This window comes from Sorex araneus, chromosome 2, assembly GCF_027595985.1.
Source record: "Sorex araneus isolate mSorAra2 chromosome 2, mSorAra2.pri, whole genome shotgun sequence".
Classification (NCBI taxonomy): domain Eukaryota; kingdom Metazoa; phylum Chordata; class Mammalia; order Eulipotyphla; family Soricidae; genus Sorex; species Sorex araneus.
In genome coordinates this window covers 230316938-230387951 of record NC_073303.1, presented here as the reverse complement: position 1 = coordinate 230387951, position 71014 = coordinate 230316938, and the positions used below count along the sequence as shown (strand labels likewise).

Sequence of the window (71014 nt, the reverse complement as noted above, 5' to 3'; positions counted from 1 at the left end):
CAGGTCCCTCAGGGGCCCTGGGGTAGCTGCAGAGTGGCCTGTGTCTGTCCAAGCGTGTCTGTAAAGCTGTGACTGGTCAGCAGGGTCTGGGGGCCGCAGAGGAGAAAGAGTATGAGAGAACAGCACTCTAGAGGGTGGGACACTCTACAGGACATCACCCCAGTCCCACCCTTCCCCAGGTCCCCCAATGATACCTGGCACACTTAGCCACCCTGACAAGCCTTGGGAAGTGCGTGGGGCTGTGCCAGGCTTGGGAGTCAATGCACCAGCTCTGGGCTTCTTACACTTCACTGTTGACATTACACCATTGCCTGGACACAGGTCCTTGCACAGCTGCCCACCGCACCCTGATTTCCACTGGCCAAGAGATAGGCTTTGTCTATAGTGGGAGTGAAGCTCTGGTGTCTGGCTCTTGACATCTAAAGGCCTGTCCCTGCTGTCACTGCCCAGATCACCTTCCTGCTCTTGACCTTAACCTTTCCTTCTGTGAGATGGGAACAGGAAAGAGCCCCCGCCCCCCAGGGTGCTAGGCAGATGAAATGTCTTAGCAGTGGTTGTAATAATGAGTAGCCACTGAACTCCCTTTCAGAATCTAGCTCCCCTTCAGATGTTCCTGTCCAAACACAGCTCCCAGTGTTTGTCCTGTCCTGGCTCCTTTGTGAAGGAAATAGGAATGAAAGCAGAAGCCTATCTTAGCCATCTCCATTTCACACTTTCAACATTCCTGCCAGCTGCTAGGTTCTTTTTGAGAATAGGAAGCTAACAACTTCCCAATGCCACAGATTCTTCGCTAGACCTAGGCTGACAGGAAACTGAGATAATGGACAATACCGAGGCAAAGGGTCAGATAACATTAAGGCCCTAAACTAGCCAGCCAACTCTGTCAAATCCTCACATTCTCTGTAGCATTATCACTTGTCATGAAACACAAAGACCCAGTTTTCCTATTAAAACCAAACAAATAAACAAGAGGAGCCATAGTTTGTCCTGTTGTAAGCTCCTGCTCTGCCCCCAGCCCGAAGTTCATTTCTTTTCTACTTTCCAATAAACTTCTATTTTCTAACTCTAAGGCTGATGAGCACCTTTATAGCTCAACATTTTCATTCTTGAAAGGAGGTAAAGAGATATACATGGATAATCTTTGAGTACTTGTACTGCAAAACATAATGCCCAAAAGGAAAGAGAGAGAGAGTGCGCACGCAAGAGAGAGAACAAGAGAGAGAGAGCATGTGCAAGAGAGAGACAGATGGAGAGAGAGGCAGAGGAGGAGAGAGAGAGCAAGAGACAGAGAGGGAAAGAGATGGGAGAGAGAGGGAGAGAAAGAGAGAGAGTGAGAGAGAGAAAGAAAGAAGGAAAGTATCTGTCACAGAGGCAGGCTGGAGGGCAGGAGAGAGACTGGGAACATTGGTGGCAGGAAATGTACACTGGTCAAGGCACAGGTATTGGAACATTATACGACTAAAACCCAATCATGAACAACTTTGTAACTGAGTATCTCACGGTGATTCAATTAAAAAGGGTGGGGTGTCTGATCCAGCAGCTTCCTTCCGAGAATCAGGAAACGCTACAGGAGGCTCAGCTGAGCAGCCCGGGTTTGTGGTCTGCAAATGACAGTTGGACACAGAGTTTAGTGGCTCTTACAGACCTCACTTAAGATCCCTGAGGTGCACGTGGCCTCACAAAAAAAAAAAAAGAAGAAAAAAAAAGTGTGGGGTGACACTTTTATTCTTGAACATATTGAAGAACCCAGTGGTTGGACATAGAGACTGGACCTCACAGCTCCTGTCAGGACCCAGGACAGGCAATTACTCAGGTCACAGGGAGAGTAAAGAAAGGTGGGCCCAGGCTCTGGGCCATATCACATTCCCTTCACTCCAGCCCCTGCAGAGTGCCTGCACAGCTGATACAGGCTCCAGGTCCACGTGGGCCCCTGAGAGAGAGGCGGGTTTCTGAGGGTCCTGCTGGTTTCTGCTCCAGGGGCTCAAGGGGGAGCCCTGGAATCAGCCTTTTTCAGTTTGAGTTCTCTTCTGCTTTGTTGGGTCACACTGATCAGTGCTGGGGGCTGCTCCTGCCTCTGCGCTGTGAGGTCACTCTCCACAGTGCTCAGAGGACTGTGTGATGCTGGGGAGTGAATCCAGGCTTCCGGTGCCATGTCTGTGCTCAGTCTGTTACACAGTTCCTCAGCCTCCAGAGCAGCTGGGCCGTCCTCCCACCCTCCCACCCCCACCACCAGCAAGCTGGAGTCAGGCCTCCCCAGGCCAGCCCCACAGGGGGTGAAATCCCAGTGATGAGGAGCTGCCCCCACACATCCCCCCAGTCTTGGGCTACTCTCCCGGAAATACCTTGTCAGTGCCGTTACTAGGGCCTGGTTGTGGTCTGTGCTGGTATTTCAGGAATTCGGTCACATTCTTTCAGAGAAGGAACACTACCCTGCAGACAAAGATGCACCTGTACCACAAAGCCAGCCGGCGGGACATTCCACCCTGGGATCAGCATTCCTCTGGGCTTTGCTCACTGGCAAGGAAGCTGGGAGTCTGAGAGGTGGTGGGGGGCCCAGCTCAGGGCACCCTCCTCCCTGGGCAACCTCATCCTCATGTCCAGGATGCTCTGTCTTTCCTCTCCTCCAGCATTGACCTTAGGGCTCGAGGTCCTCATTAATCCAGGCACTTGGCACCCCTCCAGAGGATGGGAATCAAAGCAGGGCATCCCCATTTAGAGAAAAGGCACGCATTTGAAAAGCAGTGTTGGATGGTAGGAGCAAGAGCTACAGTTCTCTGTGACTGTTATTTAAAAGTTCTGGCTGTGGATAATCAGGCACTAGGAAAAAAAGGAAAATGCTTCCAAAGTAGACCCAAAGGGCAGCTGAGGTCACACACATACACACAAAAAATTCAGCATGGGACACCCAGCTTTCGAAGGATTCGTTTTGGGAGGGTTTGCAAAGTTTTGTTGATTTATTCACTCTTTATTTTTCTCTAGCACAGAATTTATTCTGGGACCTGTGTTTATTCAACTCCCTTTCAAAATTATCAGTGAACCCACATAACAATATGCTGATCAGAATATAGGCCTGAGGACTAACCAGTCCTGTGGCCACCATCTTTAGCCAGCTGGGACTGGCCTTAGTAGGAGGTGCTCTGCCTCCAGGTCTCCCCAGGACGGGCCCCATCCCAGCCTGCTGCCTGCGGCCTCTCAAACAGCTTAGCTCCCTCCCTGAGTCTGGTCTAGTCTCTCAGAGCTGCTGGGGCCAGAGGATAGTGTTTGCCTTGCAGACGGCTGACCTGGGTTTGATCCCCGGCATCCCATAAGGTCCCTGAGTACCACCAGGAGTAATTCCTGAGTGCAGAGCCAGGAGTAACTCCTGAGCATCACCAGGTGTGATACAAAAATAAACAAAAAAGCTGTTGATACTGAATCTATAGAGCTTTGGGGCCAACCAAAGACGTAGTCTAAATTAATGGCCATCTTAAGACGTTCAGTAAGTAGTTGATTTAAACTCTTCTTGTTTAAATAGAGCTGCTGTAAGAGAAACTGGTAGAGATTTACAGACATGGGAGGGTGTGAAGGAAGGTGGTGTTGAATTGCATGCACAGAAAAGCCCAAACCACAAGAGCAAGACAGTGGAGCAAAAAGGTTCTTCGAAAAAAAAAAATGAACAAAAAAATACTTCTCTTTGTTCTTCATAACCGCATCAACCTAACTGCAAATGAACTTGTGTAAGCCTGCTTGCTTGCCTGATTCCACATCTGAAGACATAAAAGCAGAGTGGACCCTTTGTTCGAGCTGAAAGTTGCCAGGGTGAACTGAACTTGAATAATCCATGGGAATAATCTCCTTTCTCTTCCACTCACCTTGGGAAGCAATCTCAATTCCTTGGACTTTCCCTAACAATGGAAAGTGATGACTCACACAAAGAAGAAAAAATTGAAGCCGAGCATGCTGAACCAGTCCAGCATAAAAAGACATGAGAGAGAGAGAGACAGAGACAAAGACAGAGACAGAGAGACAGAGACAGAAAGAGACCGAGAGGAGGGGAAGAGAAAGAACAAAAGACAAGACAGGTAACTAGAAAACTAAGAATGATAGAGGTCAGTCAAATATCTCAGTGATAACAACAAATATAAATAGACGAAATTTATCTGCAGAGTCTGGAGAGATAGTGTAGTGGGTAGGGTGCTTTCCTTGCACATAGCTGACCCAGGTTCCATCTTCAGCATCCTATATGGTCCTCGCACCCTGCCAGAAGTGATCCCTGAGCACAGAATCAGAAGCAAGTCCTGAGTATGGCAGGGTGTGGTCCAGAAACCAAAAATAAATTAAAAATCTCATTTACAAAAAGATGCATTTTCAGATTATATTTTTTTTTGATTCATTGGAATTATCTGAGGGATGAGTACTAAGCACCTGCTCTGTTTTCCGTACTTAATTAAGCACTGGGATCAAGATGAAAGGTATTCAGAAGACCCATCTTTTGTTTGAAAGCAAAAGATCAGGACAAAAACATGCCAGGCTAAATACCACTTAAAAGAAAGCTGGTTTAGCAATATTCTGAAACAACATAGGCTTCAAGACTTGGCCCAAAAGATTTTTTAAAATTAATAATTCACACAGAAAAACCGTTCTCCTGAATTTGTATGTATCTTACAACATAGCCTTAAAATACATCAAGCAAAGATCTGAGGAGATGCGGTCTGGAGAACATGCTTCGCAGAGACCCTGAGTTCAGCCCCACACCATGTGATTCCTCATGTGCTGCAGGGAGAGGTAAGGGGGTCACCTTTGGGCCCAACTGGTACTTCTTTACTGGCCTGAGCACTGAGCCAGGCACAGTCAGGTCCAGGAGAGCTGGGAGTAGCCTCTGGACTCCCTGAATACTGCTTCAGAGTGCCCCCCAAATATGCATAAGGCAAAACTTGATAACTTTATAGGAGATATTGGTAATTCATGACTTTTTTCAAGTTACCAGTAGTTTTTTACTCAAACTTTTCAGACAAAAGTATTGTGAAGGTCGTAGGAGATTTGGACCACAGTTACTTATGAACCCTTGCATCTCCTATAAGGTATACATAACTTCCAAGTCCATGTTTACAGAAACTAATCATTGACTTAGTCCACAAAGAAAATAACTATTGACTTTAGTCCACAAAAGGTATGAAAGAATCGAGTCAATAAATACAGGTCGCATTCTCTGGTGTCTATGCAATAAAATTATATTTCAGAAACAAATATTTCTACACTAAACCTATGTGTTAAGATAGACATAGTTATATATAATACATATGTGCATATATAATAATACATATATGTATATGTATGCATGTTTATGTATATATATGTCTGAAGAAACAGTATAGGAGACAGGCTGCTTACCTTTTATGCAACCAACCTAGGTTCGATCCTCAGTACCCCATAAGGTCTCCTGAACACTGCGAGGAACAATTCCTGAGTGCAGAGTCAGGAGTAACCCCTGAGCATTGCTGGGTATGACTCTAACCCTCCCCCCAAACAATATAAATCAATGGGTAAAATAAAAAATAATCATGAACATTTTAAATATATTATAACTTGGCATGAAATATATAGCAAAGATCAACAATATATATAAATATATAAAAATAAAAATATGTAGCAAAGTATATGTTGTACCCATTGACAACTGTAACGATCAGAGCAAGGACAGAAGGTAGAAAGAAGCCAAGAAGCAGGCAGGGTCAGGGAGAAAACACAGGGGCATGGCACTCACTTTGTGTGCAACAGATCCCAATCCAGTCCCTAACCCTCTGCAGAGTCCCCTGAGTACCATCAGGAGTGGCCCTTGTGTCCAGAGAGTCAGAAGTATATTCTGAGCACTGCCACATGTGGCCCCAATACCTTTTCTCTCCCAAACATAAAGGAAATATGAGTAAATGAGCACAGAGAGGTTATAATAATGCAAGTCAGCAATATTTTCCCTCCGTATTTTTGCTTATGCCATTGCCTGTCTGGATACTGTCCGGCCTCTGTTTCCCCTGGAGGGGACCTGCTTCCCCTCCCTGACCCTCTTGTCTAGCCACTCCTGTTCATACTTTCTGTTTCAGTGAAATTTTACTGTCAGTCACCAGTAATCTGCCTTACCACTGGCTTCTAAACCATCTCTTTTCTAGAGTCCACCTTTGATTACAAGTAATGATCTGTGTCCATAGCTTTCTCCTCTGCCACCTATAAAGTCTCAAGGTAGAGTCAAAGCATTTCAGAATGTGGACTGCCTGCCACAGCTGCACAGAGACCTCCTCTCTGGCCTCCACAGAAGCTTCCATCTCTGTGCCAGAGGGTAGAGAATCACCGCATAGAAGGCAAGAATAGCCTCCACATAAACCAGAGGAGAAATTGCAATGCCACTGAAACAAGGAGCCACTTTTATGCCTTCACTGTGTTTTTTTATATCCCACATATGAGAGAGATTATCCTGTGTTTGTACTTCTCCTTCTGACTAACATCCTCAGCATGAGACTTTTCAAATCTATCCATATAGAAGCAAATTGCATAATTTCATCTTTTCTTAGGGCCGAGTAATATTCCATCATGTGTATGTATATATGTGTATATGTATGTATACACACACACACACACACACACACATATATATATATATATCACTGGCTCAGCTATATAAGCTCAAAGCCTTCGTCTCTCCCGGAGAGCCCAGAAAGCTACTTAGAGTATCCTGCCCATATGGCAGAGTCTGGCAAACTACCTGTGATGTATTCGATATGCCAAAAACAGTAACAACAACGTGCTCTTCATGTTCCTGGAGTGAACAGAGACCATTGGACTACACTAACATGTGACAGGGACAAATGGAGATGTTACTGGTGCCCACTTAAGCAATCAGTGAGCAATGGGATGACAGTGATGACAGTGATATATCACTGGACTGGAGTGATAGCACAGCGGGTAGGGCATTTGCCTTGCACACAGCAGACGCAGGTTTGATTCCTCCACCCCTCTCAGAGAGCCCGGCAAGCTACCGAGAGTATCCCACCCACATGGTAGAGCCTGGCAAGGTACCCATGGCGTATTCGATATGCCAAACACAGTAACAACAAGTCTCACAATGGAGACATTACTGGTGCTCGCTCGAGCAGTCATCTTCTTGCTCATCGATTTGCTCGAGAGGGCACCAGTAATATCTCTATTCCTCCCAGCCCTGAGATTTTAGCAGTCTCTCCTTACTCGTCTTTCCCAATGATTGGAGGCTCTTTCAGGGTCAGAAGAATGAGACCTATCGTTACTGTTTTTGGCATATAGAATATGCCATGGAGAGTTTGCCAGGCTCTGCTGTGTGGGCAGGATACTCTAGGTAACTTGCCGGGCTCTCCGAGAGGTATATACATATATATATATATACCTGCATACCCAGGTATATATATATACCTCTCGGAGAGTACACACACACACACTCGCACACACACTCGCACACACACACATGCACACACACACGCGCACACACACGCACACACACACACACACACACATATATATATATAATGGCTTATTTACCCAATCACCTGTTTGGGGGCACTTGGGATTATTTCCAGATTTAGCAATTGTGAATAGTGCTACGATGAACATAGGAGTGCAAATGTCTTTTCTGAGTAGAGTTGTTGGGCCCTTGGAGTAGATGCCTAGAGGTGGAATTGCTGAGTACTATGGAAGCTCATGTCTTAGGTTTTTGAGAAGTGGCCACAAAATTTTCCAAAAACACTGCTCAGGAAACCACTTTGAGCCAAAGTCAAGATTTTTCACATATTTTATTTTTCAGTTTGCCCTGACAGCCTCCAGGTGTGTGCATTGGGCCCAAACTCTGCCTAGAATTTAGTGTTTACCTGCTTTTACAGAAAGTAGTCAGATTTCACATGGGCAAGATAAAAACATCAGTAAAGAGTCATCTGCATGCTGTGAGCTGAATCTTAAAATGCATATTCTTTTCTGGAGAATAGCTTGGGCAACTTTATCAATGCTCAGAATTACTAGAGCATTTACTAGAGCAATTACTAGAGAATAATTTTTATTATTACTATCATCATTATCACTGTTACCACCTAGCAATTAGCTAATATCATGTGAATGATAATGGCAGAGAGAGAGAGAGAGAGAGAGAGAGAGAGAGAGAGAGAGCATGTATACACAAGCACACGCATTTGGGATTCCAGCCTCCATCATTCTTATCCTGTTTTAGGGGTCAATAATTTGAACCCAAGTATGTCCCTTGAGCTGAATCTGATGAGTGAAAGGGAGCTATGAAAAAAGTGTGTATGTGGAAGGGGTCCTAATCATACTTTTTCTTTTCAAATACCAGCAGCCAGCATGACTACCTCTTATGTACAATCTGGGGAAGCCTCATGTATGCATAGCAGCCAATCTGCATGCCCAAAAGAACCTGCTTGTACATGGCTAACAAAAGACAGTCCACAGAGAGACAAAATGAACTTACACTAAGCATTGAGAATCAAGCAGAAGACCCAGAATAGCATCCCCTCCCCAGAACTCAATCCCACATTTCCAAATGTCTCTTTATTTTGATTCCATCACTGTAACCTGTGTCAACAAAAGATAACACTTTGCTAAAATTAGTACTCCAAGAGGGTCAGAAAAATAGTACAGGGGTCAAGGAACTTACCTTGCTTCCCACAGACTCAAATTCAAATCCTCAGTGCCACATAAGGTCCCCCGAGCCCTACCATGAGTGGCCCCAGAGCACAGGGATAGAAGCCCCAAGCATATCCAGCTGTGGCCCAAACTTGCCCTCTAAAAGAAAATACAGACCACTGACTGAGAAAAAAATATTTGTTAAAGAATATGTGATAAAGAACTGTTATTCAAAAATATACAGCTCCTTTTTAAGACAAACAATAAGACAAACAATGAAAAGTGAGCCAAAAACTTTAATAGACACCTCACAAAGAAGATAGACAGATGGGTGGCAAATAAGCATATAAGGACATGCCCATATCCAATGTCATCAGGGAAATACTAATAAAGACAGTAGTGGATATCACCACATACATTTAGAGTTGACAAAATCCATCGTTGACAACTCCAGGTGTTGGCACAAATGTGGAAACAATAGAAACTCTCATTCAGGGGCTGGCATGACAGCACAGCAGGCAGAGTGCTTGCCTTGCACAGGACTGACCCAGATTTACTTACCAATAGTACATATAATACCCCAAGCCCACCAGGAGTGATCCCTGAGCACAAAGTCAGAAGTAGGCCCTGTGCATCACTGGAGGTGGCCCCAAAATAAAAAATCTTGGACATAATGAAGAGGTGAAAAATAGAAAGAAAACACCAGTGCAATTTAATTTTTGAAAATTTGTTGCTGACATTTAGTATCTTTTGCATGACTTTCTCTTATGCCCAACTTACTTTATATAGTAATAATTAATCTATGTACTCATTGTTCATTTGTTTATGTCATGCTTTCATTTTACTTTGTAAAGTAAGCATGATTCTAAGCACTACATAACATTTCATACAAAGGGATACACAAATGTTTGTTTATCTCAGACATTTGAGTCTTAGATACTTGCAGAAGCCTCTAGTCTTGATCTTCCCTGATAGGGAACAACCCCCACCCCCACCTTAAACCCTAATCTCCTTAGCAGATTCATTATTTGGACTGCGGGATAATGGCTTCTTCATTGCTACTCAAAATGTAGCTTATGGCTCTGGAGAGGATCACCAGGGTAAGTGGACAAATTTTACAAATGTGTTAGGGTCCTGAGCAAATAGAGCATTTGCCTTGCACCCAGCTGAACAGATTGATCCCCAACATCTCATACGGTCCCCTGAGCCTGCCAGAAGTGATCCCTAAATGCAAAACCAGGAGTAAGCTGTGACTCATTACTGAGGAGTAAGATAGTACAGCCAGGCACAGCCCAAAAACCATTTTTAAAACGTGTTAGAAAACCATAAATGAACAACTCCATATTTCTATAAATATTATTGTTTGGGGCATACTTTTAAGTGTGTTCATTGAGCCCAGAGCCAGGAATAACTCCTGAGCACTGTCAGGGTATGGACCCCATTTTGTGTGTGTGTGTGTGTTATACTGTCATTTCAAATCTTCAATCAAATTTCATCAAAGATTATTCAGTCATTATTATACATCATGATTAGCTTTCTATATAAACAAGTTTGCTTTCTGTGTACAAATCAGTGCCAGTGAAATAAAAAATTAAACTGTATACTAGGCAAAGAACTTTATTAACCTTTGTTTCAAACTATTCTCAGGCTTCTTCAGCTTAATTAGATGCAAAGAATGACTTGCATATGGGGCTGGAGAAATAGCACAGCGTTTGCTTTGCACTCAGCCAACCCAGGTTCGATTCCCAGCATCCGATATGGTCCCCTGAGCACCGCCAGGGGTAATCCCTGAGTGTAAAGCCAGGAGTAACCCCTGAGCATCGCTGGGTGTGACCCAAATGACTTGTATATAAGCAAAAACTGAAAATAGTTGCAGTGTCCAAGGGGTTTGAGCTTAAAAATATTAGATCTAGATCTTATTAGGGGCTGTAGTGATAGCGCAGCGGGTAGGATGTTCACCTTGCACGTGGCCAACCTGGGTTCGATTGCTCCGCCCCTCTCGGAGACCCCTGCAAGTTACTGAGAGTATTTCGCCTGAACGGCAGAGCCTGGCAAGCTACCTGTGGCATATTCAGTATGCCAAAACAGTAACAAGTCTCACAAACAGTAACAAATCTTACAAACAGTAACAAGTCTCACAATGGAGATATTACTGGTGCCCGCTTGAGCAAATCGATGAGCAAGAGGATGTCAGTGACAGATCTTATCAGATTCTTGAACAAAATTTTTTTATTCTTTTTTTATTCTTTTTTATTTTTTTTATTTTTTAATAAGTGAATCACTGTGAGGGTACAGTTACAGATTTATACATTTTTGTGCTCATGTTTCCCCCATACAAAGTTCGAGAACCCATCCCTTCACCAGTGCCCATTCTCCACCACAAATAAACCCAGCATCCCTCCCACCCTCCCCAATCCCATATCCCCTCCACCCCACCCTGTCACTGTGGCAGGGTATTCCCTTTTGTTCTCTCTCTCTGATTAGGTGTTGTGGTTTGCAATAAAGATGTTGAGTGGCCATTGTGTTCAGTCTCTAGTCTAAATTCAGCACGCATCACCCTTCCCCCGCATAGCTTCCAACCACATTTTACTTGGTGTTCCCTTCTATATCTGAGTTGCCCTCTCCCCAGAATGTGAGGCCAGCTTCCAAGCCATGGTGTCAACCTCCTGGTACTTATTTCTATTATTCTTGGGTGTTAGTCTCCTACTCTGTTATTCTATATTCCACAGATGAGTTGCAATCTTTCTATGTCTGTCTCTCTCTTTCTGACTCATTTCACTTAGCATGATACTTTCCATGCTGATCCACTTATATGCAAACTTCGTGACCTCATTTTTTCTAACAGCTGCATAGTATTCCATTGTATAGATGTACCAAAGTTTCTTCAACCAGTCATCTGTTCTAGGGCACTCGGGTTTTTTCCAGATTTTGGCTATTGTAAACAGTGCTGCAATGAACATGTAAGTGCAGATGTCATTTCGACTATACTTTTTTGCTTCTCTGGGATATATTCCCAGCAGTGGTATTGCTGGGTCAAATGGGAGCTCAATTTCTAATTTTTGGAGAATCGTCCATATTGTTTTCCAAAAGGGCTGAACCAGTTGGCATTCCCACCAGCAGTGTAGAAGGGTCCCTTTCTCTCCACATCCTCTCCAACAGTGGTTGCTTTTGTTCTTTTGGATGTGTGCTAGTGGTGTGTGCTCTGTGGTGTGAGGTGGTATCTCATGGTTGTTTTGATCTGCATCTCCCTTATGATTAGTGATGTAGAACACTTTTTCATGTGCCTTTTGGCCATTCGTATCTCTTCCTTGGGAAAGTTTCTGTTCATTTCTTCACCCCATTTTCTGATGGGGTTGGATGTTTTCTTCTTGTAGAGTTCAACCAGTGCTTTATATACCCTTGATATCAACCCCTTATCTGATGGGTATTGTGTAAATATCCTTTCCCATTCTGTAAATAGTCTTTGTATTCTGGTCACTGTATCTTTTGCGGTGCAGAAGCTTTTTAGTTTAATGTAGTCCCATTTGTTGATCTCTGTTTCCACTTGGTTGGCCAGTTGCATGTCATCTTTGAAGATACCTTTATCTTCAATATCGTGGAGGGTTTTGCCGACCTTGTCTTCAATGTACCTTATAGTTTGTGGTCTGATATTGAGGTCTTTAATCCATTTTGATCTGACTTTTCTGCATGGTGTCAGGTCGAGGTCTAAGCCCATTCTTTTGCATGTGGTTGTCCAGTTGTGCCAGCACCATTTGTTAAAGAGGCTTTCCTTGCTCCACTTCACATCTCTTGCTCCCTTATCAAAAATTAGATGGTCATACATTTGGGGTTGTGTATAGGGATATTCCACCCTGTTCCATTGGTCTACAGCTCTGCCTTTGTTCCAGTACCATGCTGTTTTAATTGTTACCGCTTTGTAGTAAAGTTTGAGGTTGGGGAGGGTGATGCCTCCCATCATCCTTTTCCCAAGAATTGTTTTAGCTATCCATGGGTGTTTGTTGTTCCATATGAATTTTAGGATTGCGTGATCCATTTCTTTTAAGAATGTCATGGATATCCTTATAGGGATCGCATTGAATCTGTATAATGCTTTGGGGAGTATTGCCATTTTGACAATATTGATTCTCCCTATCCATGAGCAGGGGATATGTTTCCATTTCCTCATGTCCTCTTTTATTTCATGAAGTAGCGTTTTATAGTTTTCTTTGCAGAGGTCTTTTACTTCCTTGGTTAAGCTGATTCCAAGGTACTTGATTTTCTGGGGCACAATTGTGAATGGGATTGCTTTTTTCATGTTCCTTTCCTCTGCCTCATTGTTTGTATATAGGAAGGCCATGGATTTTTTGGGTATTGATTTTGTAGCCTGCAACTTTACTGTATAAGTCTATTGTTTCTAAGAGTGTCTTAGTAGAGGCTTTAGGCTTCTCTAGATATAGTATCATATCATCTGCAAATAGTGAGAGTTTGATTTCTTCCTTTCCTATCTGGATGGCCTTAATCTCTTTTTCTTGTCTAACAGCTATCGCAAGCACTTCCAGTACTATATTGAAGAGAAGAGGTGAGAATGGGCATCCTTGTCTTGTGCCTGATATTAGAGGAAAGGCCCTTAGTTTTTCCCCATTGAGGATAATGCTTGCCATAGGCTAGTGGTAGAGGGCTTCGACTATCTTGAGGAAAGTTCCTCCAAAACCCATTTTGGTGAGGGTTTTCATCATGAACGGATGTTAGATCTTGTCAAATGCTTTCTCTGCATCTATTGATATGATCATATGGTTTTTATCTTTACTTTTGTTGATATGATGGATTATGTTGATTGATTTCTGAATGTTAAACCATCCTTGCATCCTCGGGATGAATCCCACTCGGTCATGATGTATGATCTTCTTGATGAGTTGTTGGATTCTATTTGCTAATATTTTGTTGAGGATCTTTGCATCGGTGTTCATCAGGGATATTGATCTATAATTTTCTTTCTTAGTGGTGTCTTTGTTTGCTTTTGATATTAGGGAGATGTGTGCTTCATAGAAACTGTTTGGGAGAGTTCCTGTTTTTTCAATTTCCTGGAAAAGCTTGAGGAGAACTGGCAACAGGTCTTCTTTAAATGTTTGGAAGAATTTGCCAGTGAATCCATCTGGGCCTGGGCTTTTGTTTTTGGGGAGATTTTTGATTACAGTTTCAATTTCCTTAATATTAATGGGTCTATTCAGATATTCCAAGTCTTCTTTGTTCAGTCTCGGGAGATTGTAGGAATCAAGGAATTCATCCATTTCTTTTAGGTTCTCTTGCTTTGTGGCGTATAGACCTTCAAAGTAGTCTCTAATGATCTTTTGAATCTCACTGATTTCTGTTATGATGTCCCCCTTTTCATTTCTGATTTGATTTATTAGTGTTCTCTCTCTTTCTTTGTGAGTCTTGCTAGCGGTTTATCAATCTTATTTATTTTCTCGAAGAACCAGCTCTTTGTTTCATTGATCTTTCAGACTGTTTTTTTGGTTTCCATGTCATTAATTTCTGCTCTAATTTTATTATTTCTTTCCTTCAGTCTGGTTTGGGTTCCTTTTTCTGGTCCTTTTCTAAGGACTTAAGCCGTGAAATGAAGCTATCTATGTGGGCCCTTTCTTCCTTCCTGAAAAATTCTTGGAGTGCTATAAATTTTCCCCTTAACACGGCTTTAGCTGTGTCCCATATGTTTTGGTAGCTCATATCTTCATTCTCATTTGTTTCTAAGTATCTTTTGATTTCTTCTTTGATTTCCTTCCTGACCCACTTATTGTTCAACATTGAGTTGTTTAATTTCCAGGTGTTTGATTTGGTTCTTCGTGTCTGTGTGTGGTTAGCTTCTATCTTCAGCACATCGTGGTCTGAAAAGATGGTTGATATAATTTATATTTTTCCGATTCTATTGAGGTATGTTCTGGGGCCCAGTACATGATCTATTTTGGAAAATGTTCCATGTGCACTGGAAAAGAATGTGTATTCTTTTTTGGGGGGGTGTAAAGCCCTGTCTCTTCAATTTCTTCTTTCAGAGTCAGTGTTTCCTTGCTGAGTTTTGTTATTGTTGATCTATCGAGAGGTGATAAGGTGGTATTTAAGTCTCCGACTACTATTGTGCTGTTAGTGATGTCCTCTTTAAAGTCTGTTAGGAGTTGTTTTAAATATTTAGCCAGTCGTTCATTAGGTGTGTATACATTTAAGAGTGTGATTTCCTCCTGTTGTACATATCCCTTGATAAACAGAAAATGACCTTCCCTGTCCCTTCTAATCTTAACCTGAAATCTATGTTGTCGGATACTAGGATGGCCACTCCAGCTTTTTTAAGGGAGTTTTTTGCTTGCAGGATTGTTTTGTATCCTTTGACTTTGACTCTGTGTTTACTCTGTTTGTTCAGGTGTGTTTCTTGCAGGCAGCAGAATGTTGGGTTTAATTTCCTGATCCATTTTGCCACTCTGTGTCTCTCGATAGGTGCATTTAGGCTGTTGACATTGAGAGATTATTGTGATGGGGTTTTGTGTCATCTTTCTGTGGGGTTTGTTGTTCTTATGGGGTTCCTCCTTGTCGTACAGTCGCTCCTTTAGACCTTCTTTTAAGTTTGGTTTTGAGTCTATGAAGTTCCTGAGCTGTTGTTTATCCGAGATATAGTGTATGGTTCCTTCAAGTTTGAGTGAGAGTTTAGCCGGATAAAGTACTCTTGGTGAGGTGTTCATTTCGTTGAGTTTTTTCACTATGTCCCACCATTGTCTTTGGGCTCGGAGGATTTCCTCTGACAGTTGGGACACAGGGTGGGGCGGCTTCTGGGCATCGGATGTCAGGGTGGCCACGTGGGAACCGGGGGGACCCAGGGAGGCATGGCCGGGAGTGGTCTGATTACCTGAGGAGAGAGCCGGTATTAGGAAGCCAGCCGGGAAGGCAGGGGTCACAGGACTCGGGGTGGGGCGGCTGCTGGACGTCGATGTCCGGGTGGCCACAGGGGAACCCCTTGAACAAGATTTTTAAAAGTCATCATAATATAAAATAGCAGCTTCCAGTAACTTCTTCAAGTTTTATCCTCTTCAGAAGTTGACTCAGTTCAGTTTGCCTCATTCTTGGAAGCCTCATCAAAATTCTCCAGGAGATCTGGAACTTCATCATCATCATCCTCTCCAGTAGCAAGTGGTGCTTTTCCATCCACCAATTGTTTAGGCAGAGCTTCTGCCAGTCTCCTTAAACTAGTCAGACTGTCTGCACCAAGCTGGTATAAGATGCTGGGAAGCATTTCTCTCAGCTGCTTTGTCTCAGCATGGCCCCTAATGGTGACTATGTTTGCTGCCAGGGATGCTTGAACTTCAGGGTTATTAAAGTGGATCACCATTCCTTGGTTTGTGAACATATTCACCTCTTCAATACCAGAGATATTGTTTACATCTAACTTCTTTAAGGAGAACTGACGTTTCTTACTTACTTAACAGCTGTAGCTGTTCTATGAACTACCTTCTTCTTTCTTCAAGCAGTTCCTTTCCCACCAGTGCACACTTGGGCTTGCAGTTGGGTGAGCTTCTCTTGGTTCATCATTTCTTTCATCTTACTGGAGCGGAAATGGGGCCGTGCGGGGGACTAAGGGTTGGCGCTCAGGCGATCTCGGCGGACCAGCTGAGATTAGGCACACATACACAGGGATACAAGATAGCCACTAGAGCTATTTTTTAAATTTTAAAATAAATATCTTTGGGTGTGGCGAAAGCTCGAGTGTCCCTGTATTATTCAGATCCTATTTCTGTCTCCTGGGGGCTGGACTGGTGCCAGAGGGAAAGAAATTCCGCTGCTGCTACCAGGAATAAGGGAAACCAGGGGGCTCCAACTGAGGCCAGTAATGATGCAGGCGTGTGATGGTGGGTCTCTGGGTCCATCCACAGTTCCTGAATATTTTCAAGAACAAACATATTGAATAATACTGATGCTCAAACTCAGAGTTAGAACATAGAAAAGTTTATAGAAAATAGAAGCGAAGGAAACTCCCCAGCCAGGGAAAAACTTAATATAGGACTAAGTTAAGAATGGCTCAGTGACCTGTATTGCAAACCATAATGCACAAAAGGAAAAGGAGAGAGAGAGCATGAATGAAAGTTTCCCATAGAGGGAGGCTAGAGGTGGGGGTTGGGTATTGGGGGATAATGGTAGGGAAACAGGGGACATTGATGGTGGGAAATGTACACTGGTGGAGGAATGGGTGCTGGATGACTGAAACCCAATTATGAAGAGCTTTGTAATGGTCTATCTCATGAATATTAAATTTAAAAAATTTTTAAAGTAATGAGTACATGCCCAATTCAATCAGCTTAATCAATAGCTTAATAAATAGCGGTATTCACTGCTGGGAATATATCCCAGAGAAGCAAAAAAGTATAGTCGAAATGACATCTGCACTTATATGTTCATCACAGCACTGTTTACAATAGCCAGAATCTGGAAAAAACCCGAGTGCCCTAGAACAGATGACTGGTTGAAGAAACTTTGGTACATCTATACAATGGAATACTATGCAGCTGTTAGAAAAAATGAGGTCATGAAGTTTGCATATAAGTGGATCAGCATGGAAAGTATCATGCTAAGTGAAATGAGTCAGAAAGAGAGAGACAGACATAGAAAGATTGCAACTCATCTGTGGAATATAGAATAATAGACTAGGAGTCTAACACCCAAGAATAGTAGTAATAAGTACCAGGAGGTTGACTCCATGGCTTGGAGGCTGGTCTCTCATTCTGGGCAACTCAGAGAAGGGAACACCAAGTAAAATGTGGTCAGAGGTCATGCGGAGGAAGGGTGATGCATGCTGAATGTAGACTAGAGACTGAACACAATGGCCACTCAACACCTTTATTGCAAACCACAACACCTAATTAGAGAGAGAGAACAAAAGGGAATACCCTGCCATAGTGGCAGTGTGGGGTGGGGGGAGATGGGACTGGGGAGGGTGGGAGGGATGCTGGGTTTACTGGTAGTGGAGAATGGGCACTGGTGAAGGGATGGGTTCTCGAACTTTGTATGGGGGAAACATGAGCACAAAAATGTATAAATCTGTAACTGTAAAAAAAAAGAAATTATCTAAAAATTTAAAAAATAAATAGCGGTATTCCTACATTAAAAATAAATAAATAAATAAAGATATGACCAATTATTTATTGGGTCTGCATGCAAATTAGAGAAAGTATAAAGCTAATGCTACTTTTTCTATATAGGAAAAAAAGGCTCTTTGTGTGTTCGTGTGTGTGTGTATGTGTGTTTAATAGAAAAATTGTTTTTGTGCTACTTATCAAGTGACAAGAATGTTACAGAAAAGGCAAGGATTTGCAGAGTGATCTGACTTGGTTAAGGCCTTTGGAGTTATCTACTTGGCCATTGGCCTTAGGTATTGCCCTGGTTTCTCACCCTCCACAATGTGAGCTGTCCTCCAACTCTTGGACCCAGGAAAAGGTGCTGAGGAGACCTAGCAGAGCTTCTCACCTGGAAAGGACTTCAGACATGTGGCATGTCACAAGGATTTTTGACAGATGTAGATAAATCATGGGGAGGAAGGAGGAAAAAAATGAGATAGACCAGGGGATGGACAAGTTATCCTGGGGGAAAGGCACCAGTGTCTGAATGGTTTTGGGGATTCAGTAGGAAATTTGGGAAGGCTCTTGAGTCTGGGTCACCCAAAGTCAACTAAGACTTGGGGCACATCACAATGTGGTACTCACACCTGTCAGGAGAGAAGAGAGTTGATGTATATTTGTGTCCTTATTCAATCCACGTTTAACTATCATGAGAAGCTGAGGGACTGGGCATGAGACAAGGAACAGCCAGTTGAAATTCAGATTATAAATTAGCACAGATTTTCCATGTGCTGGGGAAATAGCACGGAGATTAGAGTGTAGGTCTCATCTGTGTGAGGCCCCAGATGCCAACCCTGGTACTATCTGCACCCCTAGCACTTCTAGTAGTAATCCTGAGAGCCCATAGGCATCATTTGGCTCTAGCAACACCCAACACCAAGACTGGACAGTGACCATCTAGTTGCTTGGCCAAGTAGCACTGGAAAAGATTTCTGGCCCCTGAGCACTGCTTGGGAGACCAAATAAATAGATAAATGTGCACATACACACATGATAAATAAAAAAAAATAATGAGTAAGAAAATAATAAGCAGAGCACAATAAATAAATACACATTCTTTGTAAAAAGAGACTCCTGTTTGGGGGCTGGAGTGATGGTCCAGCAGGTAGGTACTTGCCTTACACATAGGTAACCCAGGCTCTATGCCCAGAACTCCATATGGTCCCCCAAGCCTCTCCCAAGTAATTACTCCTGTACAGTATTACCCCTGAGCATCACCAAGTATGGCCCCAAAATAAAACAAAACAAACAAACAAAAAGTTACTCCCTGTTGCTTGTTTAGAGCCTGGGGAGACACAGCCCAGAGACTCCAAGACTCGCAAGCTTCCTTCTGTCTTCTTCAGGCAGCAGCTACCTAGAGGATGATCTTGTGGGAAGCCAGAGGTCCTAGCTGCCAGGGGACCTGTGTCGAAAACTCTGCAGTAGGCCTCCCTTGGTCCTCACAGCGGCCATCAGCCAGGGACTGGGTGTATGGTCAAGCCTGACCTCTGGCCAGCCACCACTCACACGCTGTACAAATGTTGTCCCCTCTGGAGGGCACCTTTCTCCAAGGAAAGGGTCTGTCACCAAGTAGGGACTTTCCTTTCTCATGGTCTGAGATCCCAGATAAACAAACGGGGCAATAAGTTCCGCCCTACAGGCTGACCTGCCTCCTCAGGCAAATGCATGCCTGACCTTACTGGGTACCACCCCCTACTGAGACAGCCCTACACCAGAACCTCCAGCTCCCCGGATTTTCCAGACCTAGACTCAGAGCAACCAGGTCCGTTGAAAGGAAAAAATATGTGTCCTCCCTCCACGCCCAGACTCCTCACACTTGTGCTGGGGAAGGGCCAAGAAAAATAGCATGATGTCATTGGCTGACTGATCTCTTAATCCCTTTCCTGCTGAATATTGAGTCTTGGGTTTTATTTGAAAGTGATTTTATTGTCAGCGGCTGGTTAAAACCTCTGAGAGCAGGTCTGGGGAAACCTGGTGCTGTCTTTGATGTGTAAAGCAAGGCAGACCCTCTGCGTCCTGAGACCCAACAAGGAAAGAAACTGGGTTTGCAGAGGGCTGGGAGGCTGGAGATTTTTGCTTCAGATACTCTTCCAGAGGCATCTGGTTTTGCATTTTGAAGCCTGCATACCTCTGCAAGGAGGCCTTGGAGGATTCCCCAGTTTCTACAGGACGCCTGAGAGCACTGTGGGCCCTCTGGCTCTGGTTCACCTTCTTTCCTGCCTCAGCCTTGCTGGGAAACACTCTCCCCCTGCTGGGCCCCACCCCCAGCTCCCACTCACATTCATATCCCTGATCTCCTAGAAGGGCTGCCTTCAAGAGATGAACTGGACTCAGGGCCTGGAGACGTGAGTCTGAGGGTCTGCCTTGGGCAAGGCTAGAGAGGCCATTACAGTCCTTGGAGCATTAGCACCCTGTCTATAAAACAGAAACATGAATGTGTGCCTCACTCCCTGCCCTAAGGTATTTGGAACCACCACCCTCATGTCCAAACCGAATCCTGGATCATTGGAATCTTTGTCTTCAAAACTGCCCTCTACTAAGTACATACATAACTGGGCAAAGTGGGGAGGAATAAGGACCTGGAGGTACGTGCACTGGAGTGAGTCCAGTAGATCTAAAATGATTCTTCAGCCACTCATCCACTATCCAGTGCTGGTCTGCAGAGGTAGAGAGGGTGAAATCTGGGGCCAGAATGATAGTACAGTGGGTAGGCATTTACCTTGCACAAGGCCAACCTGAGTTCAATCCCCAACACCCCATATGGTCCCCTAATCCTGCCAGGAGTGATCCCTGAGTGCAGAGCCAGGAGTTAACCCTGAGCAGTGCCAAGTGTGGCCTGAAACAAGCACTGTAGCACTGTCTTCCCATTGTTCATCAATTTGCTTGAGCGGGCACCAGTAATGTCTCCATTGTGAGACTTGTTGCTGTTTTTGGCGTATTGAATACGCCACAGGGAGCTTGCCAGGCTCTACTGTGCAGGCACGATACTCTTGGTAGCTTGCCCGGCTCACCGAGAGGGACGGAGGAATCAAACCCAGGTCAGCTGTGTGCAAGGCAAACACCCTACCCCCTGTGCTATTACTCCTGGCCCAAAACAAAAAAAGAAAAAGAAAAAAGAAAGAAAAGGGGGAAAAAGGGTAAATGCCACTGGTCTACCACAGTGGTTAGATTCTCTGATCCATGGGAGTGCCAGGATAGGTGCCAATCCACGGGTGTTAAAAGATTGAAGAACATTGACCTGAGACAGAGAGAAAGTCCAATGAAGTTAGCACACTGATGAGATCATGCAGAGACCAAAATATCACTGTGGAAGCACAGGAAATGATGGCCAGTAGGAGGTACATGAAAGGTTGGGATTTGGGGGACTACACATTTTGGGTGATGGGCAGAGAGTAGGCAGATGAGGTTTGATACCTTGAAGAAGTAAGGGTGCCAATGGTTTGGGAACACTAGAAGGGCTGGTGTGGTCCAGGATCCCAGTTGTCAGGTAGGAAGTGAGTTGACCAGAAGCCTAGGAGAGTGTGGGATGAGAGAAAGTAAACAGTGGGAGAGTAAAATGAGAAGGTCTTGCATGCAATGAATAGGAGTGGAGGAGTGCTCCGGAGAGCAGGAAGATGACACACTAACCTGGAGAAATGTCACCCCATCTGGGAGTCAGTGGTCTGGGAAGGGAATGCTGCAGGGAAAGGAAGAGGGTCCAGAGGTATCTGCGCCCTGAAAGGATTTTGACATTTGGTGGAGGCCAGGAGAAGTGGGAGATAGTCTGGGGGCCAATGAGTATGTGGAACACTCAGGGATCCTGCCGAGGCAGAGGAGAATGGGGTGACAGATTTCTGCCCCACCATCTCTAACAGGCAAAGCTGGAGAGCTCACACAGTGATTTGGTCATAAAGTGTGTATGGGGATCAAAAGCAAAGGTGTGGACAGCATCCCAGACTGCTCCCACGAGCTGGATGCTGGATGGTGGAATCTTCAGCCCATTGTTCCACAGGCCAGTTGTTTCATTGACCCTCCCTTCTACAGGGAAGGCCAATGACCCCGGGGGCTGGGGAAAGATCAAGAATGAATGAAGTACAAGGTCCTTCCTGTCCCTGCCACCTTGTGATCACACATTCTTGCACAGCTGTCCCAATTGGACCCAGCTTGAGGCATGAGTGGTTCTGGTTGCTGGGTTTCTGATTTCAGGCAGTCACTGGGTTTACTGATTTCACAGACAGACCAGTGCCTTGACAGCCACCTGGGGAGAAAGAAACTGGACAGTCTGGCCTGTCCCAGAGATCTGAGCAGAGCAGCTCAGAGCAAGTCTCACAGGGTTCGGGAGATGTCTGAACCAAGGACTAGAGTAAAACAAAAAGTGCCTCATTCTCAGCTTGGATCAGTATGAAATCAGAGCTCTAGAGGCTGGAGCTAGTGGTGTTGCTTGTACAGCCAGTCCCTTCCCTGCACTGGGAACTGTACATGGGCAAGCTCCTTGGTCCTAATTTCACCCTGGAGAGGACAGTAGTATTACTGATCCCCTTTTCCAGATGAGGAAAGTAAAGACCTCTACAGACAAGAAGGCTCCAAATGGTAGGTGCCAGGCCCTGATGCATGTAGATCCACGTTCCAAGTCATTTCTTATTCATGGATAAGAGGGGACAGGGGCTACAGCATCACACCTGGTCACACGGGAGATCAAGGGGCAGGTCCGGGATGAGCTCCGTTCTCCAGACTGCCTTGCTACAGCGTCTCCTCCCACTGTCCAGAGACCTAGGGGAGAAGCTATCATTTTATCTGTCAAAAATACCTCTGCTTCTCAAGTACCTGATTTGAGGTGAGGTTGTGGTGTTTCTGGATGCTTCAAAAGTGTATTCAGATGTTTATCCTGTGTGTAGCCCCTTCCTGTTCACTGTGTAGCCAATAAGATGCCCCACAGGTCAGATAGTATAGTGGATAAAGTATACTTGCTTTGTACATGGCCAACCTGGGTTTGATCCCTGACATCCCATATGGTCCCCCAAGTCCTGCCAGGAATGATGCCAGAGCACAGATCCAGGAGTAAGTCCTGAGTACCATTGGACATGCCCCAAAACAAACATTAAAAAAAAGTCACAGAAACATCTTGCTTGCTTTCTCTTGCAGAAGTCAGTTGCCATGTTGTAGGAACCCTTAGATAAGGCCCACTGGGAAACTGACAGTCCAGTCAGAGTCTGGCACTGACACTAGCCTTTTGAGTGAGCCACCAAGAACCACATCTTTCAGCACCAGCCTTCAGGTGGCCGCAGAGCCAGCTAATATTGTGACAGCAACTTCAAGAATTACCCGAGCTACAACCACCAACTAAGTCAATCTAGGATTAACTAGACACTGAGAGATAATTACTGCTGTGGTCTCAAGTTTTGGAGCTATTTATTACACAGCTCTAGAAAATGAATATAGGAGGATTGATCTCTATTGGCAATTGGGCCAGGATTTGGTGAGCTATTTCTGTCTTCTTGGAAAGTCCTTGCAGGGGGGCGGGTGGGGGGGAGGGAGGATATGGGCACAGGTCTCACTCTCCTCTATAGAGAACAGACAGCCAATAGTCTCTCTGACTCTCCAGTATGGATCCAACAATGCACCTGTTTCTTTCTGGAGCCAGCAAACTTTCCCTTACAAGGCCAGTGAGCAAGTACTTTCAGCTTTGCAAATCACATCCAACATGTTAAACTACTCAACTCTCCTTTTGTAGTGTTAGGCAAGCTATGGATAAATAGTCATACATCAATGTGACTGACTCCTAATGAAGCTTTGTTTGCAAATCCCTGGTTTTCACAAGAGGAAAATATATGAAAATCTGAAACCAGAAGGCTTCCTTGCAAACACCACTGTGCATGAAAAGAGAAGGAAGCTCCAGGTTTACTGGGAGTTTGGGATCTATCAGCAAATGTACTGTTTGGGATATTCTGGAGGAAACACTTACTGGAAGGTTCTGGAAGGCGCTGAGAGGTCTGTGCCACCCTGGGAAAGACTGTGTCAGGAACTGCTCCAGTGCTTGTTGCTCTCCTACATACCTCTCCTCTCTCTCACCTCCAAGTCTTGTCAGCAAATTAGCTACAAATACAATGGTTCATTCAGATGGTTGGTCGTTGAGTCAGCTCCTGTCCACAAGCACCTGCCATGCCACAAGCACCTGAACATGGCCAAGTGTGGGAGCACCACAGCCTGGTGTGCCACCCCCTTCAGCATGGTGTCAAACAGTGTTTGAGTACCCAGTCAGCTGGAAGCTCCTCCCCAGGTCAGCCCAACAGCCAGCAGAATCATGAAAGGGGAAGGAGGCAAGCATGAACTAATCAGCCACAAGTGGATACACTAAATATGGAATAAAGTGTGTGTGGAGGGTTGCGGCATTGACAGCACAGAACAAGGGCTGCAGAGGCCCAAGGAGCAAATATGGCACCATTGGGGCCACAGGGAGCAGAGGCAAATGCATGTTGGGGCCAGTGCAGTTGACTAAGAGGCTCAGGTACTGTGGCAGCCCTCCCTGCTTCCCCCCAACACACACACAGACACACACACAGACACACATACATACACACACATAAACACAGATACATACAGACACACAGAGAGACACACACAGACACACTTGATACACACAGATACATACAGACACACACAGACACACATACATACACACACACACATTGTCCCCAGCTGACAGCCAACAATGGCTGAGCTCCCCAGGGTAGAGGGAAACTCCAGGCCCCTGAAGTGGGTCTCAGGCTACATGCCTACTTGGACACTCGGGTTTGATGAGAGGGGTCTGTAGACAGGCTGCACCACCTACCCACTAGTTAAGGAAGAGTTTACCAGAGAGAACTACCCTTAAAGAAAGAGCTGCATTTACTCAAGGACAACTAGGCCCAGAGCCCTCCTCCCCACTGTGGGCACCAAAGCAAGTGGTCAGCGTTGGGCCCAACCAGAGATGTAATACTTCCACTATCTAGAGGGCTGCATAGGGGACGAGTGAGTGAAGGACTGGGTGCTACAAAGACAGTCACAAACACGGCACCTCCCAGGGAATGTCACCCTCATTGCAGATGCATAAACTGAGACCCAGAGACTTCAGGACAGTCCCAAAGTTCCCAGGGGGAGGAGAGGGGAGCATGAGTGTAAACTTACATCCAGGTCTGTCCACCCCCGAACAGGCTGCCCCACCCATAGGTCGATTCTGCCTGCAACCCTAGAAACATCAAGAACAGAGGGACAGTGAAGTTTACCCAGTGGACAATTAAGATTTCAACCTCACCCAGAAACAAATATGAACCTGCTTCAAAATTGTGTACTATAATGTGACATGTGTAAAAAATAACTTGTGTTCAAGTCATTGACAAAGCAGTGATTAATTCTGTCTATAAGGGAGTGGGAGAGATTAGGGAAAGTTGTCCAAGGGAGGGCTTAAAAGGGAATTTCATCTATGGTGCAATGTTTCCTCTCTGAACAGGCAACCTCCAGCCTCATCTATCCACACTGACGTCTACTGACAAACCTTTTTACAACTGGGCAAGAGTAAAATCTGAGCCTCATTAGAACATGAGAGTTTCTGAGGAAACACACTAGCGGGTCCTTCTGGGTGGTTGTGAATCAAGGAGAAAGACCCAATGCATCTTTGGAGGGCCCAGAGGTGTGTGGAAAAGCGACTGCCCACACTAATGCATGGCTTGTCCCATGCAGGCCGGGCTAGACTGAGCACTGAGATACAAGCAAAGTCACATTAAGTTAGATATTTTCTTCTCTTATGTGAGCAGAACAATCATGCGGAGCCAGCCTCCTCTCGCAGAGGGAGAGTCTACTTCCAGCTCCTTTCCTGTCCAACATGGGGGCTCCTGGGCTCCCACAAGTTAAGGCTGGGATCTTAAGTTACTCTTGGTGGCTAGGCAGCATTTTACAACAGAAAACAAACCCTAAGCCTTTGATGTGCACACTGCTGGCCTACCTATAACATCCAGGAAGCTTTATATTCATCCTTCATGTTGACTTGGGAGGCAGATTCATTTAAAATCAAGAGCATGCGAAGGTGAGGACAAATGAAAAATCAAGTTACTAAAAGGGAAGGCCTTGCCCTTCCGACTACAGACTTGGTGTGCAAGGACAGCGGACAACCAACCCTCTTTGTAGATCAGCCTCCTGCCGTCCTGGTTTCCTGATGCCTTCCTCCTGGAACCCTGATTGGGCCTGTACTGACGGGAAGCATTTTCTCACAAAAACTCCAGGAGCAAAAGGAAGAGTATCTAGAATTTAGGAGGCAACAGAGGGAAGCTCCAGTTACCAGTGAGGCTTGGTTGTCCTGAAGAAGAAGGAGCTAGGGGCTTGGGTGGGAAGAAGATGGGTGGCCCTCATTTCCAGGGAACGCAGGAGCCTGGGCACCATGCTGCCTGGTACTGGAACACTGCAGCCAAACACTCTGAAACTGAGCTTTGCTTCTCTCAGGACAGCGAGTGGCTGTGTGGGTGCAGCTCTGTTTTCACACCAGGCATTTCTCTGCCATGGGAACACTCTGGCCCTGGCCCTTCACCTCTGACCCTGGTTCCTCTGCCAGGTTCCACAGTCCCACTCAGGTCCAGCTCTGGGCCCTGTTCTTCACCTTTCCTGAGTCTTCTGTTCTCCCTCCAGTCACCCCATGCCAACCTGCCTCTCTGGTCTTCAAGGATCCCTAGGGCCCAGATCACCCTTGGCCCCTGCCCTTCCTGGGTACACATGTTGGAGGGAGGGGGTCAGCCCAAGTCACCAAGTCTTCTCTGTGCCCAGATGCTATAAAATGAGTATCTCAGTGTACAAGTAAAGGACCCTGGGGGTGCAGGGACACTCCTTTACTTGTTGACAAAGTAGATTTGCTGTGAAGCTTAGTCCTTCTCATCTGCACGAGCCATTCCTCACACAATCCCAAACATTTTGGCACAGGAAGACTGGCCACCTGTGACTTCATCCAATATGGAGTCTCCCAAACCAAGTCTAGAGCGCTGCCTCTGCTTTGTCTGCCACTACTCTTTTCCACCAGGGAAATTTTGTGCTTATAGGTTTTTGGAACAGGCTTTTTTAGATCATTTACTAATCATGAATCATAAAGAATTTATTTTGAAGAAAATATTGTTTAAACTTTTTCCACCCTAGATGGGGTCATGGCACATGGAAGCAACATTCAGCTGATAGTACCTGCTTTGTAACAACCCTCAGACACAATAGGTGTGGGCAAGGGCAGGCAGATACCAGCAGGTGTGGGCAGGTACCAGCAGGTGCAGGGAGGTACCAACAGGTGTGGGTAGGGTGGCCACATACTGACAGGTGCTGGCAGGGGTGGGCAGGTGTGGGCAGGTGCCTGCAGGTGTGGGCAGGAATATTTTAAAAGAGCAGTGTAAACATAAGTCACCAAGGGCCAGAGAGGGAGAACCAGGGCTAAGACATTTGCTTTGCATACTGCCAACCCCAGTGTGATCACCCACATTGCATATGATTCTCAGAGCACTTCGAAACATGACCCCTGAGTACAGAGCCAGGACTAAGCCCTGACTCTGCCAGGTGTGGCCCTACAACCAGAAGAAAAAAGCATCAATAACTAAAGAATCAAAAAATAAAGAATAAAGAATCAATAAGTAATCAATAAAAATAAATTTAAAAATAAATCAATAAATAAAGGATCAGTAATCCAAATAGGCTGACTTTGTCTATAGGGAAGGGTTCAGGAGGGTGAGTAGGGGTGTCCTCCACTGAAGACTACTCTCCCCAGCTCAGATTCTAGAGGGTGCAGCTGCTGATGGCCTTGGCCAGGCAGGGGACCCCGGATGACTTGGGGTTCCCCTGCAGGCTCATTGACATGAGCGGCGGGGTCCCAGAAGAAACCTTCTGTATTTACTTAAAGTATGCATTTGCTCTCTCACCCTCTCTCTCTCTCTTTCTCCTCACTTTCTGAGGAATCTTCATCTTGAGATGTGTACAGCTGAAGTTATTTTTCTTACCAGCTTTAGGGATTTTCCATTTTTCCAACCAGAAAATAATAACCCTTGGGTCAATGGAACTGTGAAAATGTTTAGTCTCCAGAAAGGCATGTAGACTATCCAGGCGGTGGATGTCTGTACCCCAGATGGGGAAGCGGGGGTGGGGGTGGGGTGGGCACTATCCCTCATCAAGTGACTCTCTCACCTGTGCTACTGCATCCCTCCCACCCAGCATCCAGTGACCAGCCCACAACTCACAACATCCTTCAGAGCACAGGAGACTTATGAGAGGTAAAGGAGAGCAGGAGAATGCCTCTCGGGGATGGAGTCTGTTTTCTTGCCGGCCAAGTCATTTTCTTCTCCTTGTGTCTCAGTTTCCCCAGCTATAAAGTGAGTATGATGAACTGAAATCTCTCTTTACAAGGTTTAATGATTTATATAACTTATCCTGTAAGGGGGTAAAGTGAGGCCAGATAAGGATAGCTTGGATGATTTATTGAAGTGACTCATAAAGGTCATTCTCTGGGGTTGTCAAGATTGCTCAGTGGGGAAGACACTTGCTTTGCAGACTCCCTAGCCTTACAGCCTCACAATCTCCTATACACCAAGGACTGACACCTTTCCCCAGACACTACTGCTCCCCAAGGCATGGGCCCTGTCCAGTCCTTCCTTTAGACTGTGCCTGTCAGGGCCTATGAATCTACAGTACATAGGGTAAGGCACTTAATTTGCACGTGTCCATTCCAGGTTTGATCTTGGGCACCCATATGGTTCCCTGAGCCCACTAAGAGTGATCTATGAGTGCAGAGCCAGGAGCAGGCCCTAAGCACAACTAGATGTGGCCCAAAATACTAAAAAAATTAAATTAAAAAGATAAAATTGAATAGACTGTGCTTGTCCACCAAACCCCCCCCCAACAAGAACTAATTGACAACATCTCAAACTTCACCTGTTCCTCTCTTCCATCTCTCTGGATTTCAGTTCACAAGTCTCAGGAATACTTTCCAATTTCCTGTGGATTACCTACAGGCATTCTTCACAGCTGCATTAACTTTTTTATTTTGCTTTTTGGGCCACACCTGATGATGCTCAGGGCTTAGTCCCAGCTTTTCTCTAAGGGATCACTCTTGACAGTGCTCAAGGGACCATATAGGATGCCAGGGATCAGATCCAGGTTGGCCACATGCAAGACAAGTGCCCTACCCTCTGTACCATCTCTCCAGCCCTGCCCAGCTGCATTTATTTATCTATGCAGCGTTATCTCTGCAGTTTATCCACAATGCATGCTACTGCCCCGCCGCAGAGCCAGGATGAGCCAGAGATGGCAATATCCCTGGTGCAGAGGGCCAGGAGGCTGCAGAGGTCTGTGGACTTGTGCAAGGCTCAGGAATGAGAGCAGAATTCTGAATCTCTGTCCTACCCTGCCCTGCATGATCTGTGTAAAACTGGAAAACTGAGCTATAGAAAATGTATCACAAAATGGGGTTTCTTGAGGGTGAAATAGGTTAAAAATCACATTGTACATGCTAAAAGGCTCTACCTCTATTATGCTCAACCAAACCTCTTAATCCATAAAAATAAGGGGGCCAGAGAGATAGTACAGGGGTTAAGACATCTACCCATCTTAACCAGTGCATACAACTAGTCTTGTTTGACCCCTGGCCTATGGCCCCCCAAGCACAAGCATGGCCCAGAGTGATCCCTGAGCACTGAGTACAGAGCCAGGAGTGACCTCTGAGAATACAGCCCGGAGGCCAGGAGTGATTCCTGAGCACTAAACACACACACACACACACACACACACACACACACACACATGCGCACGCTCGAGGAACAGTTTCTTCCTCTTGGATTTGCAGTGAGGATCAAAAATGGGTACATGGGGCTGGAGCGATAGTACAGTGGGTAGGGCGTTTTTCTTGCATGCAACCGACCCGAGTTCGAGCCCCAACATCCCATATGGTCCCCTGAGCACCACCAGGAGTAATTCCTGAGTGCAGAGCCAGGAGTAACCCCTGTGCATCACCAGGTGTGACCCAAAAAGCAAAAAAAAAAAAAAAAAAGGTACATTGTAAGCAAACCAGACGCAGCTTCCTGCCTCCATCTCTGTCCCCCAAATCGTCCCCTCACACCCATTAAAGGCAAAGCTGAGTTTACATTCCCTTACTCTCCCCTTCTCCCGTGAGCTGACCCAGGATGCAGAATGCCATTACAAACACTCCCCATGGGTGGCGTTTGGGACATAGGCAGGAATTTCAAGATTCTGTAATAACAGTGGTAATCACAAACAGTCGGTGGTCCAGGAAATTAGTTTTCAAGGGCCAGGTCTGTGCTGTGATGGAACACGGCCCTCCCTGCAGGAGAGAATGCAATGCATGTGTGCCTATTAAATCACTATGATCCTCAAAGCCAGAATGAATGGATCCCGAGTGACCAGTCACTGCTTCCAAGCTGGAAATACCCCCTCACTTGGCAGTTTGGGAAACATTTGCCTTAGTCTTCAGTCTTCCATGCAACATGTTAACTATTTGTTACAGTTCAAATTTGGTACAGGACTGAAGAGATAGTATAGCTGGCAAGGCATTTGTCTTGCAGGCGCCCAACTCAGGTTCGATCCCAGGCATCCCAGGTACCACCAGGAATAATACCTGAGCACAGACCCAGGAGTAACCCCTAAGCAGCACCTGGTTTAACCCTCCCCCACAAAAAATAAATAATCAGTTTATCAGGACAAAGATGTACATCTGGGAAGAATAGGAACTACTAGATTATCAGATCTGGAAGAGTCTTCTAGGTCCTACTCCTTGCTAAGACCCTCCAAAACATATTCCTCCTCCTCCTTAACACTGTGAACCATCAGTTCCCTCTAAGCAAATGCGGTGGGACTCACCCATTAGACATTTGAAAAGGCAAGACTGCCTAGTGGGTAACCCAGGTCCCTGTCTGAATTGAGAGTCTATTCAGTCGGCTGCTATCATCCCCCAGGAGAAGCCTGGCCCCCAGTGCTGGTGGGGAAACTGGATTGTATTCTAGAAGTATTCCTGCTAGGAGAGGGGTGAAGACAAGGACACGAATAGCCCCTGACACAAAAACAGGAAGCAGGCAGTCTAGGACAAGCAATCTCAGAGATAATTCAGTGATAAACACAACCTCTATCAATGCTGTCCCTCTGGGAGATCTCACCCTCACATCCACAGGCATCCTTGCTGAGGAGCTTTTTAAAACTTTTATTGATATATCATTATTATAAAAGTAAAGTATTCCTTTCTGAAAGTTTGGAAAGCATGGGAAGTATTTCAAAAATGTCTTTTGATCTGTCATCCACAACATTAGAGGCAATAGTTTGCTGTCTGTTCTTTCATTTGTGTTTTCCTCAAAGGGCTTCTGAAATCCACATTTGGAGTCTCTCCTCCCTTGGTCTCTGCAGCACATGCTTTTGACTTTGCCTAGTAAGGAAAACTTATCCTTTGAAGGAAGGTTGGCTTTTGCCTGATTTATCTGTGAGTTGTGAGGAACCAGGGAGGCAGATCTGTTTAACGAACAAGCTCAGGGCATGTTGCTTTTGGTCCAAATGCTCCATGGTAAAATTAATGAAGCTAATTTTATTGGGTGCCTTGTAAAAAGAAAACAGCAACAGCAGTTTCAGCGGGCAGCAAGCAATCTGAGTCTAACATAAGCAGCAACTTTGAAACTTAAAATGTGGGGCTACTCAATTTTTAGGTTCCAGTGCTCAGAAAGATGATAAGCATTTAAGAATAGTTGGGGAAGAGGCTGATGGTATTTATTACTTTGTTTTCTAATTTTTTTTAATTACCATGAGCCTTTGTAGGGATGACTTTTGGTAGCAGCCAGGCCAATGTGGATTCTCCGTTCCCTAAAACACTGGGACAACATAAGGTCTTCAGAATGTTCTGGAATATACCCAGTAACATGTTTTTAAATAAATATGAGGAATGGGAGATTTTTATCACTCTAGTTGTGTGATAAAATAAAATAGAATATTTTTAATTCCGTCCCTCTTGGAGAGCCTGGCAAGCTACCCGTGGTGTATTCAATATGCCAAACCAGTAACAAGTCTCACAATGGAGACAATACTGGTGCCCGCTCAAGCAAATTGATGGACAACAGTGCTACAGTGCTTAATTCTACTTAGAAAAACTAAAGATATGGCTATAGAATCCCTTTGATCACATCCCTTCCTAATTCCAGCCCTCAGAAACTCTATAGTAAGACTAAAGGTATTTGTCATATCAACTTGTAACTTTCCAAATCTTCATGTTTGTACATACGTGTATATAATATATCATGTACAATTTACTATACCACATATTAACATAAGCCATATAGATAAGCTGTGTCACTTTTACTAAGTTAGGTCACCCACTGAATGAGTCACTGTTTGCACTTTTTCATATAGCTAACTGGAAACTGACACTTTGAAGAGAGTTTCAACTTTAAGTTCTGTTCACTTCTTTGGAACCATCTCTTGACTCTATAGCCAGGTCTCCCACAGTTTGAGGGAGAACCGAGAGTCACCAGAGAAACAAAAAATGCATCAGAAAGTTCCACGCCGGGATTTCTCAGCTGCGAACTGTATCTCTGGCAGTGGCTATGTGAGTGATGTCAAAGCCAGGATTAGTGACCTCCAGAGACATTCTCATTCTCCTTCATGACCCAGAATGCATGAAGCCCTCCACAGACATACCAGGCTTCTTGAGAACACATTTCTATTTCCAGCTCATACATCTGTATGGGATAATGAGTCCCTGGGGTTCCAGCTGCCATGATGTGCTTCATCAGATGAAGAGCACCAGTGGGACACTACCTCACATCTTCACCTACTGTGACGCCTATCCAAAGAGGGCTTTGTTTCTGGGAAATAAGCAGGTGCTCCCTGTGGGCTCTAACAGGCAGGAACCAGAGAAATCAGGGAGCTTGGGGACTCTTTGGGCCTGAGCTGGGGCCCTTCGAGTAGACAAAGAAGTGATTTTCTCCAATCTCTTCCCCATGCAGGTACTGCCACATCTCCACCAGAACCTGCCGCAGCCCTCCATCTTGGGAGAGACAAGAAAAGGCCTTGGAAGAGCTCAGGAAGACTGAGTCAGAGAAGCCTCACTGGCTGATATTTTCAGACATGAGCTCAGGCAGCCTTGTCCCTGGTCATCTCACTGGCATTTAAGTAGCCCTTGAGTTACTGAGCAGAGCAGGTGCTGGGGAGGAAAGAGGCCTTTCTAAAAATACCTATCTCTTCTGGTGTCCGCTCCTCAAGCCTCAGGGCCCTTGGAAGGAGCCAGAACTCCCTCCACTCGGCACCCACCTCCCTTTCCCTTACTGACATGGAAATGGGCCTCCGGACAAATCCCCAAGAACATTTCTCTTGAGAGTGCAGTCAGGGACCCAGCAGGAATGAGGGAGGAGAAGCCAACCAGGAAGGACCCTCACAAAGCCCAAGGCCTGATGGTCTCCACCCATGTATGTCGAAGCTGAGTCACCTTCTCCTGATGTTGACTTGTCAGTAGTAGAGACAGTGGAGGCCTGGGCAGAACATTCTAGAAATCTGAGTCTCAAACCCCCAGGTGGCATCCCTGTAGCCATGTCAGGAGAGCTGGAGGCAAGGCAGTGGCTCTGAGAAGCCTCCTTCACATGTGTTTCTGCCCTGGGGATCTGAGAGCCGAGGATGATATGTTCCAAGTCACAGACAATGACTGTCTGCAGGAGGCACTGATGGAGCCCATGGTGAAGCTCGGAGGCCCCCAGGATAACCCCACCTGGCTAAGGTCCAAGGAGCCCCTGAGCTCCTGACCTGGAGCCACTCCCTGGTTTCCCTAAATGTCCTTATGCCAAACCCCCTCCAGGACCTCACTCTGTGAAGCTTCCTCCCACCAGGCATTTTGTTTGTTTATTTGGTTGGTTTTGGTTTTTGAACCCAGCAGTATTCAAGATTTATTTCTGGCCCTGTACTCAGGGATCATTTCTAGTGGAGCTCAGAGGATGACATGGGGGGGGGGGGCGGGTAGGGCATTGGGGGTGCCAGGGATCAAACTCTGGTCAACCTTGTGCAAGGCAAATGCCCAACCTGTTGTACTATCAATCATTCCAGCACCCACCAGAAATTAACACACACACACACACACACACACACACACATACACACACATTCACAAAAGCAGGTATAGATTTCCTTCCCTTTTCTAGATTTCTTTCTGCTTAACTTGCTCTTTTTATTGAGGGGCATGGTAGCAATAGTACTGATATTACTTTCTCCTTGGAGGGCTGCCACACAGCACCCAACACTGCTGTCACTCTCCATCCACACCCCAAACTCCCTCACCCCATCCCCTCTACTGGCCATTCCATGGGTACCACCTCAAGGATATTTTCCAGTGAAGATCTCTATGTCCTTCTTGTTCCTTCTGCTCCACCTATGAGCAGGATCCACTACATAGCTATGGATTTCTCTCCTTTGTCTCCAATTCTCCCCTGAAGTTACGAGGGGGGGGGGAATGGATCTGTCCTTTAATTTTTCTGTCCTTGTGAAGGTCTTTTTCCAGGCTAGAAACACGAGCAGTGAAAATAGTCCCTGGGCCCAAGCAAGCTTCCTCCCTGGTTCTCCCATCAGCCCAGATCAGGAGTTGGGGTGCGACACTGATGGCCCTGGCTAGTAGGACACCCTGTGGCCTCCACCTCTGCTGCATGCTGGACATCCCCTGGTTCCTGCCCTTGCTTCCTCATCCAGTATGAAGGAGAGAACCATCCTAACACTTGCTGGGATTTTCCTGAGAGGAGACAATGAAAGTACTTTTCAAACTGACACAGCAAGAGGAAACAGCCATTCTTGAAACAGCTACATGCTGCAGAGGCCCCACGAGCCTGTACATAGTTGCTGCTGTTGAGAAAGAGAAGAGGAGTCAGACAGGGACCTGTTCCTTAGTGTGCATTTTGGTTTTTAACCCAGGAAACATTTTGCCTAAGCAGTCATCCAGGCAGGGCACTGCACCATGTCGGAGTCACCAGCCCCATATCAGAGCCCAAAGCCTCCCTGGAAATAAAACCTCAGCCCTCTTGGAGCACAGAGACTTGAGAAAGCAAGCTCCCTTGCTGAGTAAAACACGCCGCATCTTGTTCCTGGTCTGCTAAGCTATGAGCATGACACCCTACATTCCACCAGCCAGGCAAGAAACAATTGTCTTAGGGCTTAATTATAGATTCTTCCCTTTCTCATACTCAAGTCAGCGCTGCTGACTGGGGGCATCACGGTACACAGGTAAGAAGTGAAGTTGTTTCAGCAAGGGGTGATTATTGGGTAATGAGGGTTTGGTTTTTTTTTTTTTCGACGAATACATACATCCCTGTGGCTATTCAGGGGAGGACTCCAGTTTGCATCACTAAGCAATGTTCAGGCCAAATTTTTCTCAACCCAGATACTGGGAAACAAGTGTCCTTATGAGGGAAGGGGCAACATATTTAACAGGAAAGTTTCTCCTACAAAATTTGGAACCAGAGAGATTATACAGCAAGTAGGGCTACTTGCAAGAGCCTTTCATGCAGCCAATCCCGGTTCAATCTCCAGCACCATATATAGTACTCCAAGGCCCCACTAGAAGTGCTCTCTGAATAAAAAGTCAGGAGTAAGTCCTGAGCAACACTGGGTATGACACAAAAACAAAAACAAAAACAAAAAAAGAAAGCTCTCTTACAAAGCCTGATCACACAGCTATAGGGACTTAGAGAAAATGAGTTCTATAAAATGACCTCTTAGGGTATCATGTTAAGTGAAATGAGTCAGAAAGAGAGGGACAGACATAGAATGACTGCACTCATTTGTGGAATATAAAGTAACATAATGGGAGACTAACACCCAAGGAGAGTAGAGATAAAGGCCAGGAGGACTCCTCCACAGCTTGGAAGTCAGCCTCACATGCTGAGGGAAAAGGCAGCTGAGATAGAGAAGGGAACACCAAGCAAAGGATGCTTGGAGGGATCACTCAGGATGGGAGATTTGTGCTGAAAGTAGACTTTAGACCAAACATGATTGCTACTTATTATTTGTATTGCAAACCATAACAACCAAAAGGAGAGAGAGAGAGTAAAAGGGAATGTGTCTGCCACAGAGGTGGGGTGGGGTGGAGTATGCGATGGGGGTGGTGGGAGGAATACTGGGAACATTGGTGGTGGATAATGGGCACTGGTGGAGGGACCATTGTATTGACCATTGTATGACCGAAACATAATCATGAAAGAATGTAAGTCTGTAATTGTATCTCACAGTGTTTCATTAAAAAATTTAAAATATAATAAAATAAAATGACCTCCTAAATGATGTGCTTTAACCCCACATCAAAGAGATACTTTTCCCTAAGGAGATAATGTCCATTTTTACCTACCTTTCAGAACCCATAAACTCTAGTTAAGCCCCTTACATACAAAAGGTGTTCAATGACTAGTTATGGATCACATGTTCTACCTATCAAATCCTCACTTTCATTCTTTAGCATAGAAAGCACAGGAGCCCTATTTTGAATGGAAAGTGCCTAGTTTTGTCATCTGTCTTTCCCAGATGCTTCTTCTCTGACTGGTTAATTTGGAAAATTTCCAACAGCCATTCAACAAACCTCCAATGAGAAATGACTGAATACAAAGCCAGGGAGAAGCCTGGAGAGTCTAAGGGCATCCCCAGTGCTCAGAGATGATGCTTGGGGCCAAGGATGGTGGGTGGGTGGGCCCCTGCCCACCACCAGTATCTGGTCAGATTCCTTATTTTCTAGGAGACAGGCTTTCTTGTGTAAGCTTGGGAGAGAAAAGGGGTTTCTGGAAGGTCCTTGGAACTCAGATGTGGGCATGTTCTCTCTTCCTCCTGGTGGTGGCCCGCTCTGTTTCTCCTTTCTCAAAGCCAACTTCATGGCATTTTCCTAACTTAGACACCATATAACTTCATAACTCTCTAACTTATGACCTACTGAGATATATCAGCCTGACAAATCTAGTTAGACTTTAATAACAACCAGGTTTCAGTGGCAAAAATAGCCAAAGCTCCCTGTCCAGTGAGAGTTAGTTTCAGGAAGAAGAGGGCTCTGCTCTGCAGTCATTTGGACCCAGAGCAGCCACAATCTTAGAAAATGATGTGACAGGTTTTGGCTCACTTTTAAAGTACCTACCATCAGTCACTTATGCTTGATCCTTGACCAAAAAGAAATGTCCACACCTAACTTAACTAGGTGGATTACACAATCCTACCAGACCCTGTTGGGAGAGAAAAGCCCAAGTCTGTGTGAATCACCAGTATGAACTTCACCCAGTGTATCTCTAGCCCAAGATTGCAAAGGCTTCTTGTTTTAACACCCATAGCTAAGGATTCCTATTTTCCACATCCCTTAGTGCAAACTTCAGTTAGAGAGAAGCTGAGTGTCTCAGTCTCAGTGTGCCTGACAAGCCACAACCTGAGGTCCTGGTTCACCTGTGTACTTGTTCTTGAGACATGCCACTTGGCTGGACAATAGGAATGTACACCTCAGCCTAAGATCTTCCAGTCCAGCCCTCTCCTGAGCCAGGACTAGGAAACCTATCTAAGATAGTACGTTTGAAACAGTTATTTGGGGCCCAGATGTGAAAGTTGTGGTTTTATTTGCTTGTCCTAACCCTAAAGGACAAGAGTCATGAGAGGTGCATTTAGTGATGCTGAGCAGGGTTGGGCTGGCTCTAGAGGAATTTGTAGGGCAGAATCGCACAGAAAAATGATGGAAAAGTTCCCTTGGGGATCCCTTGAGTTTAGTTGCCTCATCATAAAGATGAGAAAAGTGAGTCTGGAGAGAAGCAACGACTTACCCACTGCCCTCCCAGCAGCCATGACTGACTGAGCAGTTTGCTACGTGCCAGACAAAATGTTTTTCATTCTTTATCTCATTTTAGCTTTGTGATTACCCTAAAAGGGAAAGCCGGGGCCTAATATGGTCAGTGCCTGGCTAAAGCCACAATGCAAGGGGGTGGCCAGGCCAGGTTTAGATCCAGGGTCTAACCCTGTGTTTCACTTGTTGCCCTGAGCTGTGCTCCAAACCTGGGAGTTAACTTCCCAGCATCCAGCTACATGTGTCTTACCTACAGCCATGAACTTGGTCAGCCCTCCTGTGACTGGCAGGCTTGGGCTCTTCCAAGGTTGCTAGTTACTGTGCCATGCAGCCCCTCACACACATACCTAGTGTTCAGGGTGGTTGTCCTTTCCTGGGCAGTTGGGTTAATGTAAGGAACTGGATAAAATCATGGAGAGAAACTTGATCATTCTCTGAAGGACTCACAAGTTGCTAGGCCCACCTGATCAGCTTGGCTGCTGGCTGGGGAATATTCAGTATCTATGTAGTACAGGGTATGCGTGATTCACTGGGGACCCTGAACATGCCCCTAACCAACTCTGCCTCAGCCTTTGGCCAACATGACTGAAAGGGCAAATTCCTTCTCCTACTTCCAAAAGCGCTGAGAAGGGCTGGACAGATTCTTCCTGATTTGCAGCAGTTTAGAGCTGGTCCTGTTCTCTCTTTGGAGTTAGGGTACAGTCTCATTGATTTTCCTGGGATAACATTTATCCCATGTTTTGATCCCCGGTACCTGCCACAGAAAGAGGTTGACTGCCTAAAATCAGTGCAAGAAAAACAGCCATGTCTGAGAAAGTTTGAGAATCACCCCTCTCCTCTCCACCCTTGGCAATTTAAAGATGATGCAGAAACTGTAGCAAAAATCTAAACTACTTCTGAAGGTGGTAGCTAAGGTCAGTGACTTCTCCCTTTAAAATTTTTAAGGGCTGGGGGGCTCACTAGTGGTGCCAGGAATGTCATAGTGGTGCCCTGGTGCTCTGGAGGCCGTGCCTGGTTTGTGCACCAGCCCTTGGTGCCATCTCCCCAAATGTGCTTTCCTTTAAACTCCCACCCACCACATCTAGACTTACAAACACAATCCACCCTGTGCAGAGCCTGAGTCCCATACCTTAAATGTTTCAGTGAGTGGCCTCTGATGAGTGGAAGGGCACAGGGGACACAGCTGTCAGGCCTCCGACTGGGGATCTGGAACAGTGTCCAAGCAGCCCCAGGCCTTGCTCCCCCCGCCCCCTTGCTTTCTCTTTTCTGCTCTAGCCTAGTTTCCAGAATATGAGTGGGCCCACCCTGGGTGACACGGGATGTAGCCTACCAGGACCAGGGACCAGCGAGAGGTGCGGGATTGCCAGGCCCGGGATCTCGGCCTGGCCTTGAGTGGGCTGATCTTAAGTGCGTCCCTATCTTGGGGCTCAAGTGGTAAGGGACAAGTTGCGCCCACTATCTGCCCTGCAGCTCTGGTCTCAGCAGCGCCCCAAGGGCAGATGTGGGGCGCGGGCGAGGGTCTGGGGGCTCGGGCGGTAGTAGGGGAGCAGACTAGAGACCTAAGGGAGCAGGGGCTGGGCGGAGAAGCGCGGGGCCGGGGGCCACAAAGACCTGGGTGCGGAGACCGCGGCGCTCAGAGCGCGGGGCTGAGGGCGAGGGGCCCTGGGCTGCAGAGACGCGGGGCAGCGCCGGGGTGCGGACGCCCTTCCCGGGCGCGCTGTGGCCGGCGCGGGCCATATATAGTCATATCGTGCGGCCGGGAAGGCGGGCGCGGCAGCGAATGGGAGCGGGCGGCGGGGCCGGAGGAAGCGGCTTTTCCAAAAAAGCATTGGCTGCGCGGAGGAATGCGCGCGCCCCCTCGGGAAGGTACTTATCTGCGCGGCGCGCGGCCCGGCGCTCGCACTCCGGCCCCGCCGCCCAGCCGCGCTCCTCTCCCGTGCCCGATCCGCGCCCGCCCGGGCCCCCGCCGCCGCCGCAGCCATGGACGCCATCAAGAAGAAGATGCAGATGCTGAAGCTCGACAAGGAGAACGCCTTGGACCGAGCCGAGCAGGCCGAGGCCGACAAAAAGGCGGCCGAGGACCGAAGCAAACAGGTCTGCGCCCTCCCCGGCTCTGCCCTTGGAATTTTTCCCAGGCCCTCCCGAAATCTGGGGGACACACACATACACAAAACTCACTTGCAGGCGCACACGCAGACGTGCACACGGAGATGCACGGACACACAGGCATACACAGACCCGTGCGCGCTCCGCCCGCACCCAGGGCCGCCGAGTCTGGGAAGCGCCGGAACGGCCGGCCCGAGACTTGCTCTTAACTTTTCTGCCCGCCTCGCTCCAGGGCGCGCCATTCCCCTACCCGAGACGAGCGATTCCCGGGATCGATAGGGGACGCGGGCAGCAGCGCGGCGGGGCCGGGCAAAGGGTTTGCGGGGAGCCAGCCAAGAAAGCGCTGCCAATTCTTTCGGACTTCGTGCACAGGGGGAACCCGTGGGGCGCGGGGCCCGGGCCCCTAGGGCCGAGGCGAGCGGAGCTAGTCCCTCCGTCCCCACGCCCGGGAGATGGGGTGCGGGGCGGGGTACGCGGCGGCGTCAGCGCCCGGGACGAGGGACCCCGCCAACCCGCGCCCGTGTCGTGTGTGTGTCTGACCCCCGGTGCGCGCCGCCCGCGCGCCGCAGCTGGAAGATGACATCGTGGCCAAGGAGAAGCTGCTGCGGGCGTCGGAAGATGAGCGGGACCGGGTGCTGGAGGAGCTGCACCGGGCCGAGGACAGCCTCCTGGCCGCCGACGAGACCGCCGCCAAGGTACCGGCGGCCGGCGCACGAGTGCTAATCTGTCTCTCTTCTCTCCCTCCCTGTCCTTCTCTCTCTCTCTCTCTTTCTCTCTCTCTCTCTCTCTGTCTCTCTCTCTCCCTCCCCTCTGTCCCTGTCCTTCTGACGCTGCGCACCCCACACCCCCCCGCTGCGGGGTCACGCTGCCTGCTGCACCCCCTCCCCATCCCCCACCACGGCCAACTCCCAGCTGGAAGACGAGCTGGTGTCACTGCAAAAGAAACTCAAGGGCACTGAAGATGAGCTGGACAAATACTCTGAGGCTCTCAAAGATGCCCAGGAGAAGCTGGAGCTGGCGGAGAAAAAGGCGACCGACGTAAGTGAGCACACACAGCCCCCTCGGCGTGCAGAGCAGGGTCACTGCCTTCTGGCACACGGCCTCCCGCCATGGCCCCAGCACTGCTGCACAGCTGCCGCGCACGTTCATTTATGTTTCATGCCCTCTTCTCTGTTCTTCTCTTCCTTTCCCCACACCCCTGAGGGTGGAGTGGGTCGGGCCACATATTGGAAGAACAGAGCAGTGGAAACGGGACTCTGGCAATAAGCCCTGAGGTTCTATCGCCAAAAGACTGTCCCCTGAGTCTCCCCTCTCTGCCCTGGTCCACCCAGACAAGTGGCATGTATGGTTTCCCTCCAGCCTGGCTTCTCAGTGGAAGGAATGTTCAGGAACTGTTTTGACTTAGAAAGCAGAGTTGGTGCTGGGGTGCTGGAGCCTTGAAGCCCCCTTCTCTGTTTGGAGATCTTAACACAGCCCTGAAGTTGGGTCTGAAGATGACCCTGGCCTGGTTCTGTGGTGGGGCACAGATCCAGAGAAGGCGCGGGTGTTATATATAGCTCAGGGCTTTATATGGTAGCCCAAGCTCAGCCCAGGCTTCTCCTGTTCACCCCGCCCCCATCTGTCAGCCTTTGACAGACACCTCAGAGTTTAGGGGGGTGAGCCACTCGCCAGAAACCCAGAAACTGCTCCCAGCACTTTGTCCGTTGCCTCAAGTCAAGCCAGGCATTCCGATTTTCCAAAGAATCAACTTCTCTTCACACCAAGGAATTCTGTTCTAGAAGCTAATGAAGCCTAGAGGCCCCAATTAGGGAGAAATTCCTTAGGAACTTGGTAACAATCCAAGAATGTATGAGCATGGGGAATGTTATGTCCACAAGTTAAAACCACCAAGCGCAAACAGGAATTTTTTTCTCAGAGTAAAATGTCCATTGCTGAGGGATCCTTGTTCTTAAAAATGGGTACAGGTGTGTTTATGGCAGCAGAGACTTGTAGTTTCAAAATCGGCTTCAGAAATTAGAAACTCAGACATTGGAGTTGAGACTCTTGAAAAAAAGAAGTTTTATGTGAAAATCAAGATTCCCAGAAAAGGGTTTCAGAGAACCACTGATTTAGTTAAAACACTTAAGTTATGAACTACCCAGCTTCATAAAAAGTTCAGAAACAACATAGAACTCTGGGCCTGTTTTGTATTATGTAGATCAGATGTCTGCCCCATATATGGCTAACCAGAGGATGTCTTTCACCCCTGAATTCTCCAACAGGGCACTTTTAGTCTTTTCAAAAGAGCCGCTGATAGATCAAGGGGAGATAGTCCTTATAAGGAAAAGAATGTAGAGAATTTGAAAATAGCCCAGTAAGACTAAAGGCAAGAGAAAATTGCTACTACAATTTTAGGGGGGGGGGCTGATATAATTATTGTAACTATGTAGTGCTATCCTGTCTTTATTGAAAAGTCTTGTTTGAGGGAGTGTTGGAATGAGGTGGGGCAGGCAGGAAAAAGGAAAAAGAGGATCTTTAAAGACGGCAGAAGGGGAGGGGACTTTATGAAACTGTTTGCTGCGTTCTTTCTTCCCCCCACTAAAAAACCAACTCTAAATATACTTTTCTTTATTGGGGGGATGGGAAGTATGAGGAAGTGCATCCATCATCTTCCCCTTTAAGACACAGTAAATTGTTGGGAATTTATGGGAATGCTGAAGAAGTGTGTGAATCCCGCTATATTTAGAGGGACTCCTACCTAGTAAAAATAGTCTAGACTTGAGGAGAAAGAGACAGCTGCCACTAGAGGAAGGGGGAGATGGAGGGAGGTGGAATACAGTTACAAGTTACTTAAGTTAGGGATTAGTGTATATCAGTGGCGTAATCCACTGGAGTTGAATATTTTTTGCATTTTCCTGCTAAAAATGTTTCTCAGCTGATTTTCCAACATATTTTACAAATACTAATCCCAAAGTGGCTTCTTCCTGACTTAAAAGGTGGTTACAGATGAGGGAGCATCCTGATGGTTTTGTTTGGAAGTTTTGTTATTTCAGGCTCAAGGGGTCCAAGAACTCAGCTTTCTATGTCCTGGCCCCTGCTGTAGCTACTGTTTCTAGGAGGGTCATCTCTAGACCCCCAGGCCTACCTTCCGGACAGCCGCTTGGTCTAAGGTGTTCTCCTTTGGTTTAATAGAGACCTCAGCTCTATTAAACCAAACCACAAGGGCACTTGAAGACACTCCTGGGTTCGGTCTCCCAGGTATCCTCTATGGTCTCTGGAGCATAGGAGTAATTCCTGAGTGCAGAGCCAGAAGTAGGCCTTGAGCATCGCACGAGGGATCCTCCCCAAAACAGATCAAAAAAAGCTTCTGATTGGGCCTGCACCCCTGAAAAAGAAAATCAGAAACCAGAGAGTCGAGTTCAGAACTTGGCAGTTTTTTGAATGAACAATTCTAATGTACAAGCAAAACTGAGATCAGCTGTCCTAAGCTGTAATGATGTCCGCAGGTAAATAAACTCACCTGAAAAGCACTTTCCCAGGTGTCTGATCTGAACCCCCTGCAAGACTCAGTGAGAAGCAAAGCAAGAGGCTCCACCTGCAGGATGGGAGGGCACGGTGCCGGCACAGGAGCGCCTGCGCCCCAAGGCACCAACCAGAATATGAGTGAGAAAGAGTGGATGGTGCTGTTAGGCCTGTTGTTGAAGGGGGATGGGGAGGTGTATTTTTCTTCGTTATTCCCACGAACTGGCCTAGCGGGATTCCTCTGGGAGAGGCAAAGGAAGAAAGTGGGGAAAAAAACCCGTGTCTCCTCTGGCTGCTTTCAGGGCTCATTTGTGCCTCTCTGGCTGTGGGTTCACAAGCAGTCCAGGTTCTGTGGTTCTGGCAGCGCAGATGGCCTGGAACCAGGACAGACCATGACTGGAAAGGCATGGAAGGCGAAGACCTGGGCAGACCCTCCTGACCCTCCATGCCGCCTGCTCATGCATCTCTGTCTTCGTAGTAGTTGAGAGCTCTAAGCGGAGGAGACATCACCCCAGCTAGGAGCAGGGCCACACTGGGGTGCGTAGCACACCCCAAGGAAAGAGGAGCGAACGAAGGGCTCCAGCGTGCGAAGCCTGCGCCGCGGCCCGATGAACCCCAGTCCTGCAGTCGCAGCTTGGCCAAGTTATTCGCTAGCGTCACAGCCAAGAGGGCGTTGTCCCGTGCAGGTCGTGGAGCATCGGTGGTTCTGGGACGCGGAGCACAGCTCTTGTGGCTAGGATCCTGCGTTGCGCGGGTCTTTACAGCTAGGGGCCGCCACGTGGGGCCGCTGCCTTCCAGTCGGGCTCTGCCTGGCCGAGGGCGCGGGACCCGGTTGCAGCGCCTCGGCGGCCGACAGGTGGCGCCCGCCGGCCAGGTCCCCGTGGCGGCGAGGGAGCATGCGCGCCCCGCCCCAGGCCGCCTCCGTGGTCGGGCGCTCTGGGGCGCAGCCGCTGCGGCGCCCGCGCGATGGCGGGGAGCAGCTCGCTGGAGGCGGTGCGGAGAAAGATCCGCAGCCTGCAGGAGCAGGCGGACTCGGCCGAGGAGCTCGCAGGCGGCCTGCAGCGCGAGCTGGACCTGGAGAGGAAGCTGCGCGAGACCGTAAGGGCGCCCGGCCGGGCCGCACCACGCGCACCTGGGCTACGCTTTTCCGCTCCCGCCGGAGAGCGAGGGGGGGGGGAGGGGTGCGGAGAAGGTTCCGGAAGCCGCAGTCCCCGCGGGCGCTCCGTCCCAGCCGTCCCTTTCCTCCCGCGGAGGCCGTGCTGCGTGGAGGGACCCCGCAGGTCGCGTCTAAAGCTCGGGGGGCCGCGGGGCTCGGAGCTGCTCCTCGGCCTCCCCCACCCCCAAGCGCTCGCAGAGCCGCGCCTTTGTCACCGCCCGGGGGTCGGGGCGCCCTCCATGCCGCCCTGCTCTCTGCAGGTCGGGGGTGCAGGGCGTGGGGGGGGGGCTTGGGTCAGAGCGACGCCAGGAGGCTTCATGGCAGGTGAACGCCAGGTGTCTGTGAAATGTCTAGTGCCGGGGGAGCCAGGGCTGGGCGGATGCGCTTTGCTTCAGGTCTAGAATGGCTGCAGAAAGCACAAGGACCCGTTTTGCTTAAGACAGAAGCAAACGGGGCTTCCTTTTATTTTTAATATAGAATGCTGGGGTTGGGCCACACCCCAGCATGCTCAGGGATCCTCCGTGGTGAAGGGATGGAACCTAGATCAACCACATGCTACCTTACCCATTGACCTCTCTCCAGCCTCCTAAAAGGACCTAGATCTCGGACATTTCGTATAAAATTTAAACAGAAACCAGTAAATCCGTAGCCCCCCCTCCTGCCCCCAAGAAAAATCCTCATTTTCTTTAGAGCCAAGTCAGCAAAAGTTCCACTGAATTTGCGAGGGTGATAGGCGAGCTCTGCCCCCTTTCTGCCCCTTGTGTTCCATGAGAGGGCATAGGATATGGAGACCTCCGAGGTCTGGACCCAGAATGTCAGGACTCCCATCCAGGCATCCAGCAGCAGGGGGCTGCTGATCCTGCACTCCCTAGGCCAGGGGGAGCAGAGTGAGTTTGTGAAAGGGAATTACTTCCGGCTTCTGCGTGTCTGTGGACTTGAAACCACACTGTGCACCTTCAGTTCAGCCCCCTATGAAAGGGTTTTGAAAGTGGAGCCCACTTTGCTTCAGCCTAAAACACTTTGTTTAAATACATCTAAGTCGCTATTGTTTTCTCTGGGGGACTTGAGGGAGGGTGTGGGCAGGCTGGAAGGAATGTTGGGTGGGTTGAAGTGGTATTAGTGGTTGGCTGGCACTCAGGACAAACTCCCTGCTAGACAGGGCTGTGTGGATAGTTTTCCTTGCTGCTGCCTGTGGCAGTGAGCGATGGAAGCCGGAGGAGGAAGGTTCCCTTCCCCAGGGCTGTGTTGCCTCCTTGCTCACCTCCTCCTTTGCAGAGTTGGGTGGTTTAAAAAAAATAGCTTCTTGGCAGCTAACTGAAGACAATGCTTTCATTCTTTTCAAAGCCTTATATTAGAGGTAGCTTAAATAATTTCAACTTTGGGGACGGGTGTGGTGAGGGGGGTTAGTGCAGAGAGCAGGGAATGGAAGCTTTGTCTGCTGTGGCTTTGTCCCTGGCCTTGAGCCCCAAGAAAGCCAGGTGTGGCCCAAATATAAGTAAAAAAAATAAGTAAATCAAAGTCTTTTAAAGTCATTTTTGAGGACAGTTTGTCTGGCTGACTGGATGCACACAGAACCTTCTAAAACAGCAATTTGTGGTCCCGGTCAGAACTCTCGAGTCATTCCCACTTGTGAAGCTGGAATGTGAATTTAATTTCTAATGGGTCTTAACCTGGCAGTACCCCCGGCCACTCCCATGGAATTCTCAGGCAGTCAAAGCCCATGTGTGGGGTTCCCGCCGTGCCCTCCAGCCCTCTTCCTCCTTATCCTCGCCGCCTACCCCCAAGCCCTGAAGCAGCTTCTTGGTGGCTGTCGGGTCAAGAGAGATGGGAGTTAAGCCAGTGGCCTGTTTTTCTGAGCTGTGGCAGAGAAAAGAGGCTTGAAGCGTTCCCCCCAAGTTCAGGTTCCAGAGTTAGGAGAGGCTGGGGTTCACGGGCTGATAAACCGGCACTCCCCTTGGAACAAGACTGCCCCTTTGCTCTAACTTGCCCGGGGCATGGGGGCTCTTCAGCAGTAGGAGTGGGGTTGCTTCTCTCCATGAAACGGCTGGTGTGTGTCTCGGGACCCACCGGGCCTGTGTTCTTGGTCGTGATCAGAGGGGGAAAGGAAGCAAGGAGGAGCCAGCCTTCCACCTTTCTGGGCAGAACCAGCAGAGAAGGGAAGAAAAAAATGTGGCCCAGAGTTCGTGGCTGGCATGTTTGTTAAATCATGGAAAAAATCAATCACCAGGTTCAAGAAACTCCCGGCCCTTGCCCCCTTTGAAAGCCTGTGACGGTTTCTGAGTCCTGGGGAGGGATAGAGCACTTTGTGCCCACGTTGGCACTCAGGAGTGGCAGCCGCTGGGTTCTACACTCTCCATTTCTGATTTCTCAGACAAAGCCCTCAGAGCCCTGCCTCTGTCCATTCTCCCTTATCACACAAACATGCCTCGGTCACTACTAGGCCCTGGCGCAGATCAAGGAGGTTGTGTTCATCTGCTATCCCTGAAAGTGGCCCTTCATGCCTTCGGTGGGTTTTTTCCTCCTCCCTTTCTTGCCATGTAAGAGCGGAAGTTTGACTTGGCTGCAGTCACTGGGCCTTACATAGCAGCTTGTTAAATCATCATGTACCACTATAGTTTGCTGGGAAACAAAAAGCCTGACTTTCGGTCTTGCCTGTTCACTAAGGCTGTGAAAAGTGTAGACAATTCATTCCTAAGCTGTATTCTTAGTCTTCCACTAGTTTTTCTTAATTGCCCAACTGGGATAGTTATTTAAGTCCACGCCAATACCACTTTGCAGTTTTGCTTTCCTTGTTACATGGCTGCAAACATCTGGAGTTCATGAACAGCTGGACCTTGTCTTGAGTTTTCTTTGAAATGTGGTTTGGTGGGATACTTTGTTCTTGCTTTCTGCACCAGGCCTTGTGGGTCAGTGACAGATAGGTCACCTGCCCTGTTTATTCCCTGTAGGTCCCTAGCACCTGGTGGAGGGCATGCGGCAGGGCCCTTGGGAGCACAGAGCCCCCATGGACGTAAGCAGTGGGGGTTGCAGGACCCCGCTGAAGGCTGGGTAGCTCTTCTCCCAGCACTTCGGAAATTAACAGGATCCTGCAGCATCCTGGCCTGGGCCATTTTTCGCAGAGTCTCGGCCAGTCCATCTGCAGAACACAGCTTCCATGCCAGGAGGGCATATGCCTCTCCCAGGCTGGACTCTTCCAGGCCTTCCGGATTCAGAGCTGCCTTTTCAGCAGCATCTGGTCCTGGGGCTGCGGTGGCAGCTCCTCTTCTGTGTAGTTCACAAGGTAGTGCTGCAACAAGAAGCTCAGGAAACATCCCAATCAGTGTCAGGACTTGAAGGACATGTAGCAGGAGAGAGAGGGAGGGCGGGAGATAGAGTGGGGGAGAGATGCCCTTCATTTCTGGCCATATGTGTCTGAATTCTAGAGAGTGGGACAGACTTGCACTCAGATGGTCAGAAGTGTCTGGGTGCTCCAGGTTTTCCGGGGCGCTTTTCCCACAGACACAGGTGTTCCCCCCAGGAACCACTCGCAGGGTGCTCTCAGCCCCCGGCCTCTGAGCTGCTGCTGTTCTGAAGCGTCTTGGGCGGCGCATGGCTTCCGTGTTAAGATGAACACGCTGTCCTCATGAGATGTGTTTGTTCCCGTCAGTGCTCCTCAGGGAAGCCGGGCCATATTTCAGAATGAATTCTGGGGGGCAGTGAGTGCATGATGTTCAAAACATGATTCTAGTTGTGCTTGGGCTCTGCCCCTGCTTGGTGAGCACAATGGATCCCCAGGGAGAGGAAAGCCTGGGAGTGCACAGGCAGGCAGGCTCTGGACAAGACTGGCCTGAGCCGCCCCGCAGCCTGGGTGAAAGACCTGGTCCACACCCTGTGCCTCTAAGGAAGCGAATTCCCACAGGCCTGGCCCCGCTCTCTCTGGAGGGAGGTTGGGATCTGCTGCTGAAGGGTTTCGCAGACAGTCTCTAAGGATGGCGCCTGGAATTTTATTCTCAGTCAATGTCCACAGCTAACTAGTTGTGACAGTACCCAGGAGCCCTTCTGGTCAACACTGGAGACCCCATTTGGGGGCCCCTGTGGACCCAAGACACAGGTCTGCACTGGCCCATCATTGCCTGTGGTCAGAGGGCCTGCAGCAGTGACACGGGTCAGGACCCAGCTTTGCAGTGAAGGGGAGGTGGACATGGCAGGTCCCTCACGGGTCTGGGGATGAAAGTCAAACCAACATGAATGTGTGGCCCTGGAAGGGGGGCTCGCTCTTCCGCTGAAGCATCCGCAGCCCTAGCCTGCAGGTTCAGGAAGATTAGAGCCTCCCCAGGGCAGGCCCTGAGTGAAACAGAACAGGAAATGTGAAGGTGGTGGCTCCAGAACATGTTTTGAGACTGTTGTTGACGTTTCTGTGGCCTGTAACAAGGATATTTGCTTTCAGGTTAAGAATAATAATCATAGTGAGGAAAATCAGTCAGGGTGGGGTAGGACTGCTGAATCCGGTGACGCACAGGGGTTACTCCTGATTCTGCACTCAGGAATTACTCCTGGCAGTGCTCAGAGGACCATATGGGATGCTGGGAATCGAACCTGGGTTGACTGCGTGCGAGGCAAATGCCCTACCCACTGTGCTATCACTCCAGCCCTGGTGCTGGAATTTTAAGGGGCTGTTTGCTCTTTTTTGCTTGCTCATTTTCCCTCTCATTCTAAGGAGGATTTTACTGGAATTAGAAAATACAGAAAAGTATACCTTTAATGGACACCTCCTTCTCATTAAGAAAACAAAAGGACTACAGATGAGAAAAACATTTCTGTGCACTTAAATACATAATCCCTTGACTGGAGAAACAGTGAGAGGATAGGACACTTGCCTTGCATGTAGTTGACCTGGGTTCAATCCTGAGGTCCACCAGGTGTGAGCCTTTGGCATAGAGCCAGGACTAATCTCTGAATACTGCTAGATATGGCCCAGAGTAACAACAACAAACGTATAATCCCTAATTCTGGGCGCCTCCTCTTCGAGAGCCCCCCAACAGTTGCTTGCTGTCGGTGCCTGACCTGTGACTATCCGGGCACCGTGATCAGTGGACTTTGTGAGCTGGTGTTAATTCCTGCTGCCCTTCTAGAGTCCTTTTGCCTTTTCCCCTGCCTCCTGCCTTTGCCCCCAAATTATTATTATATAGTTAATTTTTGCCAAGATAAAAGTATCCGTGAATGAATTTTAGAGTCCTTCATTATGGTTGGAGATGTCCTCATCACCTCTTTCCCAGACAAAACTTGGCGTGAAAATCATACTAGAGCTGACTGTTTTCATGTTCTGTTGGCTCAGAGCTATCACTGCACCTCTGCGCTTAGAATATACCGTGGATCCATAAGCTAAGAAAGGGACTGATTCAGTTGGGTAGTTCTGCTCATTTTTTTCCGTAGACACTAATTGCTATCATATTCTGCAAGGACCTCTGCACACCCAAACGCACAAATGGAGCTTAAAGGTAAGTAAGATAGTAGGCAGGTAGAGAATTAGCATAGGTTCCGAGAATTGAGCATCTCCAGCACCCACAAAAGCATCGAGGAGGAGGAAGTAATACTGGGTCAATAAATTCGATCTTTCAGGGCCAAAGAGATAGTATGGTGGGTAGGGTGCTTACCTTGCGTGCCACCAATCCATGTTCAGTCCCCAGCGTCCCATGTGGTCCCCTGGAGCACCGCCAGAACTAGTCCCTGAGCATCACCAAACAGCAAAAAAAGAAAAAAAAATTAATGGGGGTGGTGGAAGTGGTTAAAATAAATTCTGTAGTTCAGTTCCATGCGTAGTATTTAAACATTCACCCAGCAGGTATGTGACTAACCGCCCATCCTAGCAGGCTCAGGGCTAATAGGTAACAGTGGGTAATCAATGTGGTCCCAAGAAAGAAACATTGTATTTCAGAGACAGACATTAAATAAGCACTGCCTCTCTGCTGCTTCCTAAGGAATTTGAAACATTTCTTGTAGTAACCTTGACTTTGCAGACATTCCAATGGACTCCTGTCAGAAGCATCTGGGAAACTGGTCTTGATCTTGTTCCACAGGATCAGATACTCTAAAAGGGCAGGGACAGTTACTGGAAGCTGGTAGGAATGCCTCTGTTGCATATTCCAGAACTACTAAAGTCTAATATATGTCAGTTCCGCTAGGAGCCCCCCCCCCTCCGTGTGCCACACAGCCAAAGGGTCTAGTGCAGCTGCCACTGAGCATGGTGGCACAGGAGAGCATGAAGATATGCAGAGGGGAGAGCCGGGAATGGGGTGTCTGCTGGTGGGGCTTCCAGTCCGAGGGACGGGCCCCTGTGTCTGAGGACCCCTCAGTGGACCTGGGCTTGGGCAGCAGCTCACCACCAGGCTGGGGCCTCCCTCCGACCCTGCCGTCCTCTCTCCCTCCCAGGCGGAAGCTGATGTGGCCTCCCTGAACAGACGCATCCAGCTGGTTGAGGAAGAGCTGGATCGTGCCCAGGAGCGCCTGGCCACTGCCCTGCAGAAGCTCGAGGAGGCTGAGAAGGCCGCAGATGAGAGCGAGAGGTGAGGGCCCAACCCACAGCCACCCGCTGGCACAGGCCTTTCCTCTAGAGGATCGGAGGCCCACAGAGAGTCAGCACTTTGACCCTGCTCTGGGGTGCTTCCTCAGCAGGCACCAGGCAGGACTCAGAGTTGGTCGCTAACGTCTGTGGGCTGCGTGCATAGCTGTCTCAAACCCCATGCTACAGTGAAGAACGTACTCCTTTCCTCATGGGGCGCCGGCACCGTGAGGGATCCAGACGTGCTCTTGGTTTGGTTTGTTTTTGAAGGAAGCTTTATTTTTAAGTTGCCCTGAGCCTTTGAACTATAGCAAAAAGTCTACTGTTGATGTGGCTCGGTAGTAATGTACTTTGCATGTGTGAGACCCTAGGTTTGATTCCCAGCCCCATCAGAATTGTTTTCAGGTTTAGGACTTGTGGTTGGGGGTCCTTGGGGAGAGAGCCTGAAGGACTGTGCATGTAACTTGTCAGTGCTAGGCTCCAAGCTTGATACTGGGCACTGCATGTTCTACTGAGGACCACCGGATGTCATCTGGCTGGGCCTTCGCATTGCACCATCAGGCCTGCTGAGCCAGGTTATCACCAGGACTGGCCCTGGAGCACTGCTGGGTGGGCCCATCCTCAGAGAAGAGACTGTCAGTGTCCAAACCGTGGGAACTCAGGGCCCAGCAGTAGGTAGGAGAAAAGGCAGAGCTATAACAGAAATGGCCATGTGCCGCCCCCCTCCCGTGCTCTGGCAGAAACAGGATAGGCATGCCCTCTGCGCGCTCTCCAGCCCTGGCCTGACTGCCTGGCCAGTCACTCCAGGGTTCCACTCTGCGGCTCTCTGGCTCAGAGAGCAGCTCGGCTGCATCCCTCTTCTCAGCTGCTCCAACCAGTGCTTGCATATTTGCTAAGAGGCCCCGTACAAAGGCCTGACAGGTGAATGTGAGCAGCCATCTGCCCGTGTCCCTGCTTTGAAGTGAGGCGCTGCTCCCTGCCTCCCTAGGGAGGCTTAAGGAGGCTTTTGAGCCTGTGTTTCCATCTCATTATTTATTCCCTGCTGGCTGCTTATCATTTCACTTCTATCCAACGGATTTGGTATTTTGCATGATGACTCATCACCTCCAGTCCACAAGTTCCGGTGGCTTTGTGGCTGACTTCTTCCTGAAATACACTTGTTAGTGAATCTAAAAAGTAGCCTTGCTAATGTTAGACAATGGAATCATAGGAAATTTGGAGATGGTTTGCTCCAGTCCCCTGGTTTCATAGTTGCGGAGGCAGACATTGGCCTTCCCAGAGTCTCAGAGACTTGACGGCCAACCCAAGACTAGAACTCAGTCCCCCTAAAAAAAATACTGTGGAACTTAAGATAATCAATGGCATGTTGATCACACCACTCAAATCGTACATCCCATTTTAATGTGCCTTGTTAATCCGTGAGTCTTGTACTTTAATGTTTTTCAAAGCATAGCACCATACCATCGGCCTCTGCATTGACCACACAGAAGAAATTGTCAGCCCGGCCACTGGCACATGTGCCATGGAAGAGTTTTCTTAAAGGCAAACACAGTTTCTTCTCTGCCACATGAGCTTTTTCACGGTACTGTGGTCCAGTGCCAGCAGGTGGAGAAGATTCAGGCTGGTGTTGGTGTGTGGCTGCCTTCTCTGCAGGGGAGAGGAGAGGTGCATGAGAGTTCGTGTGCTTTTGTACTCATGTTGATCCTTTTTCACAATGGAACTTCCCATCAGGAAAGGGATGAGACCCTATCACTGCATACATACAGCCACAGGTCTCCTGACCTGTGCCCTGTCCCTTCCCGTGAGCCTCTGGGAGGAGTTGCACGAGTTCACTCAGCTTCCCAGAGGCTGTGTCTCTGCCTCTGCCCTGTGATGGAGGGGCTTGGAGGGGCTCTGCTCTCCACCAGCAGCTCCGCAGGGACCACCTCTCAGCCTCACTCTGGGATCTCCCACTGTTGCTTTCCAGAGGCATGAAAGTCATTGAAAGCCGAGCCCAAAAAGATGAGGAGAAAATGGAAATTCAGGAGATCCAGCTGAAAGAGGCCAAGCATATTGCTGAGGACGCTGACCGCAAGTATGAGGAGGTAAGATCCGGGCTGGCACTGGGGGGTGCCGGTGGTGAGGGAGCTCTGCCACCCGGGCACTCGTGGCTGCTTCTGAGATGTGGGATATGCTCATCCTCCAAACGTGGGTTTGGTTTGGATTTTGCCAGAGTCTCATAATGCCTTTTGGCAGCCCTGGAAAAGCCCTGTGGTAAGAACAGAGACCCTGGGCCAGCAGAAGGTAGAGTGAAACCTGAATGTCTACGGGGTTGCCCATCCTCTCATGGGTCACCGGCAGCAGAACAGCTACTGGGGGGAGAGAAAGGGGAAGGGGCCAGTACCGGAGGGTAGAGTCCTAGCACCAGCTGGCCCTTCCCTTACACACACTGGCCTTTTTGGCATAGCAGTGGGACAGTGGGGGTGCACCCACGCAGGAGTGGCGAGCTGCCGCCTTCTGGGTCCTGCAGGCACATGCCTAGGAGCCCCTTCCCTCAGCTGGCTGTGGCTCCTGTTTTGCTCTTGGCAGCAGCTTTTCCCTGTGGCACCACTTCCCCGCAGAGGTGGCCTAGATGCAGAGCTTGTGCCGATGCGGCTCCTGGGAGTTGTTCCCCGTGTGTTCAGGGCCGTGCTCACCCCTACAGCCCCATGTCCTGCTGCACTGCTGTCTTCTCCGAGGCTGTGGATCCCCCAGGCCTCCCGCTGCCCACACTTTGCTGTGTCATGGACAGATTTGGGGAGACCAGAAACAAGCCTGCACCCACACCTGAGCACCCGGGTATCTGGTGGCACAGCGACCCGCTCTCTGTCCGCCTCTCCAATGAAGGAGGCATCTGTGCTGTCAGCAGGAAAGGGCACTTGCTTGTTGGGCACGGGGAACTAGGGTTTGCTACCCCCCCCCCCCCCCACACACACACACACACATGTGCAAGCCTCATGGTGTGCTCATCTTGTGCTCCTCCTGCTGCAGGTGGCCCGGAAGCTGGTCATTATTGAGAGTGACCTGGAGCGTGCAGAGGAGCGGGCCGAGCTCTCGGAAGGGTAAGCAGGCCGAGTCCAGGAGGCCGTGTGGGGGCTGCAGCCGTGACCAAACAGCATGACCCTCTGGCAGCTGCACACGCACCTGTCTCTGCTCCAGGCTCCCGATGTGCCCATTTGATGTGGACCAGCCCCACCAGCCTGGCACACAGAGGCCTGTGTGGGGTTGTCTGTGTGTGAATGCGTAGGTCTCTGCATGCCTCACCTGCACACTGATTTTGAGAATGGCCTTGTGCATTTCCTGTGTCCACTAACAGCCAAGTTCGACAGCTGGAAGAGCAGCTAAGAATAATGGATCAGACCTTGAAAGCATTAATGGCTGCCGAGGACAAGGTACTGATGGCTCGTGGATGGTTTCTAGGGTTAACGCTCCCTGGCGGCTTTCAGCTTCCACTGCATCCTGGTCCGTTTGCTGCGAAGACTACGCCCTCACTGACCCTCTGCTCTCTCACGTCTCTGCCTTTAGTGCTTTCTTTGGGTCCTTTATACTCCTTGTTTTTCCTTCATAAGCACTCTTTGATGGCAGCTGAAAAAGAAGCCAAATGATCATACTCCTGAGTTTGGATTTTTGTCACCCCGTTTTTCTGCTGTTGTAAGGAGCAAGGGGGGGTGCAGTGTCCATGGCGACCTCAAGCATCTCAATCCCTGATGATTTGGCTCCTTTAAGGCGGCCCTTTGTGCTCTGGGACTCGATTCTCATTTTTTTCCCCATCCCTCTCCTTTTTCTCTCTCCTCCTTTGGCTTGTCTCCCTCCCTTTTTCTGCCTCTGATTGGAAACATTAGCAAATGTGCCGAGCTTGAAGAAGAATTGAAAACTGTGACCAACAACCTCAAGTCCCTGGAGGCTCAAGCCGAGAAGGTAGGCGCGGGGTCAGGGACTCCTCACGCTGTGCAGAAGAGACTGTTTCTCCTGAGCCCCTGGCAGTGAGGTTGTAGTAAACGGCGTAATTTCTAAGTGCTTCCCTGGTAGTTGTGGGCAACAGAAGCACTTTCGTTGGCTTTGGGGAGCCACACCCAGTAGGGTCTTATCTTGCATGGGCCTCTGGGCACTGCACTATCTCCCTCACCCTTTGGTTGATTCGGTGGCTGGGGTGGGGGTGGGGCTCGCGTAGAATTCACTCCAGGGCACCTCACTTTCCAGGCAACTGCTCTACCACTGAGCTTTTAGCCAGATTTTTTCCCTCTTTTTAGAAGAGACTGTGTTGAGTCTCCTAAACCCTCTACAGTTTAAACCGACTGCCGATGAATAAGTGATCTGTTGTTGGCCCATGTAAAGCAATAGGCAAGACAGCAGAGAGTGTATTGCCTGCCATATGCCACTTGATAGCTGAGTCTCCATTACCTCCTGAGGGACCCTCAGCACCTGCTGGCCTGGCCAGCGCTCATCCTATTCGAGACAGGAGTATAGTATGAGGTGCAGCCTGACATCTGGAATGTTCTTTCTGATTACAGTACTCACAGAAGGAAGACAAATACGAGGAAGAGATCAAGGCCCTTTCCGACAAGCTGAAGGAGGTAATGTTCTGAGCTTTGTGCCAGAGCCTGGTGGATTAATATTTTTGGGTTTGGGGTCATACCTGGAAGTTTTTCAAGGCTTACTCCTGGCTCTGTGCTGAGGAATTACTCTTGGCGGGGGTCAGGGGGCCATATGGGGTACTGGGGATTGAACCCGTTAGCCGTGTGCATGCATGCAAGGCAAATGCCCTTTCAGCCCCACCAGGTAGATTTTAAACAAGTATTTTTGTCTGGGACTGCTGGTTCAGGCCTTTTCGTTTCTAAGTGAGGGGGCTTCACGTCATGGGGTATGCAAAGGAGGGTGAGAAGTGGCTGTGACTCCCTGTTGAGATGAGGTATTTCAGGCCCCTTTGCTGGGCACTGCCATGCCACGTGTGCCACCTCCAGTTTTCCCCCAAAGCTTCTAGCCCAGACCTTTCCCTTGCTGATGGAAATGAATCAACTCGTTCTAGGCTGAGACTCGGGCTGAGTTCGCAGAGCGGTCGGTAACTAAATTGGAGAAAAGCATTGATGACTTGGAAGGTAAGATCTTAAGTCTGTTTCTCATCTCAACCTTGTGACTGAGTGCCGACCCGGCACAATGGTTCTTCCCACCGGGTGCAGCCCTGAGTCATTCCCCTCTGCTCCTGCTCTTTTTTCCTGGCCGTCGAGCGGGCCTTCATCTCATGTCAGCTAGCACTAGGATTTGCCTCCTGCCCTCCAGCCCTCGACTTTGTCTTCAGCAGCGGATTTACTTTTCTTTCTGGGAGAAACAGTCAGAGCATTTCTGTCTTGATGATAGCGCCTAATTGTCCCAATGCTATAGGCTTGTTTTCAGACAAACCTCTCTTCATTGAATTGTGGATTCAGTGCAAGAGTTGGGTTTTGGGGTTTTTTGGTTTTTGGGTTTTTGTGGTTTTTTTTTTTTGGCTTTTTGGGTCACACCTGGCGATGCTTAGGGGTTACTCCTGGCTCTGCACTCAGGAATTACTCCTGGCAGTGCTCAGGAGACCATATGGAATACTGGGAATCGGACCCGGGTCGCCCGCTTGTAAGGCAAACGCCCTACCTGCTGTGCTACCACTCCAGCCCTGTGTTACTTTATTATCTAGACAAATGTTCTAGATCCTGAGAGGGAGGAAGGGGCTAATAGGGCATGACATTTTGAGATTATACTTGACATTTTCCCCCTCCTCTAATGAGGTTTTGAAAACACCTATTTGATCTCCCAGAAATCCTAAACCATGTCTCTGAGACTTCTAAACTGTGGGAGAGAAAGGAGAGCGGGGAAATTGCATTAACTGTAGATGTCAAAGATGGAAGGAGCTTAAGTAGGGGCTGGAGGGCAGTGCAGAGGCAAATCAAGCCAGCTAAAGAGAATGATGGTTGCAAGGTCTCAGCCCTAGGGCGGCCACACTTGGTAACTTCTGATTCGACCCAGTAACTCAGCCTAAGACTGTCTGAAGTGTGGGTCTCCTGCTTTTCCAGCTTCCCAACCAGTAAAAGGCCAGCTGGGGCTGGTAGATGGCAGGGGTCATTGAAGTGGCACAAGGAAACTGACATCCCGGGGTCCCTAGTGTGACTGGGGTACCAGGGGCTTGACGGGGGAGCCAGATAAGGATTATAGGTCAGAGTCAGGTGTTCTTCCAAAACACTGCCTTTGGATATTGTTTCCACTGTTTATAGGTACAGGTGGCTGGCTCCTTTTGGGTAATTAAAATGTAGCTCTGTGAAAGAAAAGATGTTTATAGCCTGTTCACAAGGCAGCTTGTGTGGTTTTGTTTAGGGCATAACATTCGCTGTAGTCCCACCATGTTTGTTATGGTTTTCATGGCCTTCCTGTTTTATTTTCTAATGGGTTTTGTCTCTTTTTGTTTCGATTCATTTGAAAACAAAACGCACGCCTCCTGCACGGGCCACCTGCTGCGATTCCACTCCTCCACGCATTGCCCTCTCTCGCTGCTGTCCGGGCGCCCGCCACCCCATTCACCCTCCATCTCTTGGTCTCTCTCCATGCCCTTGCCTGTCTGCCTCCCACTTCCTGCTCCTAGACGAGCTGTATGCTCAGAAACTGAAGTACAAAGCCATCAGCGAGGAGCTGGACCACGCTCTCAACGACATGACTTCCATGTAAATGTCCACCTGCTCGCCTGCTCATGCGCCCGCCTCATGCTCACGCAGTAACCTCTAGCCTCGCCGCTGTTCCCTCCAGAGTCCGTCTTTCTGCATTTCTGTTGCCTCTTTTGTATCCTCTAGGGTAGTCCATGTTTGTTCACACCCTCCCATTATAATGGCCACTCTGTGAAGTCTGTTTCTACCTTGTGCTTTCAGAGTGCATCAATTCCACTGTCTGTGTGTGCTTATTCCCAGCAGGCCATGAGCCAGAATCTGAATGCCCTTTTGAGCACTGTTCTTTAATAAACCTGACTCAAGTGAAACTTAGGAGGCCATGCAGTTGCCTAGAAACATCACTCCCCCCTCCAAAAAAAAGATGCCCCAACAATCTAGTTTTTGCAGCTATATTATATACAATGTGGTCCTTTAAAAAAAATTAAATTTAGGGAACCCTAAAATTTGTAAGAATCTGAGGGGAAACAACCTTGATCCAATACAGCCTGAAAGAATGGTTCTGAGGTGGGCAGAGAGATAGTACAGCTGATAAGGCTTCTGCCTTGCAGATGGTTAGCCAGGTTTCAATCTCTGGCATTCCATGTGGTGCCTAAGCACCACCAGGAATGATTCCTGAGTGCAGAGTCAGGAGTGACTCCTGAACATCACCTGGTGTGGTCCTAAAACAAAACAAAAAAGAACTAAAAGAATAGTGCTGTGTAAGGTAATCTCCCCCTCACTTTGAGGAATTCTTAAGACCCACTGGGGTTTGTTGATAAGTAACCAAGCCTCTGCTCACCTGCATTTGCATAAGAGGAGATGAAAGGACAGCTTCCATGGATAAACACTAGAAGCTGTTGAAGAAATGAGAACTGAAAAAGACTGTACAATCAGAGTCTGGGTGTCCTTGGCCCAGCTTGTACTGTTGTGAGTGCAGGAGTTACAATGTCTTGTACTTAGGAGAATCTTGAACAGACACAACAGTCTACCTGCTGCTACTAACCAGGCCTAAACATGAAGCTGATTCTGCCTCTCAGTTCTAATCCAGAATGTTCCATGGAGGGCTCTCCTCGTTGTAACAATATAACACGCATTCCATAGAGGCTCTTCCCCAGGCCCACCTGGAAGTAAACCTTGAGCAGGCAGAAAAGTCGCAGCTGCAGAAGTGTGGTGTGAGTCCTAGGATGTGGCTCGGACACCTTATGGGTGTGAGGCTCCATCCCTGGCACTCCCCACCCCTCCACCCCACCTACCCTCCCTCCCCCCCGAAAAGGGGCAGAAGCTGCCAGTGCCCAACGGGCTGTAGAATGAATCCCCGCATTACCTTAGAGATGTGACACCATCCTGACCCCAGAGAAGCTCCTTAGTGTCTTCCGTGTCAGCGAGGGGTGGGCAGGGCACTTGTCTCTAAGGACTTCACATGCCGACGCTCTAGCAGCATTAAAACAACTCTGGGAAAACTTAACATCAGAGTTAGATTGTGATTAAATGTCCTAAGAGGTTTGCCTTGTGCTGTGAAATTCTAACTTCTGTTCATGGGTCACTCTGGGCTCTGGTGGGCAGACTGACTGCAGGGGCTACCCTCAGACGCTTGTGTCTGCTTCTCCCTATGCTCCAGCTGCTGTCGTCTGTTCCTCTGCACTTCTGTCTTTTCATTGTACCACTCCCCCCCCTTTCTCCTTCCTTCTCTCTCCATGCAGATAAGTTTCTTTGCTTCACTCCTCCCAAGACCCCCTCCGTCAAGCTGGATCCTGCCTCTCTGTACTCTGCAGTTTTGTCTGTTCTCCAGCTGGCCCTGCTCTTTTCTTCTCGAATACTACCTGCTCAGGGCCAGGCACACACTGTGCTCTCTATTGTACAGAAGCTCCTAATTCAGTGTAAAATAAATACTGTGTAAGCTATTTCTGTTTGCTACTCTTTTTACTTCTTGTTGTCATTTCGTTTCAACAGAGTACAAATCTGCTTCCTGCATATGAAAGTTCATTTTTCGCTGCTGCTTGGTTTTTTGTTATTTTTTTTTTCATTCTGAACATCATGCATTGATTGCAAGAGTTTCTAAAGCAGTTCTAGTGCGACTCAGAGTTCTGGGTTCCCAAGCTTAGTGTGGCCTGGGCATTTTCTTTTGCCCGCTCAGATTGCACTGTATGTGTTCTGCTTGAGAACCTCTGCAAGGGGATGTTGCTTGGGGTCAAAACCTTGAGCATCATTTTTCTCTCCTAGTTTTATCAGGGTTGGGCCGAGCCCTTCGCATTGATCTTTTGCTCTGCCTGTGGCTTACCTAAAGAGAAAGCTCGTGAGAAAGGCCTTTCGCCAGCCCACAATGCTAACACTTCACGTTCTGGGCAGAGTGAGAAAGAATTTGAATTCAGCCATGTCAGCGGAAGTTACCATTGAACATCCTTATATCACACAAGGAACAGTCCCAGCTCATCCATTACCCTCAGCCACTTTCATTTTGTTCTGAACCCAGTGACCATGTTCAAGTCCGAGTTGATTGTTGTGTATACATCATTTTTGTGTTAACAGCTGATTGTTTTAGTTGTGGCTTCTTAAAAATGGAGCCATTTGACTTCATTGTTTGTTGTGCAGGAGACTCTTGTTTTATGTGGGCCTCACTTTTTTTTCACTTCAGAAACAGCTATTCAGTGATTAAATAGAACACAGTACCATAGTACAACTTTTTTAATGATGTGTAGTGTTGACTCCTAGTTGCTATCATTTATCCTTCCTGAACATCCTGGCTGTATTTCTTGTGTCTCAACTGTGGGAGATTTATGTCTTTTTTTTGTGTGTAGTTTTTAGTAGACGGTTACTCAGATTTGGACACAATGAAAATTTTAGTCAGTCTCCAAAGGTGCCAAAACAGAAGAGAAATACTCTTTTTAAGAGGGTAGTGGATTAAAGTATTTTTTGATGGAATTGTAGGCTTCTTAAATTTAGACCTAGGCAATGTTTCTCTTTTGAGCATATAAAGAATTTCATAATTTCATGCTTTACTTAGCTTTATGCTTTTCTTATTCCAAGGCTCCTGGGGAGCTGCTTTGACCATGATTCCTGCCTTACTCTGTTTTAAACCTAAGGCGGCAGAAATGAACCCATTTGATTAAACCCTGCCCCCTCCTGTAGAAAAAAAATTACAAGCCTGAAAACTCTGCTAAGCAGATGTTCAGATCATTCTGGATACACATCTGTTCTTTGCAAATCCTTCCGGAGCCTTTTACACTTTCTATACAATACAGTTCTATCAGGAAAACTCACCCTAGGAAACTAAGTCTGGAACAATCCCAAGTGGTGCTCCAAGAAATCACCAGAGCCCAGGCTTTTAACTCAGGAGCCAGGGAGTCACGGTATTGCAGCAGGCCCTAAATGTTAGCTAGCATCATTGAGTCTGGCCGCCCCTCACAACCCCCACCTAGGCATGCTTTGAGGACAGGAGTGACGGGTGTGGGTGGGGGTGTCTGACAGGGAGCTGTGAGGAAGCTGAGTGTGCACTGACTTGGTGCGTTCTCAGGGTTTGGCCCAATCCCTTTCATTCTGCCCATAATTCCCCACGTACCCCCACGTCATGGTGAAACTACAGTGACAGGTTTGTGTGTGCCTCTTGCCTGTGCCACAGGCCAGACTCAGCAGGGGTGGGGACATGAAGAGGTGCAGGCGATACTTGATGCAGCTGTGGAGCAGGGAGGCGGAGGAAGGAAGCAGGTTGAAGCTGGTAGCTGCTGGGTCCCATGAGGTGAAGTTCTGACTAGGAAACACTTTTGACCAGGGTTTGACATGATCTAGAGAAGGGAGCAGAGCAGACCAGACAGCAGATGTTTCCAATTAGAACTGATGGTCGACATGGCATCTTGCTATCCTCTTCTGCCTGGGGAAGAAAAGATTTGTTTCCTGGAGCCCCTGGGCCAGTGACTGCATCCTTTGTAGAGTAGGATCGTGAGCGTCTCCTAGAACCAGACTACCACCTTCATTCAGTCACTTAAGGCACTTAGGCCTCCTCCAGCTCATCCTGGTCATTGTTGAGTGTTTCCTGGACCATCAGATACACACCAAACTCTTCCCTTTGGCTGAAAGCCTTGGAGGAAATTCCAGGATGTAAAATTGGTCACCCTCGTCTCCACATAGAGACACAAGATTTTGTTCACTTTATAGACATTTGGCAGCAGACATGAATCACATTCCTCTCGAGAAGCCAGCAAAGGCCAGAGTGGTGCTACTGCGGATAGGCCCTTGTCTCACGTGCGGTCAAACCAGGTCTGCCCCACTAGGAGTTATTCCCAAACGCAGTAAGCCTTGGGCACTGCTGGGTTGACCCCCGAACCTTAGCGCCAGCAGATAAACCCAAAGTGTGTGTGTATGAGTGTGCAGGGACCGGGCCCAGGGCCTGAGGCATGTGAGACTGTGAGACGTGTGTTCTTTCACTGAGCCACATCCCAACCATGAATGGGTTCGAGGTGGCGAGAAGTGCTGATGCTCTGTGGTTGGAGCAGGGAACAGCCTATAGCAGAGCCACCTACAAGGGTGATGGGGGAAGGGCAGAGTTCTACATTTCAAAAAAATCTACTGCAGGGGCCAGGGATGTGACTCAAGCAGCCAAGCACAGGCTTCACATGTTCCAGGTCTGGTTCCAGGTCTGTGTTCCATCCCTGCCACCACTTGGACACACACCACGCAGCACCACCACCACTAACGAGATCAGGAGTTGTGATCTTTGTCCTTGGGAAGAAGGCACTTTGTGGTGATGGAGGGCGGGGGATAGCAGGGCCCTGGGCAGTGGGTGGAATGGGCAGGTCAAGGTTTCCCTGTAAGAACTCCACTGAATCCGGGCAGAATGGTTCAACTGCAGGTGTGCCTGGAGCCACACCTGCAGTTGAGCTCACAGGGTGACTTTAGCAAGAGCCAGCAGAACTCCCGCCCCCACCCCTCACCCCTGAGGCCCTTGTTTATGAGGAAGCCTGCCCTGGGCACAGCTAGTTGGCCAAGTGGGAAGGTTGGCTGCTGGGCCGGGACCATTGCCCAGACTGTCACTGTCAGCTCCTCCTGTCACACCTGCCTAACTCTCTCCCTTCTGCCTCTTCTCTTCTGCTAACCTGCTTGCTGACCTGTACAGATCAACTCTACCAGCAACTTGAGCAAAACCGCCGCCTCACTAACCAACTAAAGCTGGCCCTGAATGAGGACTAAACCTAAGTGGGAAAGAACTTGGGCTGAATTCTGGGAATGGAGCCCCTGGGGAGGTCACCTCAGCCTGCCATGGCTCCCGTGTACTAGGGTTGAGCAAAGCAGCTTCCTGCAGGAACACCGGCGGGGAAGCCCGTAGGGGGACAGACTGCCTGTGTTCTCTCCTCCGTGTCTGGCATGACCACGTTCTCTTTCATTCTCAAACAGCTTTTTCGGTATAATGTGTTTTGGGGGGATATTTAGGACATGCCCTCCAGCTCTCCTCTTTGCAAGAGGAGGTCCTCGTCATTTGAGTTTGAACTGGTACATAATGGGAACCCAAAACGATTTCCTAATTTCTGCTGAGAGCTGGTCTGGCTTTAAGTTAGCAAGGCAAAGTAAAAGGGTGTATGTGTGTACAACTGCAAATATATATATACTCATAGAGAGTACATAGGATGTATTATATAGAATATTAATAAACTATTGTGTATACATATTCCTAATCATTTCTGATAGTGTTTGAAAAATGAATAAATGTACTTATGCTTGGGCAAAATAGCTCAGGAAAGCAGGCGATTTTGCCCGAAGTCCCTGATTGGAAGGTATGCTCTTCCCCCAGTCTGTGTTGGAGTCTGTGAGAATGCCGTGCTAATAGTAGAATACTGCGAGAGTAGTAAGAGAATGTCCTGCTGAAGTGTGCATGAACGTGACCCCTTTGCCTTCCCCTGCCAGCACGGGACTAAATCATTTCTGATTGTTTCCGGTGAGGTTGTGTATGCGCTACAGCGTGATTCCCGGAACTGGAGTGTCTGCCCCTTCTGACTCCTTTGCTTAGAGCCCGCTTCAGGGCTCCTGTGTCCCTGGCACCTGCCTCGATCCTTACCCAGCCCTGCCCCCTGCATTGTGTCATCAGGATGGATTTCTGGGGACAGCAGCCCCCTGCCCTGTCCACTCCAACCCTTGCTGTGTCCACCACCTTCTGGCACAGCACCCTCTCCCTTCACGGGCTCAGGGACATGACCGGCATCTACAGCATGTTCTAATCATCTCCCGTGTTTGTGATTAATGTTTGCTGCTTGAATGTACAGACCGCCATTGTGTCCAAAGCACAGCTATTCATGACCTAATTTTCTAATCCTACCACAGAGAAAGTGGCCCATGCCAAGGAAGAAAACCTTAGCATGCACCAGATGCTGGATCAGACTTTACTGGAGTTAAACAACATGTGAACACCTCCTTAGCTGCGGCCACATGCTTTCATGTTGTGTTTGATGTTTTTTTTTTATTGTTGGTTGTTTGATTGATTTTGAGTCACCTACTTACCATGAACCCCCTTCAGTGCATTTTTTATTTACTTTTAACCACTGTCACAGAGCCTCCCCAAGGGGCAAGGGAAACACCTCTCACACAGGCAGGCCCAGGACAATTCCATTGTGCCATTTCCCAGACGGACAATGCTGTTGCCATCATCCCTAGCGAGTTGTAGCAATGCAGAATGCTCAGTATGGACCCCTCCCTGGCACAGGAAATGTCCCACGCAAAGTGCCAACAGCATAGCTAGCCAGAAGGTGAATATTGGAAAGACAATCAGGTGTGGATTGGTGCTACTTCAACCAAAGGTCCCCCTGGGGTCTTTTTGTTCAATAGTGTCCAATTTAGAATTCTGTCCAACACTAATTTATTTTGTCTTTGAGTTCTGTGCAAGACGAGTCTGTGGATCCTGTATGCCCAAGTCCAGTAAAGCCAAGGGTTTGCACACCACACTGCTCTTCCTAGACATCCATTCCTCATCACTGGCACACTTGCTCCTCACGACTCGTAGGGTAGCATTGGAGGTAGATCTCCACCCTTCATTTTCCATGTTTAAAGTCCAAGATTTAGGCACTACATGTAATTCGTAAAGAAACATTTTCTTAAGAGTTATAACTATATCGAAACATTGTATAATGATATGAAATAAAATGTGCATTGCAGAACATTTTCTGTCATCTTTTTACTTTTTTTTTCCTTTTATTTTTGTGAGCTTTATATTGGGTGATCAACTTACCTGCCTTCATGGTGGTTCCTGAGCATGTAACAACCTCCCGAACCTCAGGGGGAGCTGTTTCATTGTGTCAGCATCCTAGAAATACTCATGCAGTGATCGTTCATTCTGTTGAAGTGACAGCCAAACAGGAAAGAATCTCCAAACACACATTGGTGCCTGTGGGCTGCGTATCCTCAGCATTCTGTATTGGGTTCCTACTTTGGATGGTCTCTCCTCATGTATTAGCCAGGATCTTGAAGCAGCATCCATACCTATCAACATACTGAGGGGCAGTGTCCCAAATCTGGAGGGTCCCTGCAGTGTGCTTTATTGATTTAAAGGTCCTTGGTGAAATAACTGCTTTCTAACTAATGGTAAGCCCTCAATTCCAATATATCTTCATTTTCTTGGACTTGGAATCTAAAAATACCATAGGTTGCACTGAAAAATGAGGTAACCAAAAAGAGATTGCAAATAGTGTTGGCTTAACTGGTGCTGCAATGGAGAAGGATGTGCGGATGAAATGCAAGCACAGAAGAAATACGTAAACATTTCCTTGGAAGTACATAGTCTTCTCCTTTCAAAGTACGCGACATGGTGGAATATGAGCACTGGTGAAGGGATGGGTATTCGAGCATTGTATAACTGAGATTTAAACCTGAAAACTTTGTAACTGTCCACATGGTGACTCAATAAAAAATTTAAAAAAAAAAAAAAAAACAAAGTACGCGACAGCTCTCCGTTCTGCCAGTACTTCCTCTCCATGGGGAAGGTGAATGGCTGCAGAGCCTACAGGCCTGACTGACTTTCATACTGTCCCCTTGCTTGAAGCAAATTTTCTGTGTCTCAATCTCCCCACACATCCACAGTCTCCCACTGTGCTAGACAAAAGGAAGTTTCTGCCTGCCTGCATAGGCCCTCAGTGCCCTTTATGGCACGCGTGCACGCGCGCACGCGCACACACACACACGCATGCATGCATGTAAGGACGCACGCGGGACTCATCTGACATTGCCTCCAAGCCCTTACACCAAGTTCTCTAGGGAATGGGACTGTGCCTGAGGGGCTGTCCAGGACAGAGCCAAGCACAGCTGGAGGAGTTCTGCTGCACTGCCTGTCCCCTGCCACAGGCAGGGACCACTCTGGTCAGCGCTAGCACCAAGTGAAGGCCTTGCTTCAGCCCTGCGCCCTGACTCACCAAGGCTCCAGGAGGATGAGGGAATGGTTCCTTGCTCACAAGAGAGGCTCAGGCTGGAGCAGTGATTTGTGTCATCCAGCACCTTGCCTCACTCCTCCCATTCAGCTCTCAGGAGATGAAGGTGCTGGCTGGAGCCTAGAGAGGTGAGTGGTGGGTATGGGCGGGCAGAGGTGCAGGCTGGGAAGAGGCGGATGAGTCGGCTTGTCACTACACGGCTCTGAGTTGATACCTAACTTCCCCACTGGCCTTGGCCTGAGAGTTATGGAGAGATGCTGTCTGCAGCATGTACCCTGGGGCAAAGGAGAGCCGTCAGAGGTCTAATACTTGCTAGCTCCTCATCTAGAAAGCCTGGGTCTGCAGAGAATTCAAGACTCCTGCCCTCAAGTCCATGACATGCTTAGCAGGCCCTGAACTCCTCATGATGTTCATGGTCAGGAAAGTAGCCTTTTTAATGTGGAACAGCAATGATGCAGATGAAGAACAAAAGCGTTGGACATCTCACAAGGCTTGAATGGGTGATGAAAGTCTTAGAATCTCTTATTAAGGGGAAAGGGAAGCGCCCTGAACTTTGAAACTCGCATTGAAGACAACATTTTCCCTTAGAGACATCATTGGCTGGAACAAAATTTAATTTTTGTGTTTGCTGGTTGGGGTGTACTCTTCAGAGTATAAAACTCCTGGCCTGATTATTTTCCTTCAGGAAAAAAAGTCTTATTGAACAAATATTTGAGTGTATGCTGTCTTTTTCAGCTTGTCAGCACTATTTTTTAAATGTGATTTTTTGGTATGTAAATACGGAGGAAACCCTGCAATGCTTAGGAGCCATTGTTTCCAAAATTGGGAACCGGGGCTGGTAAGGAGATTTAATATGTCAGGCAGAGCAAGAGTGCATGGCCAGCCCAGGTTTGACCCCCAGCACATTACATGGTCCCCTGAACCCTGCCAGAAGTGATCCCTTAGTGCAGAGCCAGGAGTAAACTCTTGAGACCAAAGGGTGTAGCCCCTCCAAAGAATAAAAATGTCAGGCAATACACATTCATCCTTGTTCATCCTTTCTGTCCCTTTTTTAACATTGAGAGCTTTCAGCACTATGTGCTCTGACATGTCATCAATTTTGTATGTCACAGTGAACAAACCGTGTTAAGGGTTTATGCCTGTGGGTGCAACTTTTGCCAAATATCTGACACATGAGCATGACCTGAGGCTCACACTGGTCCCAGGTTCCCCTCGAGTTTCAGTTTTATTGTTGCCAAGGCCCTGAAGAACAAAAACATGTCAAGGCCTTATCAGGTCCTGCCAAGGCTGATGCCTGAACAAAAATGACAGTTCTGAGCTGGAAGGGGCTTCTGACCCCCAAGTTCTAGATGGTGCACTGGACAGCGTCAGGTCACTGAGCTACTAGGAGCAGTGAAATTCTGTCATCTGTTAAAAACCCAGTTTTCTGAGAGAAGAAAGCTACAAGCTCAGCTTTGGGAGAATCTTTTATCTACATGAACTGCATCATTTGCAAGAAGTTGCAGTTTGTACTTTTCTCTTTGGAGTTAGGGGCCTTTGATTCCATATGATTGAAACAGTGACTCTCATTGAAATCAATGGAAAACTGCATTTTGCTAAATATACTGTTACGTGAGAGAAGAAAAGATGTACAACTGGGGCACTTACCAGTCATCTCTTTTGACAGAAGTTTAACTTTCTATGTCTTTCCCCTGTGGAGTTATGGACACTTGTTTCTATGGGACATTTACCAATCATCTTTTTCTGCACACCCTCTCATGGTGGGGATTTAACATTCTCTCTCTCCCCTGTAGAGTTGTGAGCACTTGTTTCTAACCCCCCTTGAGCAGTAAGACTCACTGGAATCAATGGGAAAACAATCTGTTAAAATACAAATTTCTGAAAGAAAAAGAAACCTACAAGCTGGAGCTTTTGTTGGATCCTTCATCTCCTTGAATTGCATCTTTTGCAAGAAGTATCAGTTTGTACCTCTTTTCTCTTTAGAGTTGGGTCTTTTGTTTCTGTATGCCAGAAAGAGTGAAACTCCAATGGAAATCAATGAGAAACTGCAATTGCCAAAATATGCCTGTTTCTCAAAGGAGAAAAGATGGACAGCTTGTACATTTTTCAGTCACATTTCTCTCCATGAATGCCCTCCCTTGGTGGAAGTTTATCTTTTGATTTCTTTCCCCTATGGAGTTAAACACTTGTTTGAAATCCTAGCAGCAGTGAGACTCCCTTTGGAATCTTTTATTTTTTTTAAATGCAGTCTGTTAAAAACAGTTATTGAGACAAGAAGAAAGCTATAAGTTGGTCCTCTGGCAGGATCCTTTAACTTCTTGAACTGCATCTTTTACATGAAATTCCTATTTCTTTTGAGTTAGGGGCCTTTGTTTCTATATGCCAGAAACAGTGACTGCTGTTGAAATCTGTGGGATACTGCATTCCACTAAATATGCCATTTTCTCAGAGAAGAAAAGGTGTACAACTCGGTCACTTGCCTGTCGTTTTTCTCACCCCAGAACACCCTTTGTGGCAGAAGTATTGTTTTCTTTCATTTTTCCCCTGTGGAGTTAAGGGCACCTGTTTAAATACTTGCAGCAGTGAGACTCTCATTGGAGTCAGTTTTTAAAATGCAGTCTGTTAAAAACACAGATATCTGAGACAAGAAGAAAGCTTCAATTTGGGCCTCTGGCCAGATGTTTTACCTCCTTGAACTGCATCTTTTGCAAGAAATTCCAGTTCTGAGTGAAGAATCCTGGCTGGTGGGCACCACACACCGGAGAATGCTCCGGACCCCAGACCAACCAGATAACACCGGGGTGCCCCAGATGGAGAAGGTGCAGTCTCCCCACCTTCTCCAGATGGAATTCCAGTGACACTGAGCTTCTACTAACATGGCTCCGGTATGTGGGGACCAGGACTATTTCTCCAAACCATGTAGCCACTTACGTGGTCGCACAACCTTTCCTGATCTACAAAAAAAGTTCAGGAATGGCTCCTTCACCCCTGAACGGCCATGATCCCAGAGGCACACAAACCAATCTCGGAACACAGCAGCTGCGGCAGAAATGCTCCTGGACTGTGAACTAAGCTACGGCCCCATGCAGCCCTGGGAGGGGAAGGGTTTTTGTCCCTCGGCCTTTTCCCCTTTGCGGCAGTATGGGGACTGCCACCTTTCAGAGCCAATTGGACAGAGAGGTAGGAGCTTGCAGTGATGGGGCACGCAGGAACTCTCATGATGGGGGGGGATGGGAGGGCGGGCGGACCGGCCCTGCTCCCTACCCAAACAGACCCCCACAAACAGCTCCTCTGCTCCTAACAGCCATGATCCCAGAGGCACACAAACCAATTTCGAAACGCAGAGGCTGCTGGCAGAAATACCTCTGGACTTAATTACCAAAATACCAGAATTCCAAAACTGCGCGGCCACTGTTGCAGCCGTGTGACATAATATGCTCTTCATTATCAGCAATAGAAAACAAATGATCTAATGATGTCTTTTCTGCAGGTCTGATTGTTGGGGGGAAATTCCAAATAATAATAGAGGGTTTTCTGTCAAAATTTTAAAAATTAAAATTTAAAATTTTTAAAATTAAAATTTAAAATTTAAAAAATTAAAAATTAAAAATTTTTAAAAAGTAAAGAGAGAGTAAAGTGGAAATCATCTGCCACACAGGCAGGGTGGGGGTGGGGTGGGGGGGTATACTGGGGTTCTTGGTGGTGGAATGTGCACTGGTGAAGGGATGGCTGTTTGATCATTGTATGACTGAGACTAAAACCTGAAAGCTTTGTAACTGTTCTCACGGTGATTCAATTAAAAAAGAAAAAAAGAAGTTCCAGTTCTAACTCTTTTCTCTTTGGGTTAGGGGCCTTTGTTTCTGTATGCCTGAATCTGCAAAACTCCCATTGAAATTCATGGGAAATCACATTTGGTTACATATGTCATTTGGACATTTACCATTTGCACTTCTCACCCTGGACACACTCTTGGAATCGTTGGAATCAATGGGAAAGCACAACCTGTTAAAAGTACAGTTTTCTCAGAGAAGAAGAAACCGACAAGTTGGGCCTATGGGAGGATCATTTATCTCGTTGAATTGTATCTTTTGCTAGAAGTTCTAATTTGTACCTCTTGGCTCTTGAGAGCATTTTGCTTATATATTCCAGAAACAGTTAAACTGCCAATGTAAAACCCTGTCACTGTCACTGTCATCCTGTTGCTCATCGATTTGCTCGAGCGGGCACCAGTAACGTTTCTCATTGTGAGACTTATTGCTACTGTTTTTGGCATATTGAATACGCCACGGGTAGCTTGCCAGGCTCTGCCGTGCGGGCGCGATACTCTCAGTAGCTTGCCAGGCTCTCCAAGAGGGGCAGAGGAATTGAACACGGGTCGACCGCTGTGCTATCGCTCCAGACCCCTATTTTGTAAAACCCTATTTGACAAAATATGCCTGTTTCTCGAAGGAAGGCGCACTTGCCAGTTGCCTTTCTGCGAATGCTTTCTTCTGGCTGAAGCTTACGTTTCTATCTTTCCCCTTTGGAGTTCAGAGCACTTGTTTTAAAGCAGCTAGCAGCAGGGAAACTTCCACTGGAATCAATGGAAAATGCAATCTATGAAATATGCAGTTTTCTTTTTATTGAATCACCATGAGATACAATTACAAAGCTTTCATGTTTGAGTCTCAGTCATACAATGATTGAACACCCATCCCTTCACCCGTGCACATTTTCCACCACCAATATCTGCAGTATCTGCACCCCCATCCCAACCCTCCCCCTCCCTCAATGGCAGACCATTTCCCGCATACTACTTTACTATTTCCCCCATCTCTACTTTGGGGCATTGTAGTTTGCAATATAGATGCTGAGAGGCTATCATGCTTGTTCCTTTATCTACTTTCAGCACACATCTCCCATCCCCAACGATCCCTCTAACCTTCATTGACTTAGTGACCCCTTCTATATCCCAGCTGCCTTCTCCCCCAGCTCATGAGGCAGGCTTCCAACTATGGAGCAATCTTCCTGGCCCTTGTGTCTACTGTCCTTGGGTATCAGTCTCATGTTATTTTATATTCCACAAATGAGTGCAGTCATTCTA

The 71014-nt window shown here is 47.9% G+C and overlaps 1 protein-coding gene and 1 pseudogene across 22 annotated transcripts; one reads left to right on the top strand and one right to left on the bottom strand.

The window, feature by feature from the left end:
- Nucleotides 1-15656: 15656 nt before the first annotated feature.
- LOC101548695 (transcription factor BTF3-like) lies at nt 15657-16185 on the bottom strand (annotated as a pseudogene).
- A 23251-nt stretch (nt 16186-39436) lies between these two features.
- TPM1 (tropomyosin 1) lies at nt 39437-64670 on the top strand. 22 transcript variants are annotated; one of them, XM_055124892.1, is made up of 10 exons: nt 39437-39645; nt 40227-40352; nt 40570-40695; nt 50723-50856; nt 52819-52936; nt 53862-53932; nt 54187-54262; nt 55382-55444; nt 55897-55966; nt 57475-57557. In XM_055124892.1, the coding sequence occupies exons 1-10, from the start codon at nt 39532-39534 to the stop codon at nt 57555-57557; spliced, it is 981 nt and encodes a 326-aa protein (XP_054980867.1). In that variant the 5' UTR covers nt 39437-39531. The 22 variants fall into 22 exon arrangements, with proteins under 22 accessions (XP_054980867.1, XP_054980868.1, XP_004616745.1 ...); XM_004616685.2 differs by lacking the exons at nt 54187-54262; nt 57475-57557 and adding exons at nt 54713-54788; nt 63839-64670 and having other exon boundaries at nt 39442-39645; XM_004616686.2 differs by lacking the exon at nt 54187-54262 and adding an exon at nt 54713-54788 and having other exon boundaries at nt 39442-39645.
- The last annotated feature ends 6344 nt before the right edge of the window (nt 64671-71014 follow it).

What these genes read in the sequence shown, in the direction of transcription:
- TPM1 (XM_004616685.2), top strand. Translation starts at nt 39,532, where the DNA reads ATGGACGCCATCAAGAAGAAGATGCAGATGCTGAAGCTCGACAAGGAG. An exon ending in CCGACGAGACCGCCGCCAAG is followed by an intron (nt 40,353 to 40,569) that starts GTACCGGCGGCC and finishes GCCAACTCCCAG; the next exon opens with CTGGAAGACGAGCTGGTGTC. An exon ending in TGGAGGCTCAAGCCGAGAAG is followed by an intron (nt 54,789 to 55,381) that starts GTAGGCGCGGGG and finishes TTCTGATTACAG; the next exon opens with TACTCACAGAAGGAAGACAA.